This window comes from Lactuca sativa, chromosome 9 (assembly GCF_002870075.4).
Source record: "Lactuca sativa cultivar Salinas chromosome 9, Lsat_Salinas_v11, whole genome shotgun sequence".
Lineage (NCBI taxonomy): Eukaryota > Viridiplantae > Streptophyta > Magnoliopsida > Asterales > Asteraceae > Lactuca > Lactuca sativa.
This window is the reverse complement of record NC_056631.2, coordinates 219,391,720-219,463,808: the sequence shown is the minus strand read 5'-3', so window position 1 is coordinate 219,463,808 and position 72,089 is coordinate 219,391,720. Positions and strand designations below refer to the sequence as shown.

Below are 72,089 nucleotides of genomic sequence, written 5' to 3'. Positions count from 1 at the left end.
TTAATTTTCTGTTAATAGGAAGATAATTGATTAGCATGAACATCTATTGATTATCAATCTCATATGCTATGTGATCACTTTGTCATATGTCTAGGATTAATGAACATGAAACTAGAGTTAATAAGAAAATTGAGTAAATTCATGTGCAAGCTTTGTGTGATGACCATCAACAAGAAGTTAATTAAAAGATTAAATTAGTTAACTATTACAAGTCTAAATTAACCCGAATAATTAATCTAGTAAATCTAATTAAATTAGACAACTGGCCACTATTTAAGTTAGTTTATTTGCTAAGGATTAGTGTAGTGAATGCGAATCTAATCACTTGAATCGGTAACCAACAAAAGAATTAATCCATTGCATCATTACCTTGAAATCAACCATAGGATCAATTGAGTTGAACTAAACAGAAGTTCCTTCCCATTATTGAATCTAGTTAGTTCTTTGTTCTCTAGTTTTTAAATAAGTAATAGTTAGCAAGTTTCTAGTCTTGTAAAACTAGAGAAAACCCCCATACTTATTAATTAATTTAGATAGGATTAGTTTTTAGTTTTAATTTGTCGTTCCCTGTGTTTCATACCCTACTTATTCAACTATACCACAATTGATAGGTTCACTGCCTTTGTGTGTTATTTTATAATTAAAAGTAGGTTTAAAACTAAGTGAGTTTGCACACATCACTAGTCATCGGTACTTGTCTACTGGTGACCTGAGAATACAAGTTATTTTGAAAGCGTAGATCAACATTAAAGTTGGTGAGTTCATAAGTATTATGGTGTCATTTCTTGTATGGAAGTGTTTGTAAATGTTTGTAAGTGTTTGTAGTAATTGTTTGTATCTCTTAGAAAATCCTATATTTTCTACTAAATAGCATCCTTCTACCAAGGCCCAAACGTTATGTCTGTTGTGTTGTTTGTAAAAGTGTGTATCTTTTCCAAGTATGAATATCATTACCAAAATATAGTTTACATTACCGTTTATGTGAGAAGATCACAATGTGAATGCAATGGGAAAATAACAGTGTACAATAGTATTGCATGTAAGTAACTACCAATGTACTAACTGTTGAATTAGTGTCTAACTCCATAACTATTTTGGTATGTACTTGACCCGATGGTGCATGGTCCTTTTGGGTTGCCTTCACCAAAGCAACTTGATAGGATGAATTATGGAGAGAAAGGATTAAATATGATTTATTAATATATTATGAGAATAATATATTAAAGGAGAAATCATATTGTTTAATTAATATTAGTCAATAATTAATTAGTAATTAGTTTTGTGACTAAAAGAGATTAATTAAACTTAAGGGACTGGAATTGTAATTATAACATAATTGCAATTAGGGCCATGGATTGCCTTTTATTATAAGGTGGACGAATTCTATGGGGGAAGCCCATATGAAATCGTCCAAGGCTTTAAGAAAAGGGCTCCATGGGTTGCTTTGGGCTTAAGCAACCAAATTAGGGTTTCCTTGTTAGATAACCCTAATAGCCTTACTATATAAAGACCCCTTATGCCTCAAAAACGTGGATAAGCAACCTTCTAGGGTTTCACACGTTTTTGGGCAGCCTCAAACCTCTCTCCTCTTCATCCTCTTGCTTATGGTGTTTGTGAGCCATTAGAGGAGTGACATTTGTGACTCTAAGCTTTCTAAAGTCATTACAAGGAGGAATTGGGATTGTTATTGCTACATAACAAGCAAGGTAATATCTTAAACCTAATTATATGTTAATATTGATTTCCATATGCTAGAATTAGGGTTTATAGTCTTGGATTCAAAGCATGTACAATAGAGAAACCTAGATCCAAGCATTAGGGTTTGTATGAGCACATAGGATGTCTTATGGCTAAACCCATCAGTGGTATCAGAGCCTAGACTGGTTTCTATTGTATTGATGCATTATATGTTTGAAAAAATTCGATTTTTTGGTTTCTGGAGGCTGGACTCGCCGAGTCCATAGCTGAACTCGCCAAGTCCAAGGTGACTCGACGAGTCCAAGCCTGACTCGACGAGTCAACTCGTCAGACAGGCGGATTTTCGGGATTTTTACCTGTTATGACTTAGGATAATTGCCATAATTGTTTAAGCTTAATAAAATTCGAATTTTGTTAATCCCTTATGATTATCCTTGTCAAAATAAAAGATTTTGGTCATCTAATTAGATAATTGTTACCTTATTTGATATATGTTAAGTTATGGAATTATTTGATCATTATCTTGCAAGAATTTGAACTAGATCTAATTAGTTAACCACCAATTTTAGTTAATTGCCTTATTTGAATTATGTGATCTAGAATATTCTTGACAAAGTTTGGAATAGTTTCAAATTAATCCCTTTAGGTTTTATATTTTAAATTTGAACCCAAAAGTTTTGTTGTTTTGAAATTTAAATAGTTAAAACCCTAATGTTTTGAAAAAGGTTTCAAAACTTGCCCTCAAGTTTTGGAATTTAAATTTTGATTAAATAGTTTAATTTTGATGTATATTTAAATTCTAAACCCTAATGTGTTGAAATGTTTCAAAACATGCTCTCAAGTTTTGGAATTTAAAGAGATTTAATAAATCCATAAAAGTTTAGGTTTACAATTTAATTGAATTAAAAGTATAATTGTTAAATTAGACCACCTAATATTTTAAAAGTATAAAATACACCCTATACTATATATAACATTAAAAGTCTAACATTATATATATGTATGAGTAAAAGTCAGTCTTACCGTTAGTAGGCCTCATTCACGAAGCTAGTCTATATGGGGTGTTTAAGGAAATTGCCTATAAAATGGCGATTGAATGGGTATCCACTCTTACCCACCGCACTCTTGACTAGTGGAGGGTCGTTAGCCGAACGGGTAGGATAGGACGAAACCTTCCATTATAAGTATAATGAATTACTAAAGTAACTAAATGTTTTCATAAAATTCCCAATCTTAGTTACTTAGGCAACAGTGAATTGATGCAATTCCATGAAATTACACTTTGTGCCCTTGCGAAGACGTTAGTGGAGCGTGTGTGGTTAACCGGCACACTAAATGGGTCTAAGCAAAGGTAGCAAAGGGTGACTCAATGTTTGTCATAGTTCGGTGGAGCGTGTGTGGTTTACCGGCACATCGAATAGGTGACTGTAACATGTGAGGGCACCATGTAGTTTGCATGGTTATTCACACTCGCTTTGTGATCCTCGGCATCCCAGTCACAAACAAGAGGGGCATATCGAGATATAAACATGCCATTGAAAGTTCAATGTATCTCAAAGGATCTAGGAGTTTTCATAGATTTAAAACTTAAATTTCTTTTTCGTTTTTCATGGTGGAAATTAGTGAATCGTCATTCACTTACCTTCAAATATTCTGCAACTAGATTATGGCATCCCTTTTCTAGGTTGTAGCGTATTGTGTTGGGTCCTAGCCTTGGAATTTCATTTGGGTGATCTACCAAGGACTCAATCTATCTACTAACTTGAATTCATTTTTCTCCCGTTTTGTAGATGTCAAAGTTCGACAACTATGGTCTTCTCAAATCCCGTGGAACAAGCATTCCACATGAAGATGATATTCCACGATTCGATCGAGGAACAAGAGATCATGCTTCACTTCCTCCTCCTCCTCCAATTATTCTCCCTAACCCACAAGTTTAAAGGCTTGAAAAGTTCAAGATCACTCAATCCCTTTTGGCAAGTAAACATAAAGAAGGAAAGTCTGTGTGTGCACACGTCCTAGGGATGAAGTCACACATTGATAAGTTAAGAATGTTGGGATCCGTTGTCTGTGAGGAAATGGCTGTTGATTGGGTTCGTCAGTCACTTCCCAACTCATATAGTGAGTTCGTAAGAGAGTACTATATGATGAACTACGACGTGACCCTTATAGATCTCACCTATATGCTTATTGCTGCTGAATCTGCAATGATTTGGCGCAATAGAAAAGCAAAGTTGATTGGTGAATCTGCCTTCGAGACCTCTATGGATATAGACAATGGCAACGAAAGACATGCTATGATCGAAAAGTTTGATCATAAGAGAAAGGCGATGTCTGAAGTAGTTGCATGTCCTGTTCCAAAAGAGTCGATTTGCTTTTATTGCCAAGAGAAGGGGCATTGGAGACGAAGCTGCCCCATTTACCTAAGAGATCTAAGAGATAGGAGAGTCGAAACGTATGGCTCTAATATAGGTAAAATCCATTTACTAACTCTTTTAAGCTTCTATTCTAGATTCTTAATACATAATGTAATAAGATTACAATTGATGTTTTGTAGGATCGAGGAAAAGAAAGGGAGCTTAAGGGAAGAAGTGAGCAAAATCTAACCGTAAAGGAATGGATTTCGATCGCATTTCTCGAAGATTAGATTCTTGAGCTACTACTTAGAGTTAGAATTAGATTGCTAAGAAAGATGTATTAGCATAAGTTTTTCAATGAGTTGCATTGTAAGGACAAATTTTTTCCGCAATAAAATAAATTTTGATTTTAAATTTTATTTATTTATCCTTACAATGGCGTGTATGAAAAATTGATGTTAAAATGTTTCTATTATTAGCAATAATGGATTTGGTTCTTATTATGTTATTTATGGAAAGTCGAGAATTTACCAAATAGGGAGAGTTTCTCATCGCCCAAGTTTCAATTGGACAGAAACTTGGAATCATGCAACGTGGATGCACGATGAATGAGAAATTTCGTATTTGGAAATTAGACTAATTCATTGACAAAGTGTCAAGTGAAGGACTAGGAGATCGAGTACACAAAGTTGTGTGTTGATCAAAGTCCACCGTAAGAGTAACGAGATATTCGTCATGATTTACTAAAGGTTTAGTAAATATGATTATACTTATAAGATTAAGTGTAATTCTAAATTGATTGAAAAAGTTTAAATCAATAGTAGAACGAATAACAAGAATCAAGTAGGCAGAGAGATAAAAGTTTCTCCATTATAAGAAGAAGGGAGAGTACCTTTTATGCTTTATGATAAGTCTTAATGATTAAGAACCATATCTCAATTGATCCTCTAAGTGAGTCTTGGTACAATTGTATGTCTAAGAAGAGGAATCGAGAATTGAAGAAATGGTTAAATCAAGAAGTCAATCATACTTCGTTCCAAAAACAAGTCTTAAAGTTAAGATTGTGATATTGAGTGAAAAGTATTAAGAAGGTTTATAACATTCATCTAATGTGGAAAGTTGTGTTGTCTTAGATAAGACAAAGACCAACTAAGACAATTTATGAAGAATTTTGATAAAAGCTACACTAACTCTTGAATATTTGTTTGTCAAGAAATGGTTATTGACAAAGAGAATCTTATATGTCAAGGAGTCAGTGGGAGTCTTAATGGTCTTGAAAGGTTTCAAGAACAAATCAAATAAACCTTATCGATCATCACTAGCACACGAGTTGAGGTTTACAACCTATCGTGTTGACATTATTTTGATTCTGTGCCAATCCAATCGAGTTAATTATGCATGTGAGTTCTGTGAGTTCTCATTTTGAACGCATAAAAGGAAAAACACCTTAATCAATGAAAGGTACATTGATAGAAAAGGGTGAGATGCTTAACTACTTGGAAGACATGGTGGGCAGCTGTGCTACCTTAAAGGCAAGAAATCGAGATCAAGAAAGTTCGATCCATAAGAGTTTGAATTTGTCGTAAACTTTGGTTTTGACAAATTCACATGGATAGGAACACATACACCGCTCAAATCTAAGTGTCATAAGATTTCCTCCTTCATGAAAATGATTGTGAGGAAATGCTTTCACTAAGAGATATTTTAAGAAAATAGTGATTGTAAAATTGCATTCTCAAATTCAATCATGGTTACGGCATCCCTTTCCATAATTTGAATTGTGAGGTTTGGCAATTAGTCTTAATTGTTTAGACACACATATGAACTATCGAAGGCAAAGGTGTATAAGTTCAAGAAGCATTGATAAAGGATTATCAAAGCACTAAGTATTAGAAACATGAACTTAAGAAATTCAATAAGTATTGTTTTCTGAAAGTTAAGATGTTTATGAATACATGTCGAAGCTAGTGGGAGCATAAGTGTTATGTTTTATAATAATCATCATGATGGTGGGAGCATAAATGTTATGATTGTATGATTATTAAGGAAAGTATTGCAAGGTTAGCAATATTAATTATAGAAAACAAGAGTCATACTTTGCAAAGTTGTAAGAGTTGAAAGGTTGTTTTGCTATAATTAAGGGAGAGAATATTATGCTTCATTTCAAATCTAAAGGCTTAAGTTGTGGAATGTTAATAAAATTTAGTCAAAGGTACATAGTGAGTTCTTAAAATTTCGATTATGATTATGGCATCCCTCTTCACAATTCGAATTTAGAGAACATAGCAAATAAAACATTATGCGTTGTGTCCCATACGCTTCGGGTATAGGATCGATTGCAAATGCTTTAATGTTTGACCATTCTAAAATTTTCCAAATGTCGAGCGCATTTAGAGGGAAAAGGGACTAGAATTGGTTTTGACTAAAATAATTAAACAACTATCAAAGGACAACCCAAAGTTCGACGAGGATTGGTCGCTTGTGAGTAGTTGGAAGTATAGTATTGGAAAATATGGAAATGTTTCCATATTGGATGGACCGTATCGACATCATTACAAATAGATAAGACTCTATTAAGAATGAGTTGTCATATGGAACATATGGAAGTGTGTCCATATTGGGAATTGAATATTGAGAAATCTATGACTAGATTAGAAACTTCTATGCAAAAGGATGTTCAAAGAATGTACTTTAAGTCAGAGAAATCACGTCTATGGAATTGTCTTGTAACAATCTCCGATAGAGGACTTTGTAATATCATTGGCAATAGTCTTTGTGACTTTGGTGCAGTGACATTACGAAAGGATAGTAGCAAGAATTTGATATTCTTTGACTTATGAAAAACGGATTTGGCGTTGTGAAATGAGAAGGATTGGAAATGTGTTCAATGTGATCTATTTCACAAAGTAAGAACCATAGGTAAAAATTGTATGCATGCTAGGAGCATGGGACAAGTGTTGGAATTCAAGTAAGAAGTTGATTAACCGAAACGACAAATTATGAGTAATCGATATGGTGATAAATAAAAGGTGTTTAATTTATACTCAAAGGTTTGAGGCCATATGGGATTAGTATTATTCTTGTGTTTCACTTTGCATGTTTTGACTTCCAGAATAATTGAGTTTATTAAGAATAATCGAATTATTCGAACGGGCCACAGTCATTCATATGTTGGAAGTAGATATGAATGAAGACTTTCGTGAATTGGTGTGTGGATTGTCTAAAGAGCATTAGACATAAGCAAATGTTTGCTGCAACGTTCATGAGTGCTTATGAATATGATTTGAGCATTGGATTAAACCCACGCTCACTTGGATCACTCCATGAATTGTATCGCGAGTGATTGGTGAGACGATAACATCTTATATTCTTGAAACCGAGATGTGTGAGTTGTATCTTGCAAATCGGTTGCACATTGATAATATGTAAACACACCAGTAACTTGGTGTTATAAAACATATTGTTGTGTGTAATTCGGTGGGTGAGTGCAAGCAAGCATTGTATCAAAGTTTATCCGTTCCTTTTATTCAAAGTAGAATAAAAGCAATATCTTTGGGCCCCTCGATGGTTTAATGATGACAAACGTAAATGCTCGGCCGGGCTAGGGCTAATTTGATTTGTTCAATTAGTCAGTCGTCATAAATCGGAAATCGAGATATAGTACAAAGAGAATGATTTGAAATCATATCTCATATGATATCTAGAATGGAGGAATATATGATCCCTTATCTAAGGACACGCGTATCTGATATGATCAGAGTTGACAACAGCTTTGGAAAGCTACGATTGCAGATCAGGATCTGAAGTCATACGAAGAATAGTTATTAGACTTATCCAAGTGGGAGACTGTTGAATTAGTGTCTAACTCCATAACTATTTTGGTATGTACTTGACCCGATGGTGCATGGTCCTTTTGGGTTGCCTTCACCAAAGCAACTTGATAGGATGAATTATGGAGAGAAAGGATTAAATATGATTTATTAATATATTATGAGAATAATATATTAAAGGAGAAATCATATTGTTTAATTAATATTAGTCAATAATTAATTAGTAATTAGTTTTGTGACTAAAAGAGATTAATTAAACTTAAGGGACTGGAATTGTAATTATAACATAATTGCAATTAGGGCCATGGATTGCCTTTTATTATAAGGTGGACGAATTCTATGGGGGAAGCCCATATGAAATCGTCCAAGGCTTTAAGAAAAGGGCTCCATGGGTTGCTTTGGGCTTAAGCAACCAAATTAGGGTTTCCTTGTTAGATAACCCTAATAGCCTTACTATATAAAGACCCCTTATGCCTCAAAAACGTGGATAAGCAACCTTCTAGGGTTTCACACGTTTTTGGGCAGCCTCAAACCTCTCTCCTCTTCATCCTCTTGCTTATGGTGTTTGTGAGCCATTAGAGGAGTGACATTTGTGACTCTAAGCTTTCTAAAGTCATTACAAGGAGGAATTGGGATTGTTATTGCTACATAACAAGCAAGGTAATATCTTAAACCTAATTATATGTTAATATTGATTTCCATATGCTAGAATTAGGGTTTATAGTCTTGGATTCAAAGCATGTACAATAGAGAAACCTAGATCCAAGCATTAGGGTTTGTATGAGCACATAGGATGTCTTATGGCTAAAACCCATCACTAACTACCTTAAACCAGTTTGTTAATTAAGGTAAAATGTGATATGATTGTAACCATACTTGATCGACTAGTATAACACGACGATCTAAGGCATCGAAATGGTATGACATTAGTCACCCATAGACCTGCAGGTCCCACTGTAGCTAGCAGCAAGGTGTAAGATAGTCAATCCCGTATAGATCTATACACCAATTCATGCTCTCCCTCCAGGAGACTCTGGTTGCAAAACGTGACACAGTAGTAGATTGCCATGCCATGAAGTAGTGACTCACATTAACGTTATAGTGTTCTAGTGTTTGTATAGTATGTTCTAGTGTATTGTATGTTCTCTTTGTATCAGTGTATTGTATGTTTTCTTGTATAGTGTATGTTCTCTTTCTTTCTCATCATAGTATGTTCTCTTTGTTTCTCATAATAGTATGTTTGTATTGACTCATGAATAAACTGGCTCTTGTGTGTTTCATTGTTCTAGTAATAGCATTAGAGACTTCCTAAACTATACCTATTATAGTTTACTAGTAATGTTGTTTGTATGAATGAACATGTTTGTACACCTTTGCTACCCAAAGGTATTGAACTGAATGAAGAACTTTAATATCTATATACATACATATAATATAATTAAGATTCAAACAACCTTCGGACAAACAACCGAGACCCTAAGTCCACAACCAAACAAGGAACAGGAAGTAAGGCGAGTTATCAATCCTAAGTCTTTTCAATCCTACTTATATAACTATATCTATATAGACATGATTTGACAAGATATAAGTTTGAAAGAGTTTAAGTAAAGAATTTAATATGTAAAAGATTTTAATAAGCGTGTTGAAGTAGTTTGTTTGATATCATAGTTTTGAAATATAAGAAAGCCATTTGCTTGATAGTTATTAATCCATGTGATTGATATAATAATGATGTGCACGAAAGTACCCACTAATTTAATATTTATAACCTAACAAACTTAAACTAACTATGCACTTATAGGCAGTGTACCTAGTCAGATTATAGTATAGCTTGAGTAAGTCGGGTGTCGATCACAGGGAACGGTGTTACTAATTAATCTACTTGCTATCAAATTAACCTAATTATTAACAAGTTTAGAAAGGGTTTTATCTGATTTTACAAGATCAGACGAACTTAATTCAAATTCAATCAATAAGTAAAAACACACTCTTGTCTAGTTCGAATCCACTTCGTTCTTATGGCTAGCTAATAGTTATGGATTATCAAGTTGGTTTTAATTGTATTAGTACTTTAATTCTAACTTTACCAATAATTAATTAATTCATGTCAAACTATGTATGGTCACACACAATTAAACACAGAACCAATTATAAATATGAAGGTGCTATGTAAGATTTATTATGTAAACGCAATTATAGTCACAATCCACGTTCTCTAGCACAGCTAAGTTTATTTACTCTAGTTACTAACTAAGATTGGTCGATCCTAGCTCTAATAGTTTAATGTTCACTAAATCATTAGGTAAACAAGTTCATGCAGTTAATGGTCACTAAGCTACACAAAACATGACATTAAGCAAGTAGAGAAACAAACACAATCATGCTAGGTAACTAAAAATCAAACACAAGCAATTTACCAACTAAACAAATCCATAAAAATTAAGCTATTCATAAGTTGAAAGCTTCATCTAGCTAGACAAGAGTAGCTAAATTCAGTTGCTCATAATAGCAACTAACACACTAACACAAATCAAAGTATAGTGAAACATGTTCCTAGATAACAAATAAGTAAACTAAATTATGGACCTTCACTCTTTTGGTGTTGAAACCTTTTTCCAAAACCTTTCTTCTGCTTGAAATCACCTTCTGGAATCCCTTTCTCCAGCCAAAAGTCTCTCTTATTCGTAATGGTTAAGGGTTTATATAGTTGCTGATTTTAATAATTCACGTCGTGGATAATAAGATATTCACGTCGTGAATTCCAGATAACCGTGCCCGGCAAGGATTCCTTCACCCGCGTACATATCTTCTAGAACTTATTCTCACGTCGTGAATATTCCAGTTCTCACGACGTGAAGACGCTTTTTCCTGATTTTCTTGTCCTTTAATTTTTTAACTCCCAAAGTTTCTTCCTTTAATGTTTTTAGTCCTTTTTCTTCAAAATGTCTTCTTTTTGGCTGCAAATAACATTTAAGCCCATAAGTACCATTATTCTAAACAAATTACCAACTTGTTAATAAAAATGTACTTAAATATTGCCTAAAAATAGGTATAAATATGGCAATATCAAATAACTATGATGTTTCTACTTGTATTCCCCCCATAAAAGCATTTAAAATCATTTGAAAGATAAGTTAAGGGGTATGAACTCACCTGTAGTGAGTAATACGAATGAAAGATCGGTTTGTAGGATGCTAAGTGTCAAGTGAAGACTTGAGCACACACTCGGATCATATCTAGCATATAATGACACATATGTATGTAATTAGTATTTATACAACTAATCAGGTAAGGGAAACACCTTAGGGACTAGGATACACTTGAATGGAAAGGTATAAATAAAAAATGATTGTGTATAAGGGGAGTTTACGGCCACACTTGGTGTTTGCGGCCAAGTGTTCACGGCCTTAGGATTTCACGGCCATAGGGTTTACGGCCTCATGATTTTACGGCCGTAAACTCATGATGATTTGTGCCAAAAGGTGTTTTAAGGTCTTACAAACCACAAGGAAGTGTTCTAGACTCAAGACCAAGCCTTAGGAAGGATTTATGGTTCATATGCACCTCTAACTAGGGTTTACGGCCAAGGGAGATGCTCTTGGCCGTAAACACCTATTGTTCTTGGGGAAATGGACGTTTTCAAGGTGCTTAACATGTGTTTCAACTAGATATCGAGTATAGGGAAGTGATACTTACAATATAGAAGCTAAAAAGGTTGATTTCAGCCCAAAACACTAGTGTGTGTTCTTGGTGTTTCTTGAAAATCTAACCCAAAAGATGATGTTAATGGATGAAATTAATGGGTTATGCTAGTTAAGAAGATGTATCACTAATCAAGGGATTGAAACATTTATATTTTTGAAGATTTAAGTGAAGAACTTGATGATAGTTGAGAGCAAAACCGAGTTCTTGAGTTAGAAGTGGTAAAGTGTTGAAAAATGACCAAGTATCACATATATAGCCAAGAGTTTACGGCCACCATGAGTTTACGGCCGTAAACTCATGTGTCCTGGCCATAAAGTCCTCATGAAGGGGTTTATGGCTTGTTTGTTGGTTTTGAACTTCAACAGACACTTCTTATCACTCATTCCTTGGATGTAATAGGCTTAGAACACTCAAACAGACTCTAAACAGTGCTAAAAGATAGGAAAAACAAGTCTGACTTTGATTGAGTTGAAATGTTATACAAGATAGAAATTTCAGGTTGTCACAGTATTAAGCTACACCATTATGGGAAGTTTATTAAATTACCTGATATACAATACATTACAGGTGAAGTTGGTTATGTTGATTATGTGGACATAAATGAGTTCTCTGTACATGAAATTGATGTCATAATGCTTGAACTTGGTTACCCAGACCCAGGAATGAATGAAGTCAATGTCTCAAACTCTCCCGTGATATACTACCATTTTAAGATACCCAATGGTGACTTTCAATTTAGTCTTAGAGCTTTAAGGAATGATCAAGATGTTATCAATCTATCTAAATATATTCCACATAACAAGTTGATTGAGATTTACACAGAACATGGGAAGACAAATTTAGTGACTTACTTTATGTCTTCAAATGCAAAAGTTAAAGTTGTGATTGAGGAATTACCTGAAGATGATGTCCAAGAGACTGAAGTTCATGTTGAATCTTCGTTGGGAAATATGAACCATGTTAATGATGAGCATATTGGTGAGTACATGTATTTGATACTTTTTAGGAGTAAAATTGATGTTTTCTCACAAGAGTATTGAAGGGGTAGAGTTGGTAAAATTGATGTTTTCTCACCAGAGTATGGAAGGAGGAACATGTATTAATGATGTTTATGTTGGTAATGAACCTAAAGACATGGGAGTGATAAACAATGAAACAATGAGGAGTAAGATTCTTTGGATGAAGGATCAAACCAAGACAGACAAAGAAGAGCTCTTATCAAAAATTTGGGAAAAGAAAAAAGGTGCAACCTTGGGGAAATACACAAGGTATCTTTCATTGTTGGTCAGAAATTTAAAAGTAAAAAAGAATTAAAGGAAGGACTACACAAAAGGCTTGGAAAGAAAACATGTTACTAGTGACTACACAAAACAATATGAATTATTGAGGGACTATGTTCTTGAACTTCAAACTACCAACCCAGACACCATAGTGAAGATAAATGTATGTTCTCAACCTAACCATGCTTCTCCTGCTTGGAAATTTAGAAGGATGTATGTTTGCTTGGGTCCACTAAAAAAAGGTTTCAAGGCATGAATTAGGGATTCATTAGGTTTGGATAATGCCTTCATGAAAGGCTCTTCCCCTAGTTAGGTTCGTTCAACAATATGTTTGGATTCCAATAATGGCATTTACCCCTTGGCATATGCAACTGTTGAGTCTGGAAAAACAAGTAGCTGGAAGTGGTTTTTAGAAAACCTTAGGGATAACTTAGAGCTTGGAACAAAATCAAATTTTACGTTCATAACTAACAGGAAAAAGGTAAGGCATACTTATACAATTGCTTATTTTCAATGTATGTTTTTAATTCTAGTTATTGACTTTTGATTCATGTAGGGTTTAATGCCTGCAATTGCTCGATTGTTTCCCAATGATGAGCACATGTGTTGTCTCAAACATATTCATGACAATATGAGAAAGAGGTGGAAACAAAATTGACTATAGGGAGCATTTTATGGTAATGTGCATCAACAACCACCATTCCTAAATTTGACCATTTGATGAGGGAGTTTGGCTACTATAATAGGGAGGTATGTGAGTGGTTGAAGTAGATTCCTCCTATACACTAGGCAAAAAGTCATTTTTAGGTAAATATGGTAAATATGGTAATTATATACTTCCATTTCCATTAATTGTATTAATTTTATGCTATTGTCATGTACAACGGGAAGAGCAGTTTATGATGTGTTGATTTCAAACATGTGTGAAGTGTTTAATGGGAAGACAGACAAAGGGATGGATGACACTTTTATGGTTGACTTTTATATATGGTGCAATGACACTTTTATTGTATTTTGGTTGTAATGATGTGATTATGTATGGTGTAATTACACATTTATGCTTATTTTGGTAATGTATTTATGGTTCTACCGATGTGGTTAATGAAATGTGCATTTTGGTCAAATTTTTATACACATGTACTTTTGGTAAGGTCCATGATGTTTTGGTACTGTGCTTTTGGCTTTATTGATGTGCTTATTTTGGTACATTTTGGTCATACTTTGATGCATATTTTGGTAACGTGCTCTTGGTTTTATTAATGTGCTTATTTTGGTACATTTTGTTCATACGTTGATACATATTTTGGTATGTACTTTTGGTTCTATTGATGTGCTTATTTTGTCACATTTCTATACTTACATACCATATATATCATTAAAAGCATAATTCATAATAACATAATCAAATCATAATTCATAACAACATACCATTTATATCATTAACAACATAATTCATAACAAACATGATCAATCAACTTACAACAAAAACCTCATTTTTACACTAATACCCTTGATCACTTATTAACCCCCCAACACCCCTATTTATCTAACTATAACCTCTACACAGACCAAATACCAAACATAACAATCACAAACATAAACCAACTTACAAATAGATAGATTTTCAGCTTCAAAGATTTATCCTTCAATGCATTGCAATTTGTCACCAAGATGTTCTTGCTAACCAATCAATTGCACCATTCTTGCACTTTATTCAAATTTCTTAGCGGACCAGGTATGTTGGCTTTAGCCCTAGCACACATTGGCAGGTCAAGCCACCCAATAAACACACAAATAGAATCGTTCATAGGACAAGCATAAAATCTCTATCCGAGATTAAGTAAGGTCCATGATGTTTTCACCACTGCAAGCTTTCCACAAAAGCAAACCACAATTGTTATTGTAAGAGCTCAAGAGGTAGAAAGGGAAGAAGAAAGATGTTTCGGGAAGGTCACAATGGCGAGGAACATATTTAAAGGGAATATAATTTTTTTCATCTACAAAAATGGTCCCTAAAAGGTGTAAAGACGAATATACTCTCACATGGGAGGCACATTAGGGGGTTAACAGTAACAACTTAATGAGAGTTAAGATGGGGGACCATTTTCACATAAAAACATGGCCAAAAGGCAATGGCGGAGCTAAGAGAGGGCCAGGGGGCATGGCCCCCCCTCTGATTTTTGGCATTCTAATATATATATATATATATATATATATATATATATATATATATATATATATATAATAGATTTATCAGTTTGCTAACGTCATAGCCCCTGCGATGTATTATGTATAGTAAGGTTACTCTGTAATTAAAAAAATTATTTAAAAAAGTAATTAACTATGAATATTAAATAATCAACAAATTGGTTATGTTCGATTATTACGCACGTAAATCAGTTCCAACAGAAGCGGAGAAGCCAGAAGTTTGTTGACAAAAATCAATAACAATTCTAATAAAACTAGGATACTGATTTTAGGAAACTAAAACTCTATAAAAGAAAATCAAACAACAAATTTAACATCCAAATTATTCACAACATAAGAGATCATCAAATTTGCTTCTGCTGGAAATCACACCGAGTGCTTATCCGCTGGAGTCACCCAAAAATCCACCACCTGAGTTAGCACGGGAAAAAACCCACTGCCGGAAAACGTACCCATTGGGTCTCCGATCGACACCGCCCTTGCTGATTTTTGTTACTCCGACCAACATTGCGTTGATATCTTCTGTGTTTCCGACCACAAATCGCTACCGTAGCCGCCACTGCCGCCGCCGGAGTGCTTACCATACGCCCTTTCTGACTTCTGTGTCTTGGCCATCGATAGATCGATCTCCGACCAGATGGTGCGACTCTTCAATCTCTCTAATCAGCTATCCCCTTGTAAACTTCTTGGTTCTCTCTCCAGTCTCCTTTTTTCTTTCTCTCTCTATAATATCATGACGATGTTTATATTTCTCTCTCTATATAATATGTTAATGGTTGAAACTTAATTGGAGAATGGAGAGGGTACTAGCTGTCAATTTTAAAAGTGTTATATTTTTGAATTGTTTAATCCTATTAGCTGTCAAATTAAAAGGATATAATTTTTAATTGTATAATACTATTATCTATCATTTGTTTTTTTGATAAAACCTTAGAATAAGTTTTGTTTGTTTAGTGGAAACTTTTAGAACAAAGTCCGATTATTTGTTTATAATAATAATAATATGTTAACTATTATTTTTGATATTATTAATTTTGTAGTTACTTGTTAACTATTTATTAATTATGCCATGTAGAGTAAGTCAAAATGAAAAACAAGCAACACTTGATGGATTTTTTAAAAGAAAACATGAAAGTTCTTCTCAAGTACCGGTAGAGCCACCCCAAATGTTATAGATGCAAATACTCTTAATGATAGTGATCTTGTGGGCGCAACTCAACCCAAAAAACCTTGTCTTGAAATGAATGATGTTGATCTTAATACACTAGAACGAGATCCTAGTTTATGTATCCAAATTTACGATTATCCAATCAATCAACGAGATACAGTTCGACGAGCTTATATGAATCTTGGTCCCTTTCAACCAATACTTTCTGCATATCCAAAATCTGGACCAGAAGACCATAAACGTAGCTTTCAAGGTTCTTGGTTCAAGCAATTTCCATGGCTTGAATATTCACAGAGTTTAGATGCTGCATTTTGTTTTCCATGTTTCCTTTTTAACAACCCTTCTGGAATGGGATACTATGGCCAACGGGCATTTACTATAGATGGATTTCAAAATTGGAAGAAAGTAGGTGGGAAAAATGCGTTTTTTTGCAGCATATGGGAACTGAGTGTACATCTCACAATGTTGCACAAAAATCATACGGTGATTTGTTAAATGAGACTCAAAATATACGAAATACGTTTGAGAAATTTACCGATGAAGATCGTAAGAAGAATAAATTGAGATTAAAAGCTATTATTTATGCAGTCCGTTGGTGTGCCTTTCAAGCAATTGCATTTAGAGGTCATAATGAAAGACCAGATTCCATTAACAAAGGAAATTTCCTTGAAATGTTGGAGGCAATTTGTTCTTTTAACAATGAGATGAAAGAATTGTTTTGTACTGCTCCTAAACATGCATCATATACATCACCAACAATTCAAAAGGAGATTTTAAACCTTATTTCTAATAGGGTGAGACGGATGATTTGTGAGGAGATTGATGGTGGAAAATTTTGTTTACTTGTTGATGAAGCACGTGACGAGTCTAACAGAGAACAAATGTCTATTGTTTTGAGACTCGTAAATAAAGATGGCGCTATTATGGAGCGTTTCTTTGGACTTGTTCATGTTCCCGACTCTACATCACAAACTTTGAAGGATAGAATATATTTTCTATTGACACATAACAATCTTGATTTTAAGTCGATTCGTGGCCAAGGGTATGACGGTGCAAGCAATATGCGAGGTCATTTCAAAGGTTTACAAGCATTGATTTCAAAGGATTGTCCATTTGCATATTATGTTCATTGTTTTGCTCATCAATTGCAATTAGCATTAATGGTTGCTTCAGAAGGAGTTATTGTGGTGCAAAAGTTTTTTACTAAATTATCTTTTGTTATCAACGTCGTTGGTGCTTCTTCCAAGCGTTCCGACCAACTAAGAGATGCACAAGCCAAACAAATGGCATATTTTAAATCTATTGGTGAGTTAGAGACTGGTAGAGGCCTCAATCAGATTGGTACATTACAACGGGCTGGGATACCACATGAGGTTCTCACTTGAAATCGGTTTCAAGCTTAATAAAAATGTTTAGTCCAATTTGTGAGGTTTTACTTAAAGTTATTGAGGATGACATTGGTTCGATCAAAGGAGATGCAGATTCAGCATATGAGACTATTACTACATTTGAATTCATTTTTGTTCTAGATCTCGAGAAAGAAATAATGGAGATCACAGATTTACTTTGCCAAGCTTTACAAAGATAATCTCAAGATATATTGAATGCATTGAGGCTAGTTGCATCCACCAAATTGCTATTACAAAAAATGAAAGATGAAAGATGGGATAGTTTTCTCGCTCATGTTAAGTCATTTTGTCTTGAACACAACATCGATATCCCTGATTTGTCTTCTTCTTACTTTAGTAAAGGGGCTCGAGCTCATAATGAGCATATCGATTATACACTTGAACATCATTATCGAGTAGATATTTTCATCGAAGCAATTAACTATCAGTTAATGGAATTAGATCATCGGTTCAATGATAGCTCGATGGAGTTACTCCATCTTTCAACAACTTTAGATCCTAAAAGTTCTAATGAACCTTTTCGAAGTGGTGATGTATGTCAATTAGTAGAAAAGTTTTATCCTGAAGATTTCAATGAAACCGAGATAAATCTTTTGAAGATGCAACTCCAACATTACGAGGTGGACGTCGTTCAACGTGAAGAATATAAACAATTGATATTTATTTTAGAATTGTGTCAATGGTTGATAAAGACTAGAAGAGCAACCAATTTTTATCTTATTTATCGAGTAGTTAGCCTTATACTCACTCTTCCGGTTTCCACAACTACAACTGAGAGATCATTTTCAGCAACGAGTCTTGTTAAAACAAGACTACAAAATAAAATGCAAGATGAATTTTTGAACGACTCGTTGGTTTTATACTTCAAAAGGGAGCTTGCAGAAAAGATTACTTTAGAGACGATCGTGCAAGACTTTAAATCGACGAATTCCACTTTAATGAGCGATGTTAGAATATTTTATATTAATTTTTTTTATATTTTATGATGTTGAATCGAATAAATTTTGTTAGTGCTTTTAAAAATTTAGTTTCGGCCCCCCGGTATAACTTTTCGTTTTCCACCCCTGCCAAAAGGACCATGAAGCTAAAGACGTTAGGATTTTGACTAAAACCTAGAAAAAGTACATACCACAGGAAACATTTTTGTAGTAAACAAAAATGTAATGACATGTTAAAAATATTACACTAACAACTTAAAAACATTATGTTTTGCTAAATTTTGACAGCTTAAAATCATGCTATTATTTATTATATTTATATAATTAATATATACAATATATTAACAAAGCCCCCAATTGAGGGTTCAGAACGAGACTAACCACCCCCACCATTGCTCCTAAAATTAAAACGGAGGTTAACCTTTCCTCCCGCTTCGAGCCCGATTTTTTAATACAAATACCCACTTATATCATATGATGGTCCTACGAGACTTTTTGACATCCTTAAATTTTAGAATTCACATATATCTTATTATATTATAGTCAAATTCAATCGAAAGCTTAAATAGCTCAAAAGAATTATTATTATTACATTAACTAGAGAACAACTTTGACTCAACTCTCAAATAGCTAGAAAGTAATAGAATTTGTTAAGAAATATGTGACATCAAATAGATATAGCAGAAGCCCATACAAACATTTTCCAATACACCACATTTTATCACAACCATGTATCTATTTTTGATCACTCAAAAAGAAAAACACTTGTGAACAACCCCTTCATTTTTCTCGACGAAAATATCAATTAGAGATTAGAGATAATAATAAATATTAGAGATAATTATCAATTAGAAAACAAATAGTTTTGTTTTTAGATAACGTATCATCTTGTAACGAATTTTTATACTTGCTCTTATGAACCGTCTAACATCATGAATATGATTATTGTTTAATTTTGTACCTTGATTAGTAGTTTTATAAGAATCTTTAAGATTTTGCTCAGAGTTATTTATAGATTCTTGGATTTGCTGTATTTTTAAAAGAATATTTCTATTAGGAATACAATTCATCAAGATTTTGTTAGACATAATTAAATGATTTAAGCATGAATTTGATTAATTTGATTATTAAAAACGAGTACTATTTTAACAAAAACTTCAAATCTTGTAGAATTAATAGTTAGAATAACTCGAAATGAAATTATCATAGAGAAATAAAAGCAACACAATGATAAAATATTTTAGATAATACCTTCTTGAATTAGGCTTGAATTACAATCAGTACATACTTCTGGAGAAAGAATTATTTGAAAATCTAAAGACTTTGAACATCTACTAGTAGAAAGAGAGACTCTTGGAGATTTTTTAGACATGAGATGAACATTTTTTAGAGAATGAATTTTTTCTTGTGTCTTCAACTAAAGGATAGTCTCTATCTATAATCATCTTGGAGTCTTCAAAGTCTTGAAATCATCTAGTGATATTTTTCACCGTAAGAACCCATGGCCAATCAATAGAAATAATTACTTGTAAGTGGTTGTCCTTGAAAGTGGTTGTCATTCATCTTTTGAAACAATTGTCGTTTGTAATCAATGACCATCTTCTTTTGATAAAGCAAGCCATTATAAAACATCTTCTAAAGTTTTTTGTCTTCATATCATCATTGATCATAGATTTGATAATAATTTTGACAAAAATTGTTTATACATAAATACATGAATACCTACATAGTATACATGCATACGTATTTGAAAAACGAAATTTTGATAATAGAAGAAACGAAATATCCCACATTTAAAGTATTACATCAAATTTATGGATAATGATTTCTTATTCTTCATAAGGATCATCAAAAGGGTCTTGAGCGTCTTCAAATAAATCATTCTTTATAGATTTTGGAGAATCGTCAGAAACTAATGGAGTTTGGCGAATTTCTTGAAGTAATTTTTGAAGTTCTTCAGGGGAAGAGGTAGCAGTATCTTTAATTCTTGCAATTAAATCTACATCACTTTTGGGAAGACTGTTGATAAAAGTGGCTTCAACTTCTGGTTTTTGAATATATATTTCTTGATAATATTTAATTACTGCTTGTTCACTGGCTTGAGAAATCTTCATTTTATCCCACCATTTTGAGCGAAATTGGCGATTAAGCCAAGGAGGAGAGGAATCCTTTGCTTCTTGATAATGAAAAGTCCAAGACATTATCCATGGAACTTTAAATATCATGGTGAATTGTAACATGTATTCAAATTCTGGAATTTGTTGAATAAACAATTCTTAAATTTGAGATATCCAGCGTAAATTTCTTTTGGCAAACAATTTGGAAGAATACCCATATATTTGTACCAATTGATAAACCATCTTGGATATTCACAATTGAAGTTCAAATCAAAGAAGATAAACCATGAATGTGAATAATTCCGAATAAAGAATGCCTTAGTCCAGGCGTCTTGATAATCATAGTAAGAAAATCTGGGATAAGCAGCATAACTTATAAGAGGTTTTTCAGAGTGAAGGTTTGGAACCCAACTTTCTAGAGAAATGATTTTGATAATATGAGCTTTGCTAAAATCAATGTTTCCCTCTTTAGAATTAGAACGATGAACAAAATTGACTGAACCAGATTCTTGCAGAATAGCTTGATAATATTCTCAGGTTTTATACGAATCAACATAAAAGGTTTTCCCTTGTCCAAAGAGATGATTTGTGAAAACATGAAAACCTTGGTGTAACTTATGGATTTGAAAATCTTCAAGAATTTGAACTCTTAGGAAATTTGGATTAAGAACATAAGGAGTTTTTGTAGAAGGGCTAGGAGTAATAGATTTTTGAGTTTGAGGAGTTATAGGTTTTGCAAAAGGGCTTATTGTGTCGGTTGAAGTAACTTTTGGAGTAACAAGCTTTGACTGAAGGATATTAGAATAAAGTTGTGAATTCTTAGAAGTAGGAGTTAAAGGAGAAAAACGATTTTGATTTTGAAATGGAACTAGCTTTTGAGAGACTGGAACAAGATTTTGAGAGACTGGCTTCTTGTCATCATGTTTGGAAGAGGACGACGAACTCATTTTCCCTGCAAAAATTCTCGAGAAAGAAAGTCAGGAAGCGAATTATTTTCTCCCTTTATAAATTCTATTTCGAAATCAAAGTTACCTAAGAGGGCTTGCCAACGAGCAAAAATTTGCTTGGAAATAATATTTTTTACGTCTTTTTTCAAAATAGTTTTTACATATTGACAATCTATTCTTAATAAAAAACTTTTCATAAATAAATCATCTTCAAATTTCTTAATACATAAAACAATGTTTAAAATTTCCTTTTTGACAGTTGAATAGTTTTTCTGTGTATCATTCCATGCACCAGAGTAATATCGAACCAATTGCTCTTCAGTTGAGTTAACAAATTTTTGTTTTAAAATTCCTCCGAATCCAATATCACTAGCATCGGTTTCAACTATGATTTTGGCATCGGGATGAGGTAAATTTAAACATGGCAAAGTAGGGACCTTTTGTTTTATATATCTAATTATATCTGTATGTTTTTGAGTCCATGGTTCAGGATTGTCTTTTAATCGATTATAAAGTGGTTTACATATGATCCCTAAATCTTTGAAAAAATCATGGATATAATTTAAGCATCCGAAAAATCTTTGAAGTTGCTTTTTATCTTTAATTTCATCAGGAAATTTAGTAGAAAATTGCAAGCTTCTTGTAATAGGTCTAATAGTGTTTTTGACAATATCATGTCCTAAAAAACGAATTTCATTTTTAAATAAATGCATTTTTGCTGCAGAGACAACTAAACCATTTTGATAAATTAAGTCATGAAATTGATTTAAATGTTTAAAATGTTGATCAATTGATTTTGAAAAAATTAGGACATCGTCAATATAAGCAATAGCAAAACTACTTATAGGAGTTATGATATCATTCATAATATTTTGGAATTCAGAAGGAGCATTTTTTAATCCAAAAGGCATTACATTCCATTCAAAATGCCCAAAGGGAACATTAAAACCAGTTTTGTATTTATCTTCTTCATGAAGTTGTATTTGCCAAAATCCTGATTTCATATCAAACTTTGAAAATATTTTTGAATCATAAAGCTTTTTTAGCAAATTTCGTTTATTAGGAATAGGATAACGAATCCATTCTAAAACTTTGTTTAAAGGTTTATAATTGATAACTAATCTTGGTGATCCTCTTTCTAATTCTGCGGCATTCATGACATAAAATGCTGAATAAGACCATGGTGATTTAGGTCTTATGAGTTTTTTATTTATTAAATCCTGAATTTCATTTTTACAATGACTTTCTAATTCATTATTCATGTGAATGGCTCTAGATTTTGAAGGAATATCCTTTTCATTAAAAATTTTTATATATGGTAGTTTTACAATATGTTGCTTTCTATTCCAAAAGGCATTAGGAATATTAGAACAAACATTTTTTTCAAATTTTAATTTTAAACCTATTATTTTATTTTGAATATTATTATCATTTAATTGATTAGTTATTCGAACATTATTTATTTCGTTAATAAGATATTTGGCTTGTTGCGTTTTATAATTAAGGACATTAATCGTTGAATATAGAGGAGGTTCACAAAATTTAAATATAATTTCCTTTCTAAAGACATTGGTTCTTATACCATCATCATGAACCATAAAAGGATATAGTTTTGTAATGAAAGGCGTTCCTAGAATTAAAGGAGAAGAGAGATCTTTTACTAAAATTAGGTGAGTTTTATAACAGTAATCTTGGTCATTACAAATATGAACATCAGAAACTTTATAATTTACAATTAATTTTATACCTCCGGCACCAGTAAGTCTAGATGTAGTTTTTTCATAAAATTGTGTAAAAATTCCTTCTTGAATACAATTCATATCAACACCACTATCAATTAAAGCAGTTAAGTTGATTTTAAAATTATCCTTGACTAAAGTAATTTGAGTGTTCCATTTTTGAGAAACTTGATTATTTATAAGTTTACCAATAGTTACATTTTCAATTTTATTTTCTTCTTCGTTATTAATTTCTATATTTTTGTTTTTAAAAGTAGAAGGTTTTTCCTTTTCTAAAATAAAAATTTTATTTTTTATTTCCTTTATTTCTTGTTTTACTATTTTTAATTCTTCTTGAAGTTCTTGCATAGAAATTGGTTTTGCTTCAGTAAATCTTTCGTATATATTTTTTAAATTAAAATTTTCATTATTAGCAGGAGTTATGTTATTAGTTTTATTAAGCATCTGTTTTATTAGCAATTCTTGGATATTTTTATCTTTTATAGAATCAAGAGAGTTTAAAAGATCTTTATCATCTTGTGAAAGAACATTAATGGAGCTACTAGTAATTACATTGATTAAATTGTTACAGTGACATTTACCAATACACTCGCAAATATCAGAATCTTCAGAACTTGAAGTAGTATTTTCGAGAATATTTAAATCATTTGTTTGAAAGTCAGAAATACTTTCATCGGAATCTGAATCAGTATTTAAAATAATTTTTCTTATTTGTTCTTTCAAGTCTTCAGAAACATTTAACTCATTTATTTTTGTCTTAGCATAACAATTATTAACTGTATGACCAGTACGCCCACATTTATGACAAATAATAATATATTTTGATTTTCATTTAGATTTTTTATAATTTAGTCTATAAGGTTTTTTAGATTTTGAAGCGTAATCTTTGCTCTTTTTATAATTTTCTGGAAGATTATATTTCTTTTTCCTGAAATATTTTGAAGATCTTTTCTTAAATACTTTAGATTTTGAAGTAGACGGACCATTCAAGGGCTGATAACCATATTGTTGGCAAAAATTTCCCAATTCATTTTTACTGTTAATTCTATCTTTTTTGAGTTTTTCTTTAAACCTAAGATCAGCACAAACTGCTAATCCCTCTTTATTAATATAGTTTATTAAATCTCCATAAGTTAAATTTTGATAAGGGATGGTATTATTAAAATTTTCTCTTAATTTTTGTCTAACTCTTTCCGCAAAGAGTTTTGGAAGGCCAGCAATAAAACGTTCTTTCCAATAGGACTCTTTACAATCAGGTCTTGAAAAAACTTTAACAAGATAATTATCTTTATACCATCTAAAATCAGTAAGTTTTCTACAATGTAAATTCATTAAAATTTCTGAAGTTTTTTCTTGAAAAGTAGTAGGATCTCCTACAAAGTTTTTAATAATAGCAAAAATTAAAGTGTTAACCATATCATCTTCAAACGTTTGTATTTGTTGATTATTTTCTTGTTTTATAATAGTTTTCTTAGCAGATAAAATATAATATTTTTCTTCTTGTGAAATATAGAAATCCCACCAGCCTTTAAGACTGCCAGTAAAACCAGAAGTAATAATATTAACAATTTGGAGTTGAGTATTATTATGAGCTTTATAAGCATTAGCAGCCATAGTCATTTCTTGTACAATATTCATAATTTGATGTTCAGAATGGCCATCAATATTCCATTCATAAACAGAATTACCATCATATTGAGAACGATCAAATTGAAAAGTTCGTTCTTCAAGTTGAACATCTGGAAGAGAGGGTCTATTCCAATAATTTCTTATGGTTGGTTTTGGATTTTTTCCGAAAGTGCTTTGCTTTGATTGATGAATTTTATTAAGTTTTGAAAAGTCATTAGTGAGTTGATTAATGTCATCATTTGTATCAAATTATTGAGCAAGAGTTTCAAAATTTGTTTCACTATTAATATCACTATTTTCAGATTCTTCATTCGTAAGAGTATTAATATTATTAGTGTTTGAGATATGAAGTTTTGAAAGTCTTTTTTCTAATTCGTTAATTAAATCTGTATTTCCTAGATTAAAATTACCATCGATTTGGCAAGGAAAAAAACTTAAATTACTAGTGCTTGTCATATCATGCTTGTTAACGTTTTTATTTTTGAAATTTTTTTCTTCAATTTTAACTAAATGATCGGTAATACTAGATAAGGTTTCATTTGCATAATTATTTTGGTAAATAATTTTTTGAAGACCCTTTTCAGTAGTTAATTAGTTTGGGGCTTGAACTAAAGGAGTTGCAATAAACATATCGTTAATAATAATTTCTCCTTTTGGTGGAAAATTAGCAATAATTTCTTTATTAGAAATAATATCTTTATATTTTTTCTCAAAAATGGGAGTGATAGAATCACTTTTTAAATGTGTAATTTATTTTATGTTTAGGGGCATAAATTAATTCAAACCATTGAAAAAAAGGAGAATGAATTTTATTTGATAAAACATAATTTTCCCAAAGGCCTAAATGGAGAAATCTTAAGTAGTATGAAAAATTTTCTTCGTGCCAAACTCTTTTTTTATGGTTATAATCTTTATAATACTCAATATCTTTTAAGTAATCAAAATCAACTTGATATTCTAAATTCGAGAAATTCATTTTAACAGGTTGTTTTTGTTAGGATTGAAGAATATGCTTTATCGATTCTAAATTATGACTTCTTGATTTTTCGTATTTTTTTATGCCTATCTTTAGCCTAGAAATTTTTTCTATTTGTTTATTATATTTATTAGTATATGGAGGTATTTTGTATAAATTATAATTTTCATGAGTTATAGTTTGTTCTAAATGTTGAATGGTTTTGCATATATTAGAATTTATCTTCCAATGCCTTTTTAACATATTAGCCCAAAGCTTATTATTTTCTGAACAATTAATTTGTATTTTAGAACTCATAATTGTTGTTTAAAATTTTGAAGTTCATCAATAAAATCTGATTTAGTAGGACTAGGAAGACTATTTTCACTATTTTGATCATCTTGATATAATGGTTTGGGAATAGAATTAGTACAGTCAACAATTTTTAGTTTTAAAGATCTCGACTTTAATAACGAAGATTTTGAAGAGCATGTTTCTGGGATAAAAGAAGTTGATAATCTGGATGATGAAATATTTAAGGAAGAAAATTTTATATCTACAGAACCATCATTATATTCAATAATATTTGAGATTTGTTTTGAAGAGTCTAATGGTTTTAGATCAATAACATTTTGTAAGTTCCAATTACATGATTGAGTTATATCAGACCATTTTAATCTTTTCGGTGTATGAACTTTGGTATGGTTAGTATTTGCTTCAAAAATAATTGTTTCATTTCTAGGACTTGATAATAAACGTGTTTTTGGTTCAAGTGTAGTTGTTATAGTTTTGTAACAAACACGATAAATTATTGCTAAAGGCTTTGTATCATCTTTAAATTCTAAATTTTTTGTTTCTATAGTTAAAACCAAAGTATCTAAAATATTTTTATCAAATAATCTTACAGAGAAATTTGGATAACAATTGAAATAAATAGGTCCGTTAGCAATATTCGTTTCAGCCATAGCTAAAATAGAATTTTGAAAACCTTTATGTCTTTTGTCTCTTAGAATAAGGAGAACAGGGGCATCTATTCCAATTCTAAATAGAGGCTTGATAGCAATTTGGACTAAACCGACATGTAAAAATTTATATTTCGTTCTATGCTCTAAAATAGATCGTGATGATAACAAATGTAAATTTTGTTGGTTTTGACCAATAGACAAAGTTTGTTCTGTCATTTTAATAGAATAACCTTGAAAATAATCAAAAGTTCATATTCTATATATTGTATTAATATTAGTTTTAGGTATTGTCCAATTATTCAAACTTTGTTCTATGTTATTAACGGTTTCTTCAATAGAATTTATTTGATTATCATCATTATCTTGTTCATTGTTGATATTTTTACCAGGAATATATTTTTTAGATAGTATGCCTGAAAATTTACTCATATTTAATTAATTTTGTTTTAAAATTCTATAAGAAAACTTACTTGTTTTAATAATGGTGAGCAGAGGGGAACCGTCCCGACGATGATTGTGGTCCGGCACCGCGACTTACGTCCTTATCTGCGCGCTTTACGCTAATCCAACCAATCACTGATCTTGTCTCTGAATCATGCTTATTAAAACTTATAAATTTCTTATAGGATACTAAACCAAAATTAAATAAATTTGAAGTAAATATATCATGCATAACCACCCTAAAAACTTTTCTATATATATATATATATATATATATATATATATATATATATATATATATATATATATATATATATATATATATATATATATATATATATATATATATATATATATATAGGCCTAGATTATTCTATTCAAAGTAATTATTATGTTATTGTATTCATAACTATGGCCAATCAATTTTCTTTATTTTAAAAAAGTGATTAATATATATTATTGAATTAAAATAGATTTAATAAAGGAAAACTGCATATTTTAAGGGATCATAGATTCTATTAATTTTAAAAATCCAATTTTATGAATTATAACTATTTTAATTCGGTCATTCTGACAGAATATGTTTATTTATTTAATTATTTACTCAAACATAAAAATATTCTTGAACCATAAATTCTTGAACTTCTTGTAGAATAACAAATTCTTGAACAATCAATTGAAGAATAAAAACAAAAAATACATTATTTCTTATAGAATACGGTTAACAAATTCTTGGCCCACATTTATGAATACGATAACACTATACTTAGTTTAAACAAATGAACCTATATATATATATATATATATATATATATATCAAGTACAAAGAAACTAATTTACACATGGACTTTATTCTTTTTCTCTTTAAACACAAAATTGTGAAGTTGTACATGTACGTATTAATTATCATCATTCAATGTCAAAAGCTAATTAGCATGAATCTATACCAAGAGGCTAATATCTTTAAACGCCATGTGTAAGCTAGCAATTGGTTGGTTTTTAAAAAGCATTTGAATGAGAGATTTTAGCATATCAAGTTTTTGGTTTATCTTCTTCTAATAGTAAATGAACTATAGACTGGATGACACTATTTTCAGCAATATTCCCAGTCTGCAAAATAACAACACAAATAATCTAATCAGATAAAGTAACCATAAATTAGAAGCAAAAATAAAGAAAAAAAGTAGATTACATTTTTGGTCCCTGAGTAGCTGATTTTCACAGTTTTGATCCTTATTTGAGGTTTTTGCAACATAAAATGACTATGTTTGGGAACTGTTACAAAAGCCTCAAATAAGGACCAAAGAAAAGTTTTTGGGACTACTAAGATTTGAAAAAATCAGTTAACACTCAGGGACTAATAATGTAATTTACTTTAAAGAAATGACACCTGTGGGTTCCTAATTAGCTCCTTCAGAATTGCATGAAGGGTTAGCCGAAGTTCCTTGAAGAGGACTGCAGTTTGAGCTGGTGCAGCCATTTTTAACCAACCGTCTATGGTTACAACACCAGTCTGCAAAATAGCAAATGTAATTAATTAACTGGAATCAAATTATAAAAGCCGGAATGGAATTCATGATTCTATTCCGTGGTGTGTTTCAATTCCATTGGAATTCATGAAAAATTACGGTTGATGGATGGATTTCACCATTGAATTCCTGGGGTGGGAGGGTGGAAGGAATTGAATTTCATTTTTTTAGTGAAAAGACCAAAATACCCTTGTTTTATACCTGGTGTTGAATATTCATAGAGCCACCAAACAGCAAAATAGAGTAGGGGGAAGTGATGGTTGTATCTCGAAGAAATACCTTGGTTGTCTCAACCTACAAATATTAAAAAAAAAATCAAATATAGGATAAAAAGAATTTTTTTTGTTTATTCTTTGCTTTCATTTCTTCCTAATACATAATTGGGTAGGTTTTTCAAAGTATAATATGACAATAAAAAGTTTTTTTTTGGAAAGTATAATGGTATAATTGGGTTATGCATTTTTCAAAGTACAATGTTGTAATAGAATGAAATGAAAGCAAGATGTTATAAATAACAAAAATAAATGAAAGTATGTTGCTATTTCTAACATTTAGCCAAAAGACGAACAGGAACAATGGAGACATACATACCTTTTCAAGGAAAACAAGAAATGGGTACTGAAATTTCTTTGAGTTGCTATTAACAGAAGAAGGGTGAACATGGACTACCCTTCTTCCATCAAACCATACATTTGAGTCATCAGTTGTGGGACCCACAGACTGTCTAAGGGTACCCAAAGATTTCTCAGAGATACCTTGTTCTGTAGCAGCTACATTAGGATATAAACCAGCACAAAGCAACGCCTGCATACACATATATACATATATTTTTTAAATAAAAAAAATAAACACTGCCCCTGAATTTTTACTTTTATACCCTTCTATTAGTGATAAGAAAAACGAATAGAAAAATTACCTTCACAAGTGGAGAGTGATCTGAATAAACATTGAATGTTTGTGAAGTATCTGAAAACCAAGAGTCGAGTTTCTCTTTCCATTTACCCCCAATCTGACAAAAGAGTATACACCCAATTATAAATAATAATATATGCATATATATAAGTTATTTTAAAAAATATGAATGAAGTTACCTGATAATTTTTTGGGAGGTCAATGAGACCAATGTCTGCCAACAATGTTCCAAATTGCACCCTCATATCCCTATATCATGTAGGTGTATAAGTTAGAAAATTAGGGCAAGTTATGAAGTAAAGACTCTAACTGGTTTTTTTCCCACTTAAGGAGGTTAATGGTTTAAGCACTTAATCATGAAATATATACATGGCTGTTTCTTTTTTACTCAATCCAAACATAATGACTTAATGAGTTAAGCCCAAAGAAAAAAAAAACTGACTTAATATATTAAGACATTAACCCTTTACCTATTTGACCTTCGTTTATCCTCCCAACTCCTTAAATTTGCTTTTTTTGGAATGTAAGAATAAAATGATCGTTTAGTCTCTCATTAAGACAATTCATTAGGTCTATAAAAGAAATAGACTTTATGCATAAAACACTTTATCCAGACAGACATTGTTACCCATTCAGCCACTATAGCCATATAGGACTCACGAGGAAAAAAAAAAAAAAACCCTGAGTACAAATGTACAATATGCCAAACCTTATCATGTACATAACAGAGCTGCTTAAAAAATGTGATTTGCAGAATCGTTCTGCAGCATTAGCTCCATTCTGCAAAAAGAGAACTAGTAAGATGAACATTTCAGGATTTTTAAATAATTATTAAAAAAAAAAAGAACTGACCTCATGTAAAATTTTGTCCCATTTTTTATACGCGATCATCATCACCAAATGGTCAGACTGGCGATTCCCATTATCCGGATCATTTGTACCACCTACCTTATCAGTCATCAGAGCCAACTTTGCTCTCTCAACAGCATGTCTCTGAAGTTTAAATATTTTATTTTATTATTTTTCGTTCAAGAAAAAGATAAAGAGTGTTTTGAATGATAAAGAAAGAAGTAAAGACCTCGTCCTTTGGGTATACAAAGGGTGATTTGTAGCTTAAAAACGCTGAGATAGAGAGGATTGGTGATAAGCAACCGAATATTCCACCATATAACATCATCTGTATTGAAAGAAACATCAAGAATGCATATTATGTTTAATGTAAATAAATTCGATTACAGAAGATAGGAAAAATATTAGAAAGTAAGAGTGCAACTGCATGCATACCTTTCCAATTAACACATCAACAGGGAGTTTTGCTAAATGATACCCAAGAGGTGTCAATTCTTCATCACCTTCAACAGCACCAACCTCATATAACAATGAAATAGCTGAAGTAATGGCTTCTTCTGTTGGAGGTTCAAGAGCCTAAAAATAATGACCATTTTACCCTTCTGTATAAAAATAATGGTAAATAGCAAATGACTGTTTATTTAATAACTGTTATAACTCACAGTTTATTTTCAAAAATAACTATCGCCTATTTTATTTATTTGTTGAGATGTATGTAATTCAAAGTCAAATATTTTATAAAGATATTCACATTTTTAAACATGATTATCAAGAAAAAAAAAACTCCTAATACTACGTATATGTATGAAATTACCTTTTGTAAGAATGGCATAATTGGACCAAGAGAAAGTAATTTAATTTGTAGACACAATTCCACCAATGGCATCCGCAGCATCTCCGGAAGCTTCAAACAAGAAAAACAACCATATTAAATTAAAGTGGGTCCCACAAAAAAAAGCATAAATATAACCATAACTATAATAATAAAGATACCTGAAATGGGCGCATAAACTTTTCAAATCTGTAACGTGTATACAAGCAAAAACAAATTCCTGGTTTTACGCGTCCAGCTCTTCCCCTTCTTTGTCTTGCATTAGCTCTAGAGATCCAATCTTCAACCATACTTGACAGTTTCTAATGACATCATAAAAACACAAAAACATTTTCTACAATAATTAATAAATTGTATGTACATAATTTATTATATGATTAATGATTATGTGATGAATCAACAAACCTTGCGTGGATTGTAACGATTCTCTTTATGTTTGCCACAGTCGATGACATAGACTACATCGTCTATTGTGATACTAGTTTCTGCAATATTTGTGGCTATTATTACCTGAAATATAAAAACAACATTTTAAAATGTTAAGGAATAATTTAATTAGAAACCGAAGATAGATGTTGGATAAAATAAGCAAAAGTACTAACAACACACCGAAAGGATGTTACTAATTCCAAGTTGAACAACTCTAATAAATATGTTTTACAATATATAGTAAAAGACGAAAATGCCCTTTGATAAGGACAAAAGAAAGAAACTTATGGTGTAATTTACCTTACGAATATCATCAGGAGGCCTTTGAAACACTTTTTTCTGCTCAGATGCTGCAATGTTTGAATGTAATGGTAGAAGCCATTCCGATGCTACACCACGGAATTGGTAAGAAGCAGCTAACTTGTCAAGCAATGTGTGAATTTCAGAAACTCCCTGTTGCAAGTTGCAACAAACAGATTTATCTTATTCTTATACTTGTATATAAATTATCATACAGAAAATTTTAAAAAATATAGAATATAAGATCATTATATAAACTTACTGGTAGAAAGACCAGTATTGCACCCTCAGGGTAAGTTTTATCAATGTGACAAATCAGGTCCTCGAGAAGATCGTAATCAATAACATCTTCATTCAGCTTTCTCTGTTCAAAAAGTTACTGAATTTGTAAAAGGCAAACTTGAAAAGTGTGTTGTGTTTCTTTTTTACAATTTACTGTAAGATCATTTACCAGATTTTGCTGAGTTTGCTCACTGTATGTTTGATAATTTTCTGAAACATAATATGGATTTATATAGCCTTCAGATAAAACAGAGTCATCACCCCATCCAGATAAGACTAGATTCTTCTTTCCCCTATGGTTGTCAACAGCAGCACCCTAAAGTCAAGAAAACAATATATAATTATAATATATTATATATCTATATCTATATATACTTATAAAGGAAGCATTTTTTCTTTTACAACATTCAATTGAAACTCCCATGACTTTTCAATTTCTTAACAATAAAAATATAAATAAGTTAAATAATGTTCTATAAACAAGAAAGGATGTTTTATTACAATGTCTTCATCCCACATCGATAGTGAGAGTAAACAATAGAACGTTTCCTTTTCTATAAATAGGAAAGGTTGTGAAATGTTTCAAAGGGACCAAACCATGAAAACTTCTTTATGCCTACATTTGTAGGATTTTGAGGGTATTATTTGGTGAGATTGTCTATATTGACAAGTGTCCAGTTAAGTTTTAGAATTCCAAAAATGGTATTGAACCGGATTTTTTCAGGTTCAAACCATGTTTCAGTAGAACAAAAATTATATAGTTTGGTATATTGAGTTGAATCAAAACTGGATCAATTTGGACCGATAAATGAATCATTTTCCTTTCACCACATACATTTGAAACTCTCATGAATTTTCAAATTATTTCTAATAATATTATAAATAATTTACATAATGTTATATAAATAAATAAAAAAAAAAACAAAAAAAAAACATCTATCTAGACCTAAAATTATAACTGTTTGAAAAATCACTTTGATTCAAAAACACGAAATACATATACCGGGTTTCACTAGAAAAAAGTTATGTAGTTTGGTATATTGAGTTGAATCGCTCCGAGTTTGATTAATTTGGACCGATAAATAAAGCATTTTTCTTTCACCACATACATTTGAAACTCCCATGATTTTTCAAATTGTTTCTAATGATATTATAAATAAGTTACATAATGTTATATAAATATAAAAAAACATCAACCTAAACATAAAATTATAATTTTTTGGAAAATCACTCTAATTCAAAAACACGAAATATATACTCGATTATATTTTATAAATGAATTCATTTTATAGTGAACTTTTGAATCATGAAAATACATACAAACAAACTTTCTATATTAAGTACCTAACTAAATTTATGATTTTAGAATTTATCAAAAAGTTAATTATAAAAACTTACTTTTTTGGATAGCAACTTACGAGATTATAGAAAAATGAAACTATTGAACAATAAAGAAAGTGTAAACAAGAGAAAGGATGTTTTATTAAATAAGTGAAATAATGTTTTATAAACAAGAATGTGTGTTTTATTATAATGTCTTCATCCCACAAGAGTAAACAAGAGAACGTTTCTTCTTCTATAAATAGGAAAGATTGTGAAATGTTTCAAAGGGATCAAACCATGGGAATTTCCTTACGCCTACCTTTTTAGGATGTTGAGGGTATTTTTTGGTGATATTGTCTTTATTGGAAATTGCCCAGTTAAGTTTTCGAATTCTGAAAATGGTTTTGAACATGATTTGTTCAGGTTCAAACCGAGTTTAAGTTGAAAAACCGTTATGTAGTTAGGTATATTGAGTTGAATCGGTATGGGTTTAATCAATTTGGACCGATAAAGGAAACATTTTCCTTTCACCACATATACTTGAAACTCCCATGATTTTTTCAAATTGTTCATAATAATATTATAAATAAGTTACCTAAACATAAAATTAATAATTATTTGAAAATTGAATTTGATTCAAAAACACGAAATATATACAAACCGAGATTCTAAATTTGATCAATTTGAACCGATAAATGAAGCATTTTCCTTTCACCATATACATTTGAAAATCTCATGATTATTCAAATTGTTTCTAACAATATTATAAATAAGTTACATAATGTTATATAAATATAACAAAAATCTATCTAAATATAAAATTATAATTGTTTGAAAAATTCAAAAGCACGAAATATATACTCGATTATATTTTATAAATGAATTCATTTTATAATGACCTTTTGAATCATGAAACTAAATATAAACAAACTTTTTCTTTGGTGAAATTGTCTTTGTTGACAAGTGACCAATTAAGTTTCAGAATTTCGAAAATTATTTTGGACTAGATTTTTTAGATTTGGATCGAGTTTGATTAATAGGCAAACTCGCTTCTATTGGAGGCCGAATTTAAGTAACATCCCAAGTATTTGGTTGTGTTAGCCAACTTTTACAACCATGTATGTAATACAACTTTAAGTTATAACCTTAGAAAAGACGTCGCTATTATCATATGTTCTACATAATTATAATAATATTATTTATATAAAAAAAAATTCAAATTTACTATTTAAGATAAAAAGATGTCTAGATTATCATATGTTATACATAATGATAATATTTAAGATATATAAAAAGTTGTCTCTATTATCGTATGTTCTACATAATGATAATATTTAATATAAACATTTTAATTTAATATGAAATTATTATTTAATAGATAACAATAATGATTTATTTATTTATAAAAAACTTATAATTTTTTTCTATTTTAACCACATAACTTTGTATATGTTGGAATGGAAAGTCAAATCAGAATCATGATTGATCCCTAAAAATCTGTCAAAGGGAATCTTTATTTTTAATGTGATTATTTGTATAGCTAGCTTGCCTAGATTAGAGCTCTTTCCATGTTTATTCTTGTCTATACATTGTAGCCCTGACTGTAATACAGATGCAGTTTTCAGCTTAAAATTCAAATTCTCCTTGTTTTCATGGTATCAGAGTTGTGCAACTTCTGCCGGCTAAAGTTGTTGCTGCCAAATAACCATTTGTGATCATCTTATTCTTGATTTTTTTTACCACCATAATGTCGGGCTCTGTTGAATCTTCAAACCCAAACTCATCTCTTTTTCCACCATCTGATATCAATCCCTCTCTTCAAATTACCCAACATAAACTTAATGGATTGAATTTCCGTGAATGGTTTCAATCGGTTCTTCTTGTCATCAAAGGGAAAGGGAAGACCGGATACCTTACCGGTGAAACTGAAGCCCCGGACAAAAAGGATGTTCACTACAAAGTATGGGAGGCAGAAAACTCCATTGTTATGGCGTGGTTGGTTAATTCTATGAACCCGAATATCGGAAGAACCTATCTCTATTATAACACAGCTCATGAAATCTGGAAAGCTGTCCAAGAGATGTATTCCGATCTTGAAAACACCTCACAGTGTTTTGAGATTCGTTCAGCTTTTCGAAGTACCAACCAAGGAGGACGATCGGTTACTGAATACTACAATGTTCTAACAGAACTGTGGCAGGAGATGGATGTGTTTTACAACATAAATTGGTCATGTCCTCAAAACGGTACTCTTCATGCAAAAATGCTTGAAAAAGATAGAATCTTTGATTTCCTTCAAGGTCTCAACAAAGAACTAGACGAGGTTAGGGGCAGAATCCTTGGCACCAAACCACTTCCCTCTCTTCGAGAAGTATTTGCAGAAGTTCGACGAGAAGAAAGTCGCAAGAAGGTGATGCTACATACCCCAACAAGTATCGATGTTGAAGGTTCTGCCCTTGCTGCCTATAGATCAAAAGGACAAAAGAATTCTAAGTCTTCAAACGCCAAAGTCTGGTGTGAACACTGCAAGAAGTCGTATCATACAAAAGACCAATGTTGGGGCCTTCACGGAAAGCCCGCAAACTGGACTCCTCGAAGGGTACAATCCAAAACAACATCTGCACATGTTGCAAAGACTTCACAAGAAAATAGTTCCTCTCCCAGCCCTTTTACAGCAGATCAAATGGAAGTACTCAGGTCACTCTTACAATCCACCAGTTCATCCTCCACTCCATTAGGTAATGGGGCACAACAAGGTAAACAAATACCTTCTTTTCTGTAAAAAAATTGATCATTTGAAGCATGGATTGTTGATACTGGTGCTTCTGACCATATGACCGGGAGTAAGAATTTACTAAAAGACTTTAAACCAAGCACCAATTACATTACTGTAACAGTTGCTGATGGAAAAGTCTCGTGTTACCGGAATAGGGAATGCTATCTATGATGATTTAAAACTAAATTCAGTTTTATATGTGCCAAATCTCCGGTTTAATTTAATGTTAGTCATTAAACTTATTAAAGATCAAAATTGTATAGTAACTTGTTTCCCTACACATTGTGAATTTCAGGAGCAGTCTTCGGGGAAGATGATTGGCATTGCTAAAGAATACAACGGTCTCTACTACTTCACAGGCTCTTCATCCATGTCGCATTACCCTAAACACCTTTCTCTTTCTGTTACTTCTAAGTCTAATGTTTTGTTATGGCATCAACGTTTAGGACATCCTAGTTTTGATTACTTGCGTCGTTTGAATCCAAATTTATTCATCAATAAAGATTGTTCTGGGTTTCAATGTGAAAGTTGTGTTCTTGCTAAACAAACCAGAAATACATACCCAAGCCATGCATATCAACCATCCCAACCATTCAGTATTGTTCATAGTGATATATGGGGCCCATCCCGTACTCTTAACATAAATGGATCCCGATGGTTCATCACATTCATCGATGACCATACACGTGCTTGTTGGGTGTATCTGTTAAAAAACAAATCTGATTGTGGTGAAGTTTTTAAAAAATTCCACAAGCATGTAGAAAATGTGTTCCAATCCAGAATCCGTGTCCTTCGATCTGATAATGGCGGAGAGTATTTTGCTAATGATCTCAAAGCTTATCTAACTGAACATGGTATTCTCCACCAATCTTCTTGTACCAAAACTCCACAGCAAAATGGAGTGGCTGAGAGAAAAAACCGTCATCTTCTTGAAATGTCTAGGGCTATCATGATAAACTGTCATGTCCCTCACTCTTTCTGGGGTGAAGCTGTGCTTACTGCTGCCTATTTAATTAATAGGCTTTCTTTCAAAACTTCTTGATTTTTCAACCCCAATACAATGTCTTCAAAAATGTTTCCCTAAACTCAGAGTTCTAAACTCGCTTTCGCCACGTGTCTTTGGGTGTAAAGCCTATGTTTACAATACAAGTCCATCTCGAGGGAAATTAGATCTTAAAGCTATCAAATGCATTTTTTGGGATACTCGTCAGCTAAAAAAGGATATAAGTGTTATTGTCCATCTTCAAAAAGGATGTTTGTAACTTGTGATGTCACATTTTTTGAAACACAAAGTTTTTATCCCACTACATCTCTTCAGGGGGCAAACCTTAGTGAAGAAATCCATTGGGATCCCTCAATTTCCCTTCCTGTGTCATTGTCCGATCCTATTTCTACATCCCTTATGTTATCTTCAACACCACCAACCATTGAGGATCCTGGTCAAGGGGAAGAACCACAACAACCCACATTCAAAGTATACTCCAGAAGGCCACGACCTGGTAATTGCCAATCATCATCTCTTGAAACATCTGCTCCAGAAGAAGCTCAAACACATGATCCTGATGATCTTGATGTCCCTATTGCTATTCGGAAAGGGGTTCGATCTTGTAGATACCCGATTTCAGGGCATCTTTCATACAGTAAGTTATCTTCAAAATACAAGGCCTTTCTCTCACAGGTGGATAAAGAAGTGATTCCTACAAGTATCCATGAGGCCCTACTTGATTCGAAGTGGAAGAAAGCTGTCATGGAAGAAATGAATGCCCTTAAGGAAAACAAGACTTAGGAGGTGGTCAAAACACCTGAAGGAAGAAAGATAATTGGGTGCAAATGGATTTTTTCAATTAAAGTTGGTGCTGATGGAACCATTGAAAGACACAAAGCAGGGCTAGTTGCGCAGGGGTACTCCCAGACCTAGGGGATTGATTATGAAGAGACGTTTGCTCCCGTGGCAAAATTGAACTCCATTCGAGTTCTTATCTCTCTTGCTGCTAATCTAGATTAGGAACTACACCAACTGGACATAAAGAATGCATTCCTCAATGGAACGCTAGAAGACATTTACATGAAACTTCCTCCAGGGTTTGAAGAAAATAAGGGAATGGATCAGGTGTGTAAATTGAAAAAATCTTTGTATGGTTTGAAGCAGTCACCACGCGCATGGTTCAATAAACTGAGCTCAGTTATGAAGCAATTTGGGTACATGCAAAGTCAAGCTGATCATAGCTTATTTATAAAACAGTCTAGTGATGGTAAGAAATCGATATTACTTGTGTATGTAGACGATATGATCATCACTGGGGATGATATTCACAAGATTGAGAACTTGAAAAGAAGGTTGCATTCCATGTTTAAGGTTAAGGACCTTGGAAAGTTACAATATTTCTTTGGAATGGAAATTGCTCGAAGCAAGCAAGGAATATTTGTGTCCCAACGAAGATATGTTCTCAATCTTTTGAAAGAAACAGGAAAACTTGGATGCAAACCAGCAAGTACTCCTCAAGAGCGAAACTGGACATCTAAAATCAGCAATAATGACCCTCCCAGTTGATCGAGAGCAGTACCAACGCCTTGTAGGTAAGTTAATTTACCTATCTCTAACACGTCCTGATATTGCATACAGTGTGAGTGTAGTAAGCCAGTATATGCATTCTCCCACAAAAAGACACTACGAAGCTGTTCAACAAATTCTACGGTATTTGAAAGGCACACCTGGAAAAGGAATATTTTTTAAGAAAATGAACAACGAAACATTGAAGGGTTTGCTGATGCAGATTGGGGAGGCTCAACTGATGCCAAGTCAACAACAGGTTATTGTACTAAAGTATGGGGAAACATAGTTACCTGGAGAAGTAAGAAACAGACTGTGGTAGCTAGAAGCAGTGCTGAAGCAGAGTATAGGGCAATATCTCAAGGAATTTGTGAGCTAATCTGGATTAAAAGGCTGCTGGAAGATCTTAAAATAAATGTTGATGGTCCAATGAAGTTGAATAGTGATAGTAAACCCGCAATTGCAATTGTCCATAATCCTATTCAACACGACAGAATGAAGCATGTTCGAATAGAAAGAAATTTCATCAAGACTGAAGTAGAGAATGGTACCATCAGTCTCAACTATGTACCAGCAAAGCAGCAGGAAGCTGACATGTTCACTAAAGCATTGCTGAAAACAGATTTCGAATGCAATGTTTCCAAGTTAGGAATGTGGGATATACATTCACCAACTTGAGGGGGAGTGTTGGAATGGAAAGTCAAATCAGAATCATGATTGATCCCTAAAAATCTGTCAAAAGGAATCTTTATTTTTAATGTGATTATTTGTATAGCTAGCTTGCCTAGATTAGAACTCTTTCCATGTTTATTCTTGTCTATAAATTATAGCCCTGACTGTAAAACAGATGCAGTTTTCAGCTTAAAATTCAAATTCTCCTTGTTTTTAGTATATGCACAACTTCAAGTTCCAATTTTATCTCTTATGATATAATTCAACATAATGATAATATTAAAAATCATTTTTTTATATTTGTTTTGAAATTATTATTTAATTGTCAATAATAATAATTTAGTTATTTTTAATATAAAATATTTTTTTTTCCTATCCTGCGCAATGCGCGGGCACTCGCCTAGTTAACGATATATAAATTGTAAAATACCTTCTGTTTTGGTGCATTGGATCTCAAAGAAGCTAGGGAATCAGAAGCAAGCTTATAATCTATACTTTCATGAATGTCCTCAAGGAAGTGAGTTGTTACAGGATGTGTTCTGCCTTGTGCATGAATAACAGGGCAATCACCAAAGTAATGAGAAAATAGCTGTGAATCGACTGTTGCTGACCTGGAAAACAAATTAAATTATGAATAAAAAGATTTATGACATGTTGTGAGTTTCAGCATACATACATAAGGATAACTTTCAGCTTTTGTGTGCTTTGAGCAGATTGCTTCTCTATAAAATTCTTCAAAATAATTAGTAGAAAATCACCCTGTTGCAAAATAAAAGTTATAAAAAATAGTCATAAGAAATTATAATCCCACCAATTAATTGATATACCAAATATAATCTCACTAACTCACCAAGAGAGAACGTTCATGCACTTCATCAACTATGACATGAGTTATATCAGCAAAGCTTTTGTTTCCCTGCAGTTTGAAATTAAAAGAATTGTGTAATAAAAAAAAATACATAATTCTAATCCTAAACATTAACTGAAATTCTCTATTGAATAAGAATAAGCGCACCACAATCATCCTCAACAGAATGCCAGTTGTACAAAACAGAAGCTTTGTTCTGTCATGTCTGGAAACAGAAAAGATCATGCCACGTGTCAGTATGAGAATGGATGGTTTAATACATAAATATTCTAGTTAAAAATGAAAATTTTGTTGACAGATAAATTAAAATAAGTGGTATATATTTTAGTCACCTTGCACTATCAAGACGTACTTGATAACCAACCAAAGAATCTTTAGAACCTGGTGAAGATTCACATCGTTCATCAGCAACTCTTTCAGCAACAGAAATTGCCTATAAAAGAACAAAACAAACATTTCCCAATTTCATTATTATATTTTATGTGAATAATAAATTAATAATATTACAAAATGTCAACTAACCGCTATCCTCCGTGGTTGTGTGCACACAATGTTACAAATACCACCACGATCCCCTTCGATCATGTCATCCAAGATAAATTGTGGGACCTACATGAAATACTAGGTAATGTTTCTCTTGTATATATATGTAGACATATTAATTTCCTCAATCTAGTTTGTAAACAAGATCTCTACCAATAGAATCATTCCACACCAGATTTACTCACTTCATTACTGTGTGTTTTAGTGTGTGTTCTTGTTCATAATTCAAATCAATTCCGCATTTGGACATTGTCTGGGATCTACATTAACTTCAACAAATTAAGGTGTAAGGATTAGTTTTCACCTGAGTTGTTTTCCCACAACCTGTTTCTCCACAGATAACAAGGACGTCATTGTCTTTTAACAGATGTAAAATTTCGCCTTTCAGCTCAGCAATAGGGAGAGCAGCTCTAACTTTTAACATCTCCTACAAAAACAATGGCAATATATCATGTAAAATGCCGCCTACCTTCTTTTTTCCATTAATAAAAAGAGTTCATAAAGAGTAAATATACAAACCTCATACTTCTTCATTTTTCTCTTGCTCTCTTGTTGCTTTTTAAGATAAGAACTCTCCACCTGTTTATGATTACCTACAAAAAGAACCCAAAGTAAGGGGGTTCACATGTTAAAACTTATACTTATTGTAAGATTATGAAGGTACAAAAAAAAACTTACTTTCAACATTCGTATTAACACCACCAGATCTGTAACTTTTATCTTCTTGAACATGAGATATTTGAGAATCATTTTTTACAGATGAGTCGACAGAAACAGCAGCATCAGATACATTGGTATTGAGTAAAGAATCCACAAAACCAGCCCTTCTGTCTACTTCATTGTTTTTCACATCTCCTGATAAGTCCCCTGCAGGTTTTTGAAAAAATTATGGTAAAAGAAATAAACAACTCTAAAGTTCCTATTTATTTACCTTCCAGCCATCGTAAAACAAGTGTGGCATATGGATCTGACATCATCAAGTGAACAGGTATATCAGGAAAGAGCTGATATAAAGCAAATGCAGCAACCCTGTTTTGTGCATCCTAGAACAGAAAATATCAGAAATGTGGACAAACAATCTTTCTTGTCAATAAAAAGTCATGCTTTAAAATATACCTCTGCAGTTTCAAATGTTTCTCCAGGAGTAGGTAGTTGAAGGGTAGTAAGTCCTCCAACTTTCCTGCTTTTACCCCTCCCACTAGCTTTACGTATCACACTAACTGTATAACTACTTCCATCTCCTGTGCTTTGTACTTTATTATATTTTGGTGCCTCCCATCCAGATCTTTGACAAAGCTGGTGAAGAATGGCTTTAGGAATCTTTAGTGGGTCCCCCTGTATTTGTAAACAAACATCATAAGAAAGAAGGTAAATAGATATAGATATAAACAAACACTCTCAATAGACATATGAAGCAAGTGTTACCTTCTTCCAGATTCCCTCTAACTTTTCCAAGTTTTTTTCACTAGTTAACTCCTTCATCTTCTCCTTCTTCTGCAGCTCCGCAATCCTGGCATCCAAAACTTGACCAGATGATGAATCTTCTAGAAACATATCACCAAGCTCAATATCTCCAGAGTCATCATCCACAACAGCTCCATCATGGCTGGGAACATTTACCGAAATACCCTTGGTTGAGACATCTTCCAAACAACTCTCTGAAACAGCTCCGTTGTCTTTCAAGTCTATTTGCTCAATAGAAGAACACGTGTCACCATCTTTCTCACATACACCAGCATCAAGATTTTTGGACTCACAAGAAGATTCCTCAATGACACGATAGCGACTCTCAAACTCTGCAGCCAAGGTATCAACAGATATACCTGCAGAAAATTTTCACAAAATGTAATGTCTACAGAGAAATGAAGTTAGAAGACATGAATTGTGAACTCATGCTAACCTAAATCAGCCAACTCTTGCTTAAGTTTACGAATTATTTGACCAGATTGCTGCTGGCCATTCTTATCCCCTTTTTCTTTGGCATCTATAGCTTGTAGCCGAGCACTATGATATTCCTCACGGATAGAATCATAGCTTCTTGGCTCTGAGATCTAAAAAGAGAAATCAATATAAAATAGATATATACATGCCAATATATATACCATCAATAATACCTTATCGACCACAGCATCTTCCCAAGAGTCGTATTCATCCTACAATAGTATGCAAGATGAATGAGTCATGAGCAATCATGCAAAATATAAGGTTAATGTCCTGCAATAGTACCCTGATTGAGTACCTCTTCTTGTTGCTCCATATACTGACGAATCCAATCTGCTTGAGACTTCTGGAAAGAATCCAATGAATCAACTTTCTTCTGCCCCTTACTCTTGATTGATATTTCTGGCATTTCATTTTCAGTTGCAACTGATGAGTCCTCCAAAGGGGTCCAATCATGTCGTGCAGTTGATATGATGCCGACGAAACCTCCTGTTATGTCAATAGAGCACAAGAGTGTATATTAGTTGTTTTCACTAAGGCATTCTAATTTGAAGAACAAGAGTAGCAACAAATATATATATTAGAGTACATGATAAATCGCTTTGTGCATACCCTCATCTGGAAGGACTGCACTGCTACTGCGAAACTTCAATGGCAACTCATTTGGTGATAAAATCAAGCATAACCAGTCTAAAGCAGCCTCAAAAGTAGCACTTTCCTTTTCAACAAATAAAAGGGGAACAAATCAGACTAGTCTTCTGATACGTTGAAAGAAACAGAGAAATGTGCACTATCAGAAACTTTACGAAGCTAAACCTCCCAAATTCATTTGCTCCTAGAGTGAAAACCTAGTTCTTTTCAAATGCAAAATTGAAAAGGAATTTGTTGCTCACTCAACATTTTCCTATTCCTGGTAGTATTGGCAGTTAAATTCGGTGTAGTTACATCCTACTTTCTGCTAAACCTCCGTAACCAATTGAGATTTAAAGTTAGTTGACTGAGATTAGTTGAAGACCTTAAGATGAGAGAGAGCACGTTCGATATGATCATCAGTGAAACCTTCGCAAGAGAGCTTCTCATAAACAGAGTACAGTTTTTTGGCCTTCTGCGCCTTGGTAAGGCTAGAATCTTCATGAACCGGAGCCGGCGTCGAACGACCAGAGTTAAGTAAAAGCCGTCGCAGCCTGTTTTCGTTCTCTGCAGATATTTGGAGTTTGGGACCGGTAGAAGCCTGAGGCTTGCTTTTGGATGAGGTAGATGACGATGAAGAAGCTGACTTCCGCTGCTGCTGCTGCTTCTTCTTCTTCGGAGCCATGTCTGTGTGTGATAGAGAACTCGTCGGAGAGTTAAGGGGTCGCCGGAGGGACTCGCCGTGATTAGTGCTATTACGCAACTAGCAATGGGCCTATCGGGCTTTAAAATGAGCCGAACTGACCCAATGGACTTGATAACGACTCTTGAGCCCGGATTTAGTGCTGGTGCTGGACTCGATATGTATTCGGTATTGGTCCGTGTTAAATCGGTTTGATGAACAATGTATCTTTTGGGCTTCAAGTATCGGCGCTCCATTTTCAATCTAGGGTAAATTACACCGATAGTCCCTCGTGCATATGTCAAAAAGCGTGTTTAGTCCCTATTTTCAAAAATTAACTCAGACCATCCCTGAGTTTGTTTTATCTTGCACGCTTAGTCCCTGTTGACATAAAATGACTATTTTACCCTTAATAATTTCTTTTTTCATTTTCTTTTATTACTTTATCAGTTTTAGATTATAAAAAAAAATAAAAAAAAATCAGATGTCCCCACCCCACCCCTCCCCTTCTGTTTCCCTTTTCCTTTTACCTTTCCGGGAAACCAGCACCACCAGAACCATCGGAAACCACCCGTTCTCCTCCTTTCTCCCGCAAACAGTAAATTACACGAATTTATGTGGATCGAAGGATATAAATACATAAAAAACCAGTTATATGACCAATTTACATGTGTTGGACATTAATTAAATGATTATGACAATTAAGATGGAAATTAGGCAAATTAACAACACCACCGGCGATACTAACAACATTATCGGTCAATGCCATCACCACCATATCTCGCCATAACCACTGTAGATCACCAACAACAGATCTCTTCTTCACAAACATGAATGCAAGGTACAAGAAGAGGAGCTTGTAGGGAAGAAGTCGCTGAAGATCCACATATTTTATCATGTTTGATGCTCAAGAAGGTTGAGCGATCCGAGACAAACCCTAGGCGGCTATCGCGATCTGAAATGAAACCCTAGGTGGTGGTGATCTGAGATGATGAAGGTGAAGGCTTGAAGATAGAGTATTCAGATTAAAGAAGGATGAGAGACAGATAAGATGGTTGTGGTCCGTCGAGCTCCATAATCGATCTCCACAGTGGCAGCGCACATGTGAGGAGGTGGCGGTGGCTTGGAGGCGACGGTGGGGGATTGGAGGAGATGGCGATGATTACTTGCAGGGGATGAAATCGTTGGTGTAAAGGGGAGGACCCCAGTGATCTGAAGAGGATGATGATTACCTCCGGTGGCCGGATTTTGGCTTTATCGGGGAGGTGAGATTTTCAGACAAACATATAGAAACGGAGGGGAGATTTAGGGTATTTAGCTAAACGGGGGTAAGGTGTGTAAGGTGAAGGCCCACATTATTTTTTATATAATATAATTAAAAAATTCAACAATCAAAAAGAAAATAAACAAGGGCAATATAGTCTTTTCAAGTCTTGTAAGGGATGAAACACGTAGATTTAAACTGATGAGGGATGAAACGTGTAACTTTTAACCAAAAAAGGGACGGTCCGAGTTAATTTTTGAAAATAGGGACTAAACACGCTTTCTGGCGTGTGCACAAGGGACTATTGGTGTAATTTACCCTTCAATCTAACATGTGTTTGTGTGGGATCTCCGGTTGAGTCATTGATCGAGAGTCAGAGTCTCGTCTTGTCTATTAGGGACGTCTCACACGGAGTTAAAGTCTCAAGATAGAATATTAAAACTTTTGCATTTCAGATAAGTTTTTAGAACCATATTTGTTTTAATCTTACTAAAAAAATGCAAAAACAAGAGGTATACCCACAATTCTTGAAGAATCTGAAACTCCAAGAATCAAAGTAAATTTAAAACCTTTAAAAATGAATGTGAAACTCGAGCATAGAGATTTCATGGCGAAAATTCACAAGCTCCACTTAAATCTACAATGAAAAAAATACGAAATTAGATGTCTTAAAATACCAAACATTTCAGTCAATAAGTACGTTATCTAATCATTTTCAATAATTTTCAAAAAATGTGATTCAACACATGTGATGTTTACTTAAGAAACTAAACGCATACGACCACAAATGAGAACTTATATTTAATCAATTATCGAATAATTACATTAAATACTAATTATACATAAACATTACATTTACAATTTTAAACTAATAATAATTTTGCATTATTTATTAGTATAAATTATTTGTAAATCAAAAAATATAGTACATTCTATTTATTTGCATACAACTTTTATATACAACCTATACAAAATAGATTAAACCATATCAATTATAATGTGATAATGTTGTTAACTGCATTATGTTAACATCTTACTTGTTTTAAAATCATAACTTCTTAATTAATCATATACTTAAAAAAATATTGACTATTTATTTTACCATAATATATATAACCATATTAAACTGCATATATTTATTCCGTGCATTCCCTAAGTCATACATCATACATACTTATAAAGCTAATATTTTTTCTTGAATCTCATGCATTTGAAACCCCCATTCTTTTTTCCTTTCACCACATTCATTTGAAACTCCCATAACTTTTCAATTTCTTTATAATAATAATTATAATTTGGTAATCAGGTTAAATAAATATCAAATCTAAAGTGTATTCATATATAAACTAAATTTCAATATTAAAATAATATCTTTAATTCTACTTATAAAATTATGTTTTTTAACTTTTAAAATATTATACTTAATTTATTAGTTTTAATATATTGTTGGATGTAAACCATTATCATTTTAAATGTATACATTTTTTAACAATTTGTATAAAATACTTACATTATTAATTAAAATATAACATTATAGGCTCAACTTAAATATAAATTTTATTTAACTTAAACAACCCAAATATTATTTTATAAATAGTTAAAAGTGATAAATTGTAGTGTCTTTCTAATAATGATTGTAAGTTGGTTAATAAAGTTAAATAAATATCAAACCTAAAGTGTAATCATAAATAAACTAAATTTCAATTTTAAAATAATATATTTACTTCTATTATAAAGTTATTTCTTTAAATTTTAACATATTATACTTAATTTATTAGATTTAAAATGTTGTTGCATGTAAACCATTATCAGTTAAAGCTACAATTTTTGAACAGTTTGGAAAAAATACTTAAATTGTTAATTTAAATATAACATTACAGTGTCAACTTAAATATAAATTTCAGTTCCACTAAAAAAACCAAATAATATTTTGTAAATAGTTAAAAGTGATAAATTATAGTGATAAATGCAAAAAACTAAATTGTAATATCAGTTTAACTAAAATATTTCCTAAATATGTTTATATAATCGTTAAAAAATTTCAAATAAGTAGCTTAAAATAACTTATAATAACAATAGTTAAAAATAACTTTATATAAATGATTATATTGTTACCTTTAAAATCAAAGAATAATGTTTGATGTTTTAAATAATCATAATGATAGAAATTAAAACATTAAGCAAATATATTTTAAAAAATTAGTTAAAATAACAACTATAAATAATATTAAACCACATATAATATTTAATTTTATTGATGTGTAACTCGCGGGTAGAAGTCATTCAAAAGATTGAGATTATGACGTTATAATATATTTATATATTATCATATAGTATTTATCTATTATCATATAATTCAAAATAGTCAATATATTATATCAAATTAATATACGAATTATTATATCAAATTTAACGACAACGTTAGTGTTATATTTTAAAAAATATATATTTATAAAGACTTCAAGTATATAGGTGTTTCTGCGTATTACAATGTCAACTTAACTATAAATTTCAGTTCCATTTAAAAAAACTAAAGAATACTTTGTAAATAGTTAAAAGTGATAAATTGTAGTGATAAAAGCAAAAACTAAATTGTAATTTCAATTTAACTAAAATATTTCTTAAATATATTTTTATAATCGTTAAAAGTTTCCAAATAGGTAGCTTAAAATAACTTACAATAACAATAGTTAAAAACAACTCTATATAAATGATTATATTGTTAGCTTTAAAATAAAAAAAAAACAATGTTTGATGTTTTAAATAATGATAATGATAGAAATTAAAACATTAAGCAAATAAATTTTAAAAAAGTAATTAACAATAAAACAACTATAAATAACATCAAATCATATATTATATTTAATTTTATTCATGTGTAATTCGCGGGTAGAAGTCATTCAAACGATTGAGATTATGAAGTTATAATAAATGTATGTATTATCATATAATTCAAAATAATCAATATATTATATCAATATAGTATATAGAAATTATTATATCAAATTTAACAACAACGTTATTGTTATATTCAACAAAATCATATAATTATAAAAACTTTCTATATAATTGTTTATGCGCAAAAGACATTCGCGGAACCTAAACTTGGTCGCATTGCGATTGAAATTACAATTATAGAAAGATGGGTGCCTTGTTGGCACCTTGCAAGGGCGATGTGTAATCTGAGTTGACTGCGGTCGATACCCATTTATAATCTCAAGGCGGCCACCACAGGAAAACATCTGTTGAAGACAATAATACCCGCAAATTTGAATCCCCTCACTCACCACCTACCCCTTCCGGCGGCGTTGCTGTTGTCTCTGCTCCATCAAAATCCCGTCGGAAGAAGAAAGAGAGGTCAGAGGGAAGCGGCCATGTCTCTTATTCAAACATCTCTGCAGCAATGTCCCGCCGCCACCACCGCTTTCTCACAGTTTCTTCCTTCTCCATCATCACATTCGTCTACTAAACTTTCCGTCAGATTCACCGTATCATGTTGCTTATCCTCGTCGCCGATGACTAGTGTTAATGGAAACATCGACATGCAATCCTCAGATAGGAATGAGATTAGATTAGGTTTGCCGAGTAAAGGTCGAATGGCCACCGATACGCTTGATCTTCTCAAAGTAACTCTTTCTATCCGTGATTCCTGAGACAAGGAATAATTTCAATTGATTTAATTTCTTCCAAGATTTGATTTCAGTGTTTATTTTATCATCTGATTTTTACATTATGTTTGATAGGATTGTCAATTATCTGTGAGGCAACTTAATCCTCGGCAATACGTTGCAGACATTCCTCAGGTGCGTTTTTCCGACCAATTTTGGTAGTTTCTGCTAAACAGCTTCGGCTATCTCCGTTCAGAAACAGATAGGATTTGAATTATGTCTGTATTGCAGCTTTCAAATGTAGAAGTCTGGTTTCAGCGCCCAAAAGACATCGTACGGAAACTGGTTTCAGGAGATTTAGATCTTGGTATTGTTGGTCTTGACACAGTTAGTGAATTTGGACAGGTAAGAATCAAGAAGCCCCATATGAAGATTATACTGTATAGTTATAGCTCATTACCTAGTTTGATAAGAGCATTCTCTGTTCAATTCATACAGCATCACTATCCTTAGTTTCTTTTGTACACAGCACTATTATGTTTTCCAGCTACGCAACTCAGATGTTTCTCAAAACATTTGAGTGCCAAATTTGTGGTTTTGTAATATAATACTAATAATTATGCGAAAGTAAGGATGCGTGTAGTACAAATTGGGTAAAATTGCATGTAATCCTTGTTCCTATTTTGCTGATAATGCAACCAATTTCATCAAGCAGAAGTTATGCATCTTGTCCTGGATTTTCTAGACACAGAAGTAAGACTGTTATTTCATGAGTCACCCAACAGTATTTATCCACCATTGGGTGGATAATCTACTTTGAAAATCTGGTGACTTGTTCTTGATTACTTTGATGTATCATGCAACTCTCATGTTTATTAGGCTTTCTTATTTGTGCTTATAATACCCAATATGAGCCAAATTTGATTAGCAACACAATATCCCAATTCCAGTTGCAATACGATTGGATTTTAGATATTTGACAACTAAATTCAGTTTACTGGATATTATCTGAATCTGTTTCTGAAAAGGTGAACCCAAAAACAACAATACTTGAAGAAGTAATCTTCAATATGAAATCCAAAAGGTTTCATAGTTGAAAACTGAAAACAAAGTTTACATTAAAATCAACAATTTCACACGAAAACAGAAGGTATATCCCCTCAACGGAGGATACCTTTTAATATCAACATTTTTCAAAATTCTAAGTCATATGTTTATTAATTATGTATAAATGTAATTATTACCAACTCATAAGGATAACATGGTAAAAAGGAAATAAATCCAGATACGTTATATGGACATGTAGGCTTATATTATTATTATTATTATTATGTATAAGTTTTTCTGTTTTCTTCTTTAGCATGCTCACTGGGCTTGTTGTTTGAATATTCTAATGTGTAAAGTTTTATCTCTTAATTGTTTTTGATAGGGAAATGAAGATCTAATCCTTGTTCATGATGAACTTGCATATGGAGATTGTCGTTTATCTCTTGCAGTAAGTAGTACTTCTCTTTTTCCAAAGTAAATTAAAATAGTTACAGTTAAAAAAAAAAGATTTAAGTGGCTTATTTTTCTCATGCTGTTAACAGATTCCAAAGTATGGGATTTTTGAGAAAATTAATTCAGTGAAGGAACTAGCACAGATGACTCAATGGACTGCTGAAAAGCCTCTAAGAGTTGCCACTGGTTTCACATATGTAATCATTCTAACAACCATTCTATTATAATTTGTGTTCCTATTATCAATCAAATCAAAAAAGTTTAAATTGTTTTTTTTTTCTTTTTCTTGTAGTTGGGTCCTAAGTTTCTGAGAGAGAATGGGCTTCAGCATGTTGTTTTTTCAACTGCTGATGGGGCACTGGAAGCAGCTCCTGCGGTAAGACATTGATGACACAATTATTTTCAAAAATTTCACAAATTTTATAAAAGTAATATTCTATTTTATAAAACTAACAAGAAAATATATGTTTTTATTACAGTCTTATATGGGTTATTAAGAGCTTTTTATTATTTAACAGTGTAGAGTAGAGTTAATATATATATATATATATATATATATATATATATATATATATTCAGCTACATTGTATTATGTTATAAATTTATAATGATAAAATTATTTGTGTTGCTTATTTAGATGGGGATAGCTGATGCTATTGTGGATCTTGTTAGTAGTGGGATCACATTGAAAGAGAACAATCTCAAAGAAATTGAAGGCGGAGTTCTTCTAGAAAGTCAGGTGAAGTTTTTATTTAATTATTTATCTATAAATATAAATCTGCTTCTTTTTTTCTGAGTAAAAAATGTTTTTTTATAGGCTGTCCTTGTTGCTAGTAAGAAGTCACTACTTGGGCGCAAAGGTTTATTGGACATCACACATGAAATTCTTGAAAGATTTGAAGCACATTTAAGGGCACTTGGTCAATTCACGGTGAATGAAGATTTTACCTTTCTTGCCATTGTCTTCTTTGAAGAAAGAGAGAGTAAATGACCATTTTACCCTTGTTGCCACTGTGATATACACGTTGCAGGTAGTTGCCAACATGAGGGGAAGCAGTGCAGAGGAAGTATCCGAGCGAATTCTGAGCCAACCATCATTATCTGGACTTCAGGTTTGTTTTTTATTTTTTATATTCTTTCTTTAGTTGTATTTACAAAAAGTGAAATAATAATAGTTAACAAATAGAAATTAAAGCTTAAATATTTTTATTACCCAATGTGTATATGGCAGGGGCCTACTGTAAGTCCAGTTTTCCGCAAAATTGATGGGAAGGTAAAAGCTGATTATTACGCAATTGTCATTTGTGTCTCCAAAAAGCAACTCTACAAATCCGTTCAGCAGCTAAGAGCTGTAAGATGTCCTCACAACTTTTTTACTTTTTTTTTTCTATCTGCTTTCATCTATCTGTTCAGTATAGTATCCTACTTCCATCTCTTCCTATAACAACATTTTTCTTCTTCTTCTTATAAAGGCATTGTACTTTGAAATATCTTTCAAGGTGTAGTGTTGTTGTAAGTAGGAAGAAATAAAAGTAGGATGCTATAATAATTAATAAACAAATCAGTGAAAGTACGATTATTATATAATATGATATTGATATGACATACAGATTGGAGGAAGTGGTGTTCTGGTGTCTCCTTTGACCTACATTTTTGATGAAGAAACTCCAAGATGGCGTCAACTTCTTTCAAAACTTGGTCTTTAAGGTTAAGGTTTATCACTTTTTGTAAAAGCACTTGTTGGTAGATTTCAATGTCTTGAGTGTGATACTCTTTTCGATCCTTGTGTTCGCAGACTTTTTTCTTGTGATTGAGATGGTGTTTTTTATTTGGTGTTGAACCTTTTATTTTAATGTTTAATAATTTAACCACAGATCGGGATAGAATATAGGAGGCTGTGGAGGCTCAGTGAAATGATATACAAGTAGTGGTACGTAGTATCTGATTTGTATCTCTGTTTAAACCTTTTTAAACAAAAATGAACCCACTTAAGAACACTTGATCATATAAATTGATAAAGGGAATCAATTTCACTCTTACATGACTTATAATCCATCCATGCATATGCTTTGCATTGATTAATGCATATATATACGTGCATGCATGAAACTTGTTCTTTAATTTCTTAATTCCAATTATACATCGGGGACAATGAATAGAATGGACTCGGAAACGAATTCTTACCCTTCCCATTATTCTTCCTTGTAAACAACTGTCACCAATGGAACCATAGGCTTCTTCTTCTTCATCATCATTTTTCTCTTCTTCATGTACTTTCTCTCTCCACCCTTCTCTCTCTCACCACCATTATTAAGCACTTGGGTTTGATCCATGGTGGTAATTTGGAAAGGGAGTTGAATGAGAATGTTGGTTTTGATGGGGGCGCATGGGAGGTGGGGTTGTCTTATCTTTGCTTGCACTTCACATCAAGGTGGTTCTACTGTGAATGTTGTTGAGATAGTGTGGTTTCAAGGGATTTTGGAGTTTCAAGGACATGGACTTCTCAACAACTTTAGCTTCTTCAATTCAGTTCATATGATCTATGTTTAAACTAAAAGTACATGTGAAGTTGCCTCACAGTTTTTTTCTAAATCCTGTTACTTAAAAATATAGAAAAATGGTTAAAAATGCACATTTAAAAGCGTCCAAAATGGTCTAAATCTCCATTTTTCACACTTCAAATATTAAGAAATGCAAAATACATGAAAAAACACAATATTTTATAGTTTTGTACGTTGTTTAAATTCTTATATTTTATTTGTTTTACTAAATTAGCCACTCTATTTCTACAAAGTTTCAACCACAATTGCTGTGACTTTTTTTTCCAGGTTCAACATCTTAACATGATAAGTGATAATTTTTTCACTAAAGCCACCCAACTTTAACATATCTTCTATATAACTATAATAACATTTATTATTATTTTCTTATTTTTTTTTTGTTAAAGATGATTTTTGTTTTCTATTTTTTTTTTGTTAAGGATGGTACTTTGTTGCATCTTTTTTCATTTTTTTTTTGTTACAGTTAGAAAAATAGGAAAATCACAATGTGATAGGTATATTTATTAATACTAGTGGCTGATGGCACTAAAAACTCAATGTGACAAACCATCGATATTGTTGTTCCATGAATTCTTCATTAAAATACAAAAAATAAAAATAAAATACAAAAAATTGAAAAATACAGCAAAATAATGGCTTTAACATTTTTCTTTCTAACAAAAAAAACACCGTCTTATAAAAGATAAAAATATACAAAAAACTGTTACTTGTTGAAATTAGATAATGTTTTAAAGTTGCATGTATCTAGTTTAAAAAATATCAAATTATCATATGATAAGTAGTTGAACCGACAATAAGGGTCACGTGTGGCTTTATTGGAAAAACTAAAAATGCAACAAAATTCCTTTTAACAACTTTTTATTAAAAAAAAAAAAAAAAAAAAAAAAAAAAAAAAAAAAAAAAAAAAACCTCATAAAAATGAAAAGTGACAAAATGTTACTATAGTGAAATTAGAAAACGTGTTGAAGTTACACGTAACCTGTTGAATGACAATAAGGGAGTCACAATGGATTATTTTTTTTCTAACTATGATGGTTTTAATAAAAAAAATATGTATGCTTAAACCATACAACAAACAAAATATGATGGTTTTTATGTATTTTTTTTTCTTATAAATAAAAATGTTTAAACTAAATAGAACATGCACCATAGGAAAACTTTCTCACTAAATAGAGTAGACTTAAACTAAATAGAGCATGCACTATAGAAAAACTTTTTCACCATTGGAAAACTAAATAGAGTATATGCGCCATAGGAAAACTTTTTCACTAACCTTTCTAGTCACAACTCGAAAAGTTCATGATATCTCAACGCTATAAGAAAGTTTTTTCGTGGTTAAATTATTTTATCTTTTCAACAAAGAAAGTTCATAGGAAAAGTTTTTAAACTAGATACATGTGCAACTTTAAAACATTATCTAATTTCAACAAGTAACAGTTTTTTGTATATTTTTATCTTTTATAAAGACGGTGGTTTTTTTGTTAGAAAAAAAATGCAAAACCCAGTATTTTGTTGTATTTTTCAATTTTTTGTATTTTACTTTTATTTTTTGTATTTAATGAAGAATTCATGGACAACAATGTCGATGGTTTGTGACATTGAGTTTTTAGTGCCATCAGCCACAAGTATTAATAAATATACCTATCACATTGTGATTTTCCTATTTTTCTAACTTTAACAAAAAAAAATGAAAAAAAAAGATGCAACAAAATACCATCCTTAACAAAAAAATAGACAATAAAAATCATCTTTAACAAAAACACTAAAAAAAATTAATAAAAGATGTAATTGTAGTTATATAGAAAATATGATAAAATTGTGTGGCTTTAGTGAAAAAATTATCACTTATCATGTTAAGATGTTGAACCTGGAAAAAAAAGTCACAGTAGTTGTGGTTGAATTTTTGTAGAAATAGAGTGGCTAATTTAGTAAAACAAATAAAATATAAGAATTTAAACAATGTACAAAACTATAAAATATTGTGTTTTTTCATGTATTTTGCATTTCTTAATATTTGAAGTGTGGACAATGGAGATTAAGACCATTTTTGGACGCTTTTAAATGTGCATTTTAAACCATTTTTCTATATTTTTAAGTAACAGGAATTAGAAAAAACTGTGAGGCAACTTCACATGTACTTTTAGTTTAAACATAGATTATATGAACTGATCAACTGAAGAAGCTAAAGTTGTTGAGAAGTCCATGTCCTTGAAACTCCAAAATCCCTTGAAACCACACTATCTCAACAACATTCACAGTAGAACCACCTTGATGTGAAGTGCAAGCAAAGATAAGACAACCCCACCTCCCATGCACCCCTATCAAAACCAACATTCTCATTCAACTCCCTTTCCAAATTACCACCATGGATCAAACCCAAACCCTACCAGAAAACCAACCACCACCACCACCGGTGGACAACATCCACCACTCACCTGTAGACAACTCCCGCCCTTTCCGCTCAGTCAAGGAAGCTGTAGCTGTCTTTGGAGAACGGTTTCTAGCAACTGAAGTACTCTACTCATCACCATCATCAAAACCTTTCACCTTACCCAAACAAGAAACCCCAATTTGGAAATCTACACCGGAAAATGAAGAAAACCCATCTCCGACACTCATGACCACACTCAAGAAACTGGAGTCAGAGCTTGAAGAAACAAAGAGAGAGTTGAACATATTGAAGGAGAGAGAGTCTGAGACGGAGGTGGCTTTGGCTTCTTTGAATGCTGAGCTCCATAAGAACATGTCCAAGATAGCAAAAGCTGAGGCGGAGGTGGCCGGAAAAGCAGTGGCGGCAATGAGACCTTCCACCACTTTAGGCCAAGTGCTTAATGGTGGTGGTGAGAGAGAGAAGGGTGGAGAGAGAAAGTACGTGAAGGAGAGGAAAGTGATGAAGAAGAAGAAGCCTGTGGTTCCATTGGTGACTGATTTGTTTACAAAGAAGAACAATGGGAAGGTTAAGAGTTCATTTCTGAGTCCATTCTATTCATCGTCCCCAATGTATAATTGGAATTAAGAAATTAAAGAACAAGTTTCATGCATGCACGTATATATATGCATTAATTAATGCAAAGCATATGCATGGATGGATTATAAGTCATGTAAGAGTGAAATTGATTCCCTTTATCAATTTATATGAGATCAAGTGTTCTTAAGTGGGTTCGTTTTTGTTTAAAAAGGTTTAAACAGAGATACAAATCTATCAGATACTACGTACCATTACTTGTATATCATTTCACTTACCCTCCACAACCTCCTATATTCTATCTCGATCTGTGGTTAAATTATTAATATTTTAAATTATTAAACATTAATACAGAAGGTTCAACACCAAATAAAAAACACAATCTCAATCACAAGAAAAAAGTCTGCAAACACAAGGATCGAAAAGAGTATCACACTCAAGACATTGAAATCTACCAACAAAGTGCTTTTACAAAAAGTGATAAACCTTAACCTTAAAGACCAAGTTTTGAAAGAAGTTGACGCCATCTTGGAGTTTCTTCATCAAAAATGTAGGTCAAAGGAGACACCAGAACACCACTTCCTCCAATCTGTATGTCATATCAATATCATATTATATAATAATCCTACTTTCATTGATTTGTTTATTAATTATTATAGCATCCTACTTTTATTTCTTCCTACTTACAACAACACTACACCTTGAAAGATATTTCAAAGTACAATGCCTTTATAAGAAGAAGAAGAAAAATGTTGTTATAGGAAGAGATGGAAGTAGGATACTATACTGAACAGATAGATGAAAGCAGATAGAAAAAAAAAAAGTAAAAAAGTTGTGAGGAAATCTTACAGCTCTTAGCTGCTGAACGAATTTGTAGAGTTGCTTTTTGGAGACACAAATGACAATTGCGTAATAATCAGCTTTTACCTCCCCATCAATTTTGCGGAAAACTGGACTTACAGTAGGTCCCTGTCATATACGCATTGAGTAATAAAAAGTATTTAAGTTTTAATTTCTATTTATTAACTATTATTATTTCACTTTTTGTAAATATACAACTAAAGAAAGAATAAGAAAAACAAAAACAAAAACAAACCTGAAGTCCAGATAATGATGGTTGGCTCAGAATTCGCTCGGATACTTCCTCTGCACTGCTTCCCCTCATGTTGGCAACCACCTGCAACGTATATCACAGTGGCAACAAGGGTAAAATGGTCATTTACTCTCTCTCCCTTCAAAGAAGACAATGGCAAGAAAGGTAAAATCTTCATTCACCGTGAATTGACCAAGTGCCCTTAAATGTGCTTCAAATCTTTCAAGAATTTCATGTGTGATGTCCAATAAACCTTTGCGCCCAAGTAGTGATTTCTTACTAGCAACAAGAACAGCCTATAAAAAAAACATTTTTTACTCAGAAAAAAAGAAGCAGATTTATATTTATAGATAAATAATTAAATAAAAACTTCACCTGACTTTCTAGAAGAACTCCGCCTTCAATTTCTTTGAGATTGTTCTCTTTCAATGTGATCCCACTACTAACAAGATCCACAATAGCATCAGCTATCCCCATCTAAATAAGCCACAGATATATTTTCTTGTTAGTTTTATAAAATAGAATATTACACCATCAAATTTGTCAAATTTTTGAAAATAATTGTGTCACCAATGTCTTACCGCAGGAGCTGCTTCCAGGGCCCCATCAGCAGTTGAAAAAACAACATTCTGAAGCCCATTCTCTCTCAGAAACTTACGACTCAACTACAAGAAAAAGAAAAAAAAAACAATTTAAACTTTTTTGATTTGATTGATAATAAGAACACAGATTATAATAGAATTGTTGTTAGAATGCTTACATATGTGAAACCAGTGGTAACTCTTAGAGGCTTTTCAGCAGTCCATTGAGTCATCTGTGCTAGTTCCTTCACTGAATTAATTTTCTCAAAAATCCCATACTTTGGAATCTGTTAACAGCATGAGAAAAAGAAGCCACTTAAATCTTTTTTTTTTTAACTGTAATTATTTTAATTTATTTTGGAAAAATAGAAGTACTACTTACTGCAAGAGATAAACGACAATCTCCATATGCAAGTTCATCATGAACAAGGATTAGATCTTCATTTCCCTATCAAAAACAATTAAGAGATAAAACTTTACACATTAGAATATTCAACCAACAAGCCCAATGAGCATGCTAAAGAAGAAAACAGAAAAACTTATACATAATAATAATAATAATATAAGCCTACATGTCCATATAACGTATCTGGATTTATTTCCTTTTTACCATGTTATCCTTATGAGTTGGTAATAATTACATTTATACATAATTAACAAACATATGACTTAGAATTTTGAAAATTGTTGATATTAAAAGGTATCCTGCGTTGAGGGGATATACCTTCTGTATTCTTGTGAAATTGTTGATTTTAATGTAAACTTTGTTTTCAGTTTTCAACTATGAAACCTTTTGGATTTCATATTGAAGATTACTCTTCAAGTATTGTTGTTCTTGGGTTCACCTTTTCAGAAGCAGATTCAGATAATATCCAATAAACTGAATTTAGTTGTCAAATATCTAAAATCCAATCGTGGAATTGGGATATTGTGTTGCTAATCAAATTTGGCTCATATTGGGTATTATAAGCACAAATAAGAAAGCCTGATAAACATGAGAGTTGCATGATACATCAAAGTAATCAAGAACAAGTCACCAGATTTTCAAAGTAGATTATCCACCCAATGGTGGATAAATACTCTTGGGTGACTCATGAAATAACAATCTTACTTCTGTGTCTAGAAAATCCAGGACAAGATGCATAACTTCTGCTTGATGAAATTGGTTGCATTATCAGCAAAATAGGAACAAGTATTACATGCAATTTTACCCAATTTGTACTACACGCATCCTTACTTTTGCATAATTATTAGTATTATATTACAAAACCACAAATTTGGCACTCAAATGTTTTGAGAAACATCTGAGTTGCGTAGCTGGAAAACATAATAGTGCTGTGTGCAAAAGAAACTAAGGATAGTGATGCTGTATGAATTGAACAGAGAATGCTCTTATCAAACTAGGTAATGAGCTATAACTATAAAGTATAATCTTTATATGGGGCTTCTTGATTCTTACCTGTCCAAATTCACTAACTGTGTCAAGACCAACAATACCAAGATCTAAATCTCCTGAAACCAGTTTCCGTACGATGTCTTTTGGGCGCTGAAACCAGACTTCTACATTTGAAAGCTGCAATACAGACATAATTCAAATTCTATCTGTTTCTGAACGGAGATAGCCGAAGCTGTTTAGCAGAAACTACCAAAATTGGTCGGAAAAACGCACCTGAGGAATGTCTGCAACGTATTGCCGAGGATTAAGTTGCCTCACAGATAATTGACAATCCTATCAAACATAATGCAAAAATCAGATGATAAAATAACCACTGATATTTAATCAGTTGAAATTATTCCTTGTCTCAGGAATCAGGAATAGAAAGAGTTACATTGAGAAGATCAAGCGTATCGGTGGCCATTCGACCTTTACTCGGCAAACCTAATCTAATCTCATTCCTATCTGAGGATTGCATGTCGATGTTTCCATTAACACTAGTCATCGGCGACGAGGATAAGCAACATGAGACGGTGAATCTGACGGAAAGTTTAGTAGACGAATGTGATGACGGAGAAGGAAGAAACTGTGAGAAAGCGGTGGTGGCGGCGGGACATTGCTGCAGAGATGTTTGAATAAGAGACATGGCCGCTTCCCTCTGACCTCTCTTTCTTCTTCCGACGAGATTTTGATGGAGCAGAGACAACAGCAACGCCGCCGGAAGGGGTGGGTGGTGAGTGAGGGGATTCAAATTTGCGGGTATGATTGTCTTCAACAGATGTTTTCCTGTGATGGCTGCCTTGAGATTATAAACGGGTATTAGGCTGGGTTCGCCACCGGGACTCGCCAAGAGATGATCGTCAATTGTATGGCGTGCAGAGAGAGAACACACTGGAAGAGTTTGATTGGTGCAGAAGAACTGAATGATATTTGCATGCAAATAGTTTCACTGCTTTTCCAAACACTTTATTTAATTTACCATTAAATTTCCAGTAATTGGATATCTAAAAAAAAAATCCTAATAAATCTTAAATTTTATTTTTTAATAAAAAAATTATGATTTTTTCACCTTTTAAATAGAAAAGTCTAAAAAACCGGCTAAATTATTCACTTTAGCTTTTTTGACATGTTTATCAGGTAATGAGACCAAATTGTTAATTTTTCGAAAATAATGGGATTTTTTTGCAGATTTTGTCAAAAAATTTATATAATGTATAAACATATTTTTTACATATCTATATCTATTTTTTCGTAATTGTGTACTTTTTATGTTTCTATATGTATATATTTGTGTATTTATATATATTTTAAATGTATAAACGTATTTTTTTTACTTATTTATATGTATTTTTAACCATTTTACATATTTTTTTATGTATTTTTATATGTTATTTTTTATGTATTATGTATTTATATGTATTTTTATGTATTTATATATTTTTAAATATTTTTATATAGATGTTTATGTATTTTAAATGTATAAACGTATTTATATCTATTTTTAAGTATTTTACATATTTTTTATGTATTACGTATTTATGTATTTTTTTAAGTGTTTTATATAGATGTTTTTGTATATTTATGTATTTTAAATGTATAGACGTATTGTTGTACGTATTTATATGTATTTTTTTTAAGTATTTTACATATTTTTTTGTGTGTTTTCTTCTGTTTTTTATGTATTATGTATTTATATATTTTTTGCATATTTATATATTTTTTTAGTTTTCTTATATAGATGTTTGTGTATTTTTATGTATATTAAATTTTTAATTGTATTATTTTTATGTGTTTATATATTTATACGTAAAAATAATACAATTGCACATTTAATATACATAAAAATACATAAACATCTATATAAGAAAAGTAAAAAAATAAATAAATACGCAAAAATATATATAAATACATAATACATAAGAAACACATAAAAACACAAGAAAAAAAATATAAAATACTTAAAAAATACATATAAATACGTAAAAAACACGTTTATACATTTAAAATACACAAATATACAAAACCATCTATATAAAAAACTTTAAGAAAATACATAAATACGTAATACACAAAATGTAAAATACTTAAAATAGATATAAATACGTAAAATACGTTTATACACTTAAAATACATAAACATCTATATAAAATGCTTTAAAAAAATACATAAATACGTAAAAAATATATATATAAAAATACATATAAATACATAATACATAAAAAATAACACCTAAAAATACATAAAGGAACATCATTCCAATCTATTCAATACATTGTGAGGAAGAGATTGATGAATGAGTGATGAACTAAATAGAGAGAAACGGGAGCTTATGTATGTATGTGTGTGTGAATCTCGTGTAAAGGAACATCATTCCAATCTATTCAATACATTAAAGATTCATATTATTCTTCTTCTCCTTCTCTTCTATTTGATCTGGCATCATTCGTTTGATTGGGATTCCGCACCATCAAACGGATCTGATTGATATCAAAGCTTGGTTGTATCAATCATTTTTTCAGATCTGGAGCTTATTTGATCTTATTTTGAAGAGATTTTTGCGTTTTTGGATAGATCTCGCAAAAATAAAGGGATTTGTTCTTCGCGTTTTTCGTAAAAACGAGTTTTTGATCGAGTTTTGGAGCAAAAAGGGTGAAAAAATGTTGTTTTTCGTCAAGAACAACGATTTTTGAAGAGTTTACGGTCTTTGAAGGGCTTACGGTCCGGAGTTTACGACCGGAAACAGGTCGCCGGAGTTTGCGGCCGGCGGTTTACGGCGGTGGTGTGCGACCTCGGCTCGACAGAACGACCCGGCTCAGCGCTTTAATAAAAAAGGAAGCGAAGATGGGGGAGGCAGGGATCGAACCCACGACCTTAGATTCATAAACACAACGCTTTACCAACTCCACCAGCAACGACTTTGTTCCTTATCTCCGAAATATTAAACTTAACCACTCCCAGTCGCACCAAACTTTCGCAATTTTGTCAAATTCAGCCCAAAAATCAATTTCTTTCATTTTTAAATTTCTTTTTCAACTAAAAATTATAGTTTTTAATTTTTGAATTTTATTTTTGACTTTTTACTTAAAATTTTGACTTTGACTTTTAAAGTTTGACCTTTGACTTTAAACTTTGACTTTCTCGTTTGACTTTTAACTTTTCAAATTTAGATTTTCGGTTTGACTTTTGAGTTTGACTTTTTAAATTTGACTTTTAAGGTTGACTTTTGAAGTTTTTAGTCAAAGGGCATTTTTAGATTCAACTTCTAGTTGTGCTTTTAATAGTTTTTGAAGTTTACGAGGGAATTGAAAATATGTTCGATTATATCCCTGGAGAAACCCTCGAAACTCAATTGCAGCGATTTACTACACTCACTACTGAGATGAATATAGTTGGGATCTTCTTGTCCAAATCTGAGATAAACAAGAAAGCTATAAACCAAGGGGGAGATTGTTGGGTCAATATTATGGTTTATACTTTGCTTTTCTAGGAAATTGTATTTTTATGTAATATCTTATGTGTTTAAGGTCAAGTTTACGGCCAGGGAGGTGTTTACGGCCGTAAACCCTGTTTACGGCCCATGTTTACCCGGCCCATATTCTCATGTATATATATATATATATATATATATATATATATATATATATATAGGGGTGAGGGGTGTGAGGAAGAGATTGATGAGTGAGTGATGAACTAAATAGAGAGAAACGGGAGCTTATGTGTGTGTGTGTGAATCTCATGTAAAGGAGCATCATTCCAATCTATTCAATACATTGAAGATTCATATTCTTCTTCTTCTCCTTCTCTTCTATTTGATCTAGCATCATCGTTTGATTGGGATTCTGCACCATCAAACGGATCTGATTGATAAACAAACATTTTTGGGGACTTACAATTCCTTTCCTTTGAAAACAAAGTACTTGAAACCAAAACCGAAAACCTTAAGCACAAAGCTTAGTGAGTTCCCTCGTCAAACCAAAAACCATACATAACACATACTACTAGACATATCTAGGTGTCGGTCTCCCCTTCGGTCTATTTCAACCGGATATCTGCCTAGCATATCTGGGTGCTTGCCTCCCCTTCGGTCTGTTTCAACCGGATAACTTCCTAGCATATCTGGGTGTTGGCCTCCCCTTCGGTCTGTTTCAACCGGATAACTTCCTAGCATATCTGGGTGTTGGCCTCCCTTTCGGTCAATTTCAACCGGATAACTGCCTAGCATATATGGGTGTTGGCCTCCATTTTGGTTTATTTCAACCGGATAACTGTCTAGCATATCTGGGTGCTGGTCTCCCTTTCGGTCTGTTTCAACCAGATAACGGGGACTATTTCACCCCCTACCACTACCATATAATAACATAACATAAACATATTGCTAGACATGCATGGGTTCAAACGACCCCTTCGATATCTTTCAAGCGGTATCTGGGGACTATTTCACCCCTACTACTACTATCATGTATCACATAACATCCTAGCACACAAACATAACATATAAGAGCATACCAGATAATTATCACAAAGAAAGTTATCTAACAAACAACTCCTACTAGTGGGTCGGCATTGTGGCCTTAGACCCACTTCTACTGGAAGGTAACTCACCTCACACTGCGGAAATGCCGAAGACCCAACCCTAGATTCTGAATGATAGGTTCCCGACCCGGCAAGCGAATTACGAACTCAACCACTCCTATACGGTGGCGTATGGCGGTGAACAGCGTAACCTCCTGGCGGTCATTGTGTGATATCGGCGAACAAATGAAGAATAAGAAGATAATTGGGACGAAGGACGTTCTAGTGCTTCTTCGGTGGATCACGGCCCACTCACAACAAACACAACATTTTCCACAGCGGCGATCCTCCGGCTACCCACGAGCGTGAAACAGCGAGAAGCGGCGGCGGCGGTCCGGTCGTCAACCCCCGACCTCCCTATCGGACACAACTCCCCACACAAACGCATACCGACGCCAGATGGAAGATGCGACAGTGGGCAGACGATGAAGATGACGGAGGAATGGCGGCGATGGAGCACGAGAGGGAACGAACCACCATCTCCCATCGTTCTTCACCCGTGCGTTCGCGTTCAAGGCTCCGACTCTGGCGGTTCTCTTTTGGTTGCTCACGACGTCTGATGGTGGTGTTTCGATGACTAGAAATGCCGGAGGTGGTAGTAAATAGGTGGTACGACGGCTGGAAGAGGGAGGCATAAGGGTGGTGGTGGCAGCTGCATTCTTTCCTAGGGTTAGGGTTAGGGTTAGGACATATTTATATGGAGTTTGCATGAGAGGGTGGCGGGTTATGCCCGTAACTTTCAAGTCTTGATTCATTTTTACACTTCCGGCACTCCCCATAAGAATATTTTCAAAATAGCCCCAATATTTACCATTTAAACCCAGCCTCCTGAAACCCTTTACAAATTAAGTCCGAATTTTACAAAACCGCCCCTCCCGCTACATATTCTTTTCAAATTTGGTCCAAAATTTACTCTTTAGCCCTTGCTTCCATAAATCCTTTACAAAATAAGTCTTGAATTTATACTTTAACCCACAAATAATCCAAATAATAACTTTTGGCTAGGATTCATTTATTAATCTTTATCTATTTATTTACATAATAAATGGGGTGTTACAACTCTCCCCCACTTAAATTAGATTTCATCCTCGAAATCATTATTTATCATACTTTACACGCCAACCACTCAAGTATCATGGTCACAATCTTTGGCACACCCTTGCCTTCCCAGGGTAACGTTAACCAATCTTCGCAAAGCCCTAAAATCTGTTGTCTCGAGATAGCCTGATTCCATGACAGCCCACTCAAACTAAATCATTATCTTCGAATCCAGTCCGTCTATCCCTCGACTGTCTACTCAACTTCTGATAGCTCGAGGTTCCCACTATAAAATAGGGTCACAAACCCAATTATCCCTGCTGGTCACTTAGCATAACCCAAGCAATCTATTATTCCATCCGTATTTTCAACCCAAAACACAAATACTAACACTGCCCAAACGCTAAAACTGCCCGAACACCGAACTGCCTGAAGAAGTACATTGCCACATGGCTGCTTTCCAAAATCTACTGAGACCTGCCTGGTCTCAATTCTTTCACCAATCATCTGAAATATCGGTTTTTGACCCGGCTGCGAAGCCAAAGGACTCCCACTTAGTCGCCTCACACGCCTTTCGAACGAAATCCTTGTCTGGGACTAGTTTCAACTAGTTATCATGCCACTTTATCCCTAACAACCTCCCGACCCAACCGATCGGGTCCATGCGTCTAATCTTGACGTCAGCAAATCCAAGGCTAAAAGTGATTGCTACCCGACCAATGTTAGCCTAATATCCCAAATGACCTTCAGCAGTCCACTGCTTCCTTGATCTCATAACCGTAGTGGCGCTCCTACAGTCTTATCACTGGATTAACTAGGTATAATCCCTCTGGGGAAATCCACAAACCAATCTGTGGATTTGCCACGCCCTCATTGCTCCACCCGAACTGGTGGGTACTACTGTTCCTTCCACGTTCTAACAACACGCTCATGCCATCTACCAACCTAGTGAATGCTACTGTCACACCCCCAAACCAGAGAGTTTTAGTCCATTTGCATTTATAGTTTGTATATCTTATGTGGTTCGATATACTTAGTTCACTATAAACAATGCTCTGATACCAATCTGTCACACCCCCAAACTAGAACGACGAAATCGTTCGAGGGCGGATGACTTCATGTAGTATCATAACAGTTGAGTAAATAGTAAAGAAAGCAAACACAACCATCATAAATATAATTTAAAAAATTACATTCTTGATTGTAATACATGTTTCAAAAGAAATTACATTATGATGATATAATAAGTTTGAAATTTGACGCCTTAGTGTTCCTTCCCCCAAAAGCTGTGGTTTACCTGTATTACTGAATCCCTAAGAAATACAAGTAGTTTTGAAAAAGTGTCAACAATTAAGTTGGTGAGTTCATTAGCATTTTTTTATAAGAATTGTATGTCTTTTTTGTATAAAGTGACTGAGTTTGTTTCTTAGAAAATCCAATATTTTCCATAAATGAATAGTGGTTTTAAAAGTTCCAAGAATCGGAATGCATAAGTATTTTCCATACCTAAAATAGTATAAGTAGATCTATATATGTATATATAACCCCTAAGGCGTTTGATAGCCCCTTAACCCAAATGTTTTACTACTTCATGTGAGTTTTATAACTGTACTATTGACCCAGATAGCCTGTAACAACGTTCTTCAGGCATTGGAATGATATGATGTTTGTCACCCTAGACCTGTCGGTCCAACTGTAGCTAATAGTTTAGGTGCGGGATTGTCAACCTCGTATAGATCTATACACAAGTATCACACTCTCCCTATAGGAAATTATGGTTTATAACACAGGACTTGAAATGCGTACTTGAAAGTACGTGAAGTTAAACGTCTCACAAAAGTTAGTATCAAATAGATTTACGTATGAAAAGTTCATTTTTCTTGTAAATGTAAGTATTTCCTTTTTATAGTGTTCATAGAGTGTAAAATATCATGAATATTTCGTAAACTATACCTATTATAGTTTTTCAAAAGTGTGTTTCATTTGAATGATAAACCTTGGTGTATTACCAACTTTGCATGTAAAGTATAACATTTGTAATAACGTTATTTTACTCATTTAACATTTATACACAAAATGTAGGTAAAACATTAGAAATTATATGTAACGATTTGCATTTTAACATAAGTTTTCCTTGCATTTTACTTGTATTTTCTCCCCTAAAATATAGTAAAGATGTGAAAATATAGGGGTATGAACTCACTTGGTAAGTGTGATGATTTGAAGAAAATGATACTTTTCTCGGGCAGCACTTCGACCGGAAAGTGGAAAATTTCTCGGGAGTTTCGGAACTTCGGACCTTCGTCGGAGCTTGGATACGTAACCGGGGCGTCGAGGTGGTTTCGGGATGCTTAACTTTAAGTAAAATTATAACATCCCGAGTTCAGGAGTGCAAGTTCAGGCTTCAAAGTGAAAATATGGATAGTCAACTCGGCGAGTCCATGGGTGGACTCGGCGAGTAGGGTCGCGATTCTGGTCGCGTGCTAAGTGGCAAACTCGGCGAGTCGGTGGCTGGACTCGGCGAGTTGGTGTTGTGTGGAGAAAACCCTAATCCCAGGGATTAAGCCCTATATAAAGAACATAATACCCTCTCTCCAGCCTCTTTGCTCTCCCTTGAAGTCCAGAAACCCTAATTTTCATGTGTGAAAGAATTAGAGAGCATTTGAATCTTGAAGGAGTGTTTGTTGAAGAAAACTTTGAAGATTAAGAGGCTTGGAGCAAGGGGCTTTGCAAGGTTTTGGCTTATTCTTCTGTTGGAGTCTTCTTTGGAGGTAAGGATTCGTTGCTTGAGTTGTTATCCATCTAGATCTATTATTTGTGGGATTTTTGGGAATTTATCTAGTGCTATCTTGAGTTTAGAGGTTGGATCTGAGGTTGCTACCTCAGATCTAGAGTAGTGATGATCCAAAGGAGCATAAAGTCCCTGTTCAAGAGCTGTTGGTGAAGCCTTTTAGTCCCAAACCTTAGCCAAGAGTGTATTATGCTTAGATCTCCTTGGATTTACGTAAAGTTTGTCACTTTACGTGATGGATGGCTTGTATAAGAGTAGATCTATGGATTTGAGACCCTGTATGGCTTGGAAAGCCTCTGTATGGGTTAAGAGCTAGAGGTAATCGGTGAGTCACATGAGTGTACTCGACGAGTGGCATGAAGATAGGCAGCAACTCGACGAGTTGGAAGAACAACTCGACGAGTTGGTTGAAGATAGCCTTAGACTCGGCGAGTCTGGTCGTGAGGTCCTAACCTTTTCTGGTTAAGCTGCGAATCGGTGAGTCAAGGGATGACTCAGTGAGTTGAGTACGGTTAGACTCAGAGTTGTAGGACTCGGCGAGTTGAGTCGTGTTATGGGAGTTTCAGAGCATCGGGACTCGACGAGTCAGCGGGTTAACTCGGCGAGTAGAGTCAGTCAGGATGGTTGACTTTGGCTGAGGACTTTGACTTTGACCAAGAGTTGACTAGTTGACTTCTAGGGGTATTTTGGTAATTATGGGTATTTATTGAGTTCAGTCTTTTGGTATTATCAGTGGTGGAGTTCGTGTCAGAGGTTGGAGCAACGTGATGTTATCTTTTCGGTCAGTAGTTGCGAGGTGAGTTATCCTCACTATATCAACAGGGTCTAAGGCACCAAGGCCGGCCCTGTATCGGATTGTAATCCGGGTATTGTTGTTATGTTGTTGCTTTGCTATGTTTGCATCCTGTTAGTTAGGATGGTATATGTTAGAAACCTGGTTAAGGTTGGTATCCTGGTGTATAGGATGATGCCATGCTAGAGACCGGTTAGGTCGGTATCCTTGTTAGGATGAGGTTATGTTATGTGATCTGCTAAATCGGTTTGATTGGATGTGGATTGTTATATGATTATATGTTTATGTGCACATAGTTTTTGGATCGGGGTTGGGTTGAGGCGGGTCCTGCTTTGTGCTGTAGGCCAACATAACCAGGGCGGACCGGTTATCCCGAAGGCCCAGCGAGCGGTTCGGATAGGCTGTAGGCCCCATGAGGGCGGACCAGACGTGCCGAGGCTCGGAGAGTGGACCAGGCCGACTGAAGGCCCGGTGTGGGCAGACCAGTCATACTGTAGACTCAAAGAGTGGACCAGGTGGATTGAAGGCCCGGTGCGGGAGGACCAATCACACTGTAGACTCGTTGTATATGGCTAGACTCGGAGGGTGAACCAGGTGGACTGTAGGCCGGTGTGGCGGACCAGTCACATAGTAGACCCGAAGTGCATGACTGTTCTGTGTTCTGTTATGATATGACATGTTATGCGTATGGTATACGTGGTTGGTATTTTGGGGGTATCTCATTAAGCTTTCGGGCTTACAGTTGTGGTTTAAATGTTTTCAGGTTCTTCAGGAGACCGTGGCAAGGCAAAGGCATGATCGTATCGCTCCTCATGTTTATGTTTTATGATATGGTTCTACGGAATACTCTGATAATAAAAGTGTTGAAAACCTTTTTGTAATAACGTTATGAATGTGGATTGTTTTTGAAAAGTTTTAAATTGGTTGAAATTTTTAGAGTGTTACAAGTTGGTATCAGAGCCTTGGTTTGAGTGAATTGGAGGAACATTCGTGTGAATCCAGTCTCAAATCAAGGAGAGTTTTCAAAAGAGAATTTAAAATGGTTTTCAAAATGAGCAAAGGAGGACACGGTGGTACGATCAGCCGGAGCCAGTAAGTTACCCCAAAATTACCACACAAGTTATTTGTTTATGAGATATGATAGAACAACATGCTAGTACTAGGCTAGGGATCTTCAGGAATTGCATGATAGAGTTGCCTGATTTATGATGCCTGCTAGCCTAGGGTTTCTTTCTGTATGAGGTTTCCAGTGTTCCTCTAGGAGTGAGGGTTAAGTGCTTGTTATGCCCGTTCTCCATTAGGGTGTTGTGGTGATACTTGATATAAACATGGGTAGGTGTGGAAGGTAGTATGGGCCCGTACTACTGAAAGCACAGGACCCATACGCGTATCAAGGAAGTCACAACCCCTAGGGCTGGGTTGAGAGTCGGTTCCCGGGTGAGTGGGAGGTATCTGATGTTTGCGGTGTTTTCAGTATGGTGGTTATGAGGCATGCTGGGGGTGGATCCGGGTCAGGATCAGGAACAGGAGAGGGTGGGTCAGCACCACCCGAGGTTATTGGTCAGATGAGCACAGTCGAGTTGGATGCTAGGATTCGTGAGATCCTGCATGATGAGGTTGCTGCGATGTTCCGAGCAGAGTTGTCGGAACTGTTTGGGTCGATCAAGACCGCTATGGTTGAGTATTTTGATGAACGCTATGCAACTCTTATAGAGACAGCTACCGCGGCAGCTATAGTGGCTGTAGCAGCGGCAGGGGGAGGAGCCGGTAGAGGTTTTCAGTATCGGGACTTTGATAATACGAAGCCCCCTTCCTTCGATGGAGTTCTGCACCCAATTGTTGCTATGAGATGGTTGTCAGACGTGGAGGGGTCTTTCTTCACGTGCTCATGCCCTGCTGATCAGAGGGTGAGGTGTGCTCTGAACATTTTGAGGTTCGGGTGAAGGATTGGTGGAGGTTGACCACGGGATCGTATCTGATGCGCAACGAGCTGCGGTTTCTTGGGATCAGTTCAGGGAGATGTTCAGTACTCGCTATGTTCCGCGAGTTGAGAGGGAGAGATTGGCTCAGGAGTTCCTGGAGCTGAAGCAGGATTCAGAGTCGATGACGGAAATCACTAGGATGTTCACAGAGAGGGAGAGGTTTTGCCCGGAGTTTGCTTCGGAGCAGGCTCAGATGTTCCGATATCTGAGTATGCTCAAGAGGGATATCAGGCAGTTTGTGTCTACACAGAGGTGCGAGACATTGCAGGAGTTGCAGGAGGCCGCTCGGTGGCGTGAGTTGGAGATTGGGTTACAGTTGAGAGAGCAGAGGCAGGCCCCGGCACAGTCGCAGCCGACGCCGAAACGGTCCAAGACCGTTGATTCAAGGTTGGGAGATTAGAGCAGCCGCACTTATGGGAAGTGCGGGAAGGGTCACACAGGAGTTTGTAGGTCCGGTGGTGCATGCCGCAAGTGCGGAAGGGAGGGGCATTATGCGAGGGATTGTCGGCAGATAGCCCCAGTTAAGTATTTGAGGATTTGCTATCATTGCCATCAGGTTGGACACTTGGGGGTCAACTGTCCACAACTTGCTGCAGGATCGGTGCAAACTCCAGCACCGACCACTTTGAGGATTACGGGTGGAGGTCAGGGTGGAGCGGAGCCCCCGAGGGCTCAGGGTCGTGCTTTTCAGCTTACAGCAGAGGAGGTCAGGGCAGTGCCGGATGCAGCTGCATGTATGTTTCCTTCTTGATATTTTGTTATCTTGTGATTATTATGGAGTATTGTATATCTGCTAGTCCCGTCGTGTGATTTTTGGTATTGTATTCATTTGTTCCTTGAAGGTTATGGTATGGTTAAGAGTGTTGATATTGGGAGTTTCGTTGGTTATCATTGATGGGTTTTGTACAAACAATCATATGTGTGCATGCAACCCTAGAATTGGATCTATGTTTTCACTACTAGATACACAACATTATGAACACTTGAGGAACCTTAAAAGCCTTCTAGGAAATTCAAAATCCACAAGGAAAGATGAAATATATACCTCTTGTTTTTATATTGTAATAACAACTTAAATCTTGAATCTTCTTGTCTTTGAAAGCAAGTACCACAAGTGTAGTACCTCTAATGGCTCACAAACACCAAGATCAGATGGAGAGGTACTAGAGAGAGGGAAGAGGTGTGAAATTCGTCCCTAGGAACCCTAGACAAGGCATGGACGAATTTCATTAGCCAAGGGTCATTTATATAGGTGTAGGGATTAGGGTTTCAGTCCTTATCCTTATCTAGTTGCTTGCCCACCAAGTAACAATAAGATAAGCCTTGAAAACCCTTATCCTTTATCCTTTGGACGATTTCAAGGATCCTTATCTCCTTGAATTCGTTCAACCCATATTTAGG

The 72,089-nt window shown here is 33.5% G+C and overlaps 4 protein-coding genes and 1 long non-coding RNA gene across 7 annotated transcripts; 2 read left to right on the top strand and 3 right to left on the bottom strand.

Moving 5' to 3' along the window:
* The first annotated feature begins 16,683 nt into the window (after positions 1-16,683).
* LOC111888236 (uncharacterized) lies at positions 16,684-17,834 on the top strand. Its single transcript, XM_023884366.1, has 2 exons — positions 16,684-17,587; positions 17,689-17,834. The coding sequence occupies exons 1-2, from the start codon at positions 16,684-16,686 to the stop codon at positions 17,832-17,834; spliced, it is 1,050 nt and encodes a 349-aa protein (XP_023740134.1).
* A 10,384-nt stretch (positions 17,835-28,218) lies between these two features.
* On the bottom strand, positions 28,219-44,777 carry LOC111888232 (DExH-box ATP-dependent RNA helicase DExH7, chloroplastic). 3 transcript variants are annotated; one of them, XM_023884362.3, is made up of 33 exons: positions 44,209-44,777; positions 43,806-43,906; positions 43,492-43,682; positions 43,367-43,405; positions 43,153-43,303; positions 42,678-43,075; positions 42,369-42,587; positions 42,184-42,295; positions 41,931-42,119; positions 41,772-41,845; positions 41,557-41,679; positions 41,232-41,318; positions 41,042-41,142; positions 40,857-40,914; positions 40,692-40,757; positions 40,518-40,600; positions 40,272-40,452; positions 32,689-32,835; positions 32,500-32,601; positions 32,238-32,390; positions 31,914-32,018; positions 31,670-31,810; positions 31,491-31,580; positions 31,112-31,252; positions 30,906-31,004; positions 30,680-30,820; positions 30,537-30,607; positions 30,007-30,076; positions 29,832-29,924; positions 29,507-29,719; positions 29,117-29,209; positions 28,777-28,899; positions 28,219-28,496 (listed from the first exon to the last, which is right to left on the bottom strand). In XM_023884362.3, exons 1-33 carry the CDS (start codon positions 44,760-44,762, stop codon positions 28,419-28,421), a joined length of 4,587 nt encoding a protein of 1,528 aa, XP_023740130.2. In that variant the 5' UTR covers positions 44,763-44,777; the 3' UTR covers positions 28,219-28,418. The 3 variants fall into 3 exon arrangements, 2 of the variants coding, with proteins under 2 accessions (XP_023740130.2, XP_023740129.1); XM_023884361.3 differs by having other exon boundaries at positions 43,806-43,911; positions 44,209-44,588; XR_006187124.1 differs by lacking the exons at positions 28,219-28,496; positions 28,777-28,899; positions 29,117-29,209; ... (3 more) ...; positions 30,537-30,607; positions 30,680-30,820 and having other exon boundaries at positions 31,112-31,278.
* Positions 44,778-49,050: 4,273 nt separating this feature from the next.
* LOC111888235 (uncharacterized) lies at positions 49,051-53,379 on the bottom strand. The gene is made up of 2 exons (XR_002849126.3): positions 53,062-53,379; positions 49,051-52,841 (listed from the first exon to the last, which is right to left on the bottom strand). It is a non-coding gene; the product is annotated as an uncharacterized LOC111888235 (long non-coding RNA).
* Positions 53,380-55,774: 2,395 nt separating this feature from the next.
* Positions 55,775-56,593, top strand: LOC111888243 (WEB family protein At1g75720). Its single transcript, XM_023884372.3, has one exon. The coding sequence runs from the start codon at positions 55,804-55,806 to the stop codon at positions 56,452-56,454; it is 651 nt and encodes a 216-aa protein (XP_023740140.1). The 5' UTR covers positions 55,775-55,803; the 3' UTR covers positions 56,455-56,593.
* Positions 56,594-56,769: 176 nt separating this feature from the next.
* LOC111888244 (ATP phosphoribosyltransferase 1, chloroplastic) lies at positions 56,770-60,307 on the bottom strand. Its single transcript, XM_023884373.3, has 11 exons — positions 59,907-60,307; positions 59,747-59,806; positions 59,537-59,650; positions 58,460-58,525; positions 58,257-58,364; positions 58,078-58,161; positions 57,872-57,973; positions 57,679-57,792; positions 57,500-57,580; positions 57,253-57,372; positions 56,770-56,992 (listed from the first exon to the last, which is right to left on the bottom strand). Exons 1-11 carry the CDS (start codon positions 60,156-60,158, stop codon positions 56,897-56,899), a joined length of 1,197 nt encoding a protein of 398 aa, XP_023740141.1. The 5' UTR covers positions 60,159-60,307; the 3' UTR covers positions 56,770-56,896.
* Between the last annotated feature and the right edge of the window lie 11,782 nt (positions 60,308-72,089).

Bases quoted from the DNA above. Each gene is read 5' to 3' on its own strand.
- LOC111888244 (XM_023884373.3), bottom strand. From the start codon at position 60,158: ATGTCTCTTATTCAAACATCTCTGCAGCAATGTCCCGCCGCCACCACC. The intron at 59,651-59,746 runs GTGCGTTTTTCC...TCTGTATTGCAG, and splicing joins ACGTTGCAGACATTCCTCAG to CTTTCAAATGTAGAAGTCTG. The intron at 58,526-59,536 runs GTAAGAATCAAG...TGTTTTTGATAG, and splicing joins CAGTTAGTGAATTTGGACAG to GGAAATGAAGATCTAATCCT.
- LOC111888243 (XM_023884372.3), top strand. From the start codon at position 55,804: ATGGATCAAACCCAAACCCTACCAGAAAACCAACCACCACCACCACCG.
- LOC111888236 (XM_023884366.1), top strand. From the start codon at position 16,684: ATGGGAACTGAGTGTACATCTCACAATGTTGCACAAAAATCATACGGT. The intron at 17,588-17,688 runs GTACATTACAAC...TTTTACTTAAAG, and splicing joins TAGAGGCCTCAATCAGATTG to TTATTGAGGATGACATTGGT.
- LOC111888232 (XM_023884362.3), bottom strand. From the start codon at position 44,762: ATGGAGCGCCGATACTTGAAGCCCAAAAGATACATTGTTCATCAAACC. The intron at 42,296-42,368 runs GTATATTTTAAA...TTTCTGTTCTAG, and splicing joins AAACATTTGAAACTGCAGAG to GATGCACAAAACAGGGTTGC. The intron at 29,210-29,506 runs GTATGTATGTCT...TAATATTTGTAG, and splicing joins TTCTTGTTTTCCTTGAAAAG to GTTGAGACAACCAAGGTATT.